This window comes from Polypterus senegalus, chromosome 3 (assembly GCF_016835505.1).
Source record: "Polypterus senegalus isolate Bchr_013 chromosome 3, ASM1683550v1, whole genome shotgun sequence".
NCBI lineage: Eukaryota > Metazoa > Chordata > Cladistia > Polypteriformes > Polypteridae > Polypterus > Polypterus senegalus.
This window is the reverse complement of record NC_053156.1, coordinates 75,980,310-76,052,398: the sequence shown is the minus strand read 5'-3', so window position 1 is coordinate 76,052,398 and position 72,089 is coordinate 75,980,310. Positions and strand designations below refer to the sequence as shown.

General features: G+C 37.6%; 4 protein-coding genes across 4 annotated transcripts; 1 reads left to right on the top strand and 3 right to left on the bottom strand.

Moving 5' to 3' along the window:
* Positions 1–21,929: 21,929 nt before the first annotated feature.
* Positions 21,930–22,961, bottom strand: LOC120526557 (trace amine-associated receptor 13c-like). Its single transcript, XM_039749721.1, has one exon. It carries the CDS (start codon positions 22,959–22,961, stop codon positions 21,930–21,932), a length of 1,032 nt encoding a protein of 343 aa, XP_039605655.1.
* Positions 22,962–30,972: 8,011 nt separating this feature from the next.
* On the bottom strand, positions 30,973–31,977 carry LOC120526556 (trace amine-associated receptor 13c-like). Its single transcript, XM_039749720.1, has one exon. It carries the CDS (start codon positions 31,975–31,977, stop codon positions 30,973–30,975), a length of 1,005 nt encoding a protein of 334 aa, XP_039605654.1.
* Positions 31,978–43,196: 11,219 nt separating this feature from the next.
* LOC120526555 (trace amine-associated receptor 13c-like) lies at positions 43,197–44,201 on the bottom strand. Its single transcript, XM_039749718.1, has one exon. It carries the CDS (start codon positions 44,199–44,201, stop codon positions 43,197–43,199), a length of 1,005 nt encoding a protein of 334 aa, XP_039605652.1.
* A 17,734-nt stretch (positions 44,202–61,935) lies between these two features.
* Positions 61,936–62,967, top strand: LOC120526554 (trace amine-associated receptor 13c-like). The gene is made up of 2 exons (XM_039749717.1): positions 61,936–62,521; positions 62,657–62,967. Exons 1-2 carry the CDS (start codon positions 61,936–61,938, stop codon positions 62,965–62,967), a joined length of 897 nt encoding a protein of 298 aa, XP_039605651.1.
* The last annotated feature ends 9,122 nt before the right edge of the window (positions 62,968–72,089 follow it).

Here is a 72,089-nt window from a genome sequence, read left to right as displayed (position 1 = left end):
GTTCATTCATTAATGTATTATTCATTTTCTTCTGTCTCATACTATAAACAGTCTTATTGTTTTTTTCCTGTATTATTCATTGATCTTAACTAGTAATCATGTTGCATTGTTGTTTCTTTAGCTTGATGAAACAATGTATCAGAATCTGCTCAATCTATCATGAGTCAGCTTTAATCACAAATGCATATTGATGTCACTTTACCAAAACTGATTTAACTTTGCATGTTTATGTTCAAAGGTATTTCCTAACTTGTGCTTTTTCCTTATTTTTTTAAGATTGATTTTTATTGTATTCAGAGACAGAAATATGCAATATATTGTTATTTTTTTGCATAAATGATTTTTTTGTTTACAAAACATTAGAAAAAAAATAAACAGCATGATTAAAAGCATAAATTATGTAAACAAAAAGATTATATATGTAATAATATTTAAGCTCCCGTACATTATAAACTATAGTACCTTTCTGAGGTGAAACACCATCCCAGCGTTCATTACAATTGCACAGATACGGTACTATTATTTACATATACTTTTCTAACTGGAGCAGAAGTGGGAAAAATGAAGAACACAAGATATCACAGTAAATCAGAGCTGTAGAACTGAACCAGCATGCTTCAGATACACAGTCAAATTACCTTTAGCAGTACATCACACTGTCTACATGACAATGAAATGGATTATATAAATCCTATGTTTTGTTACAATATGCCATTTCTACTGTAAATTGTGTACAAAATGGTAAGAGATGAAATTTGACGAATGTGCATTAGAGACTGCACTAATGTAAGGGACAGTGACAATAGTATGCCAGAGGTAAGGCTATTAACTGCATGCTCCAGGCTTGAAGTGAAGTGTACATGACACTGTATATATCAAATTTTTAAAATATGAATATTTATTGTATATGTTGTGATATTTTAAATAATGATCATTTGTAAATAAATAAATAATAAACTGAAAAGAATGTTACCAGAATTAAATTCTTCTTTGTTTTTAAGAAATACAAGACATTCTCATTGTGACATGTGAAATACATTTTCACCATGTTTTGGTGGCATTGCATGTACAGTAAGTTGTTAAGATGATTGGTTTACATTTTTTACTTAATGTTGTCATAATTTTGAATAAGTAAGAATAACCAGTAATAGTCAATTCTTGTGAAAGAAAGTACATTTCTATGTTCTCCATTTTACAGATTTAAAGAATCGTTTTTTTTTTTAATTATTCTGCCTTTTCCAATACAGGGTCACCAGGTGGAAAGGTTTGTCCTTACCCCAAACAAACAAAATATCATTTAAAAGGATTACTCTCCAGTAAAGACCTTTAATGTTGTCATCAGTAATTTGATATCAGTAATTGTATTCCTTCAAAACATAGGACCAGATGAAGTTACACCCCTTGCATTTAGAGACCTAATAATTACTCGGTACCTAATAATTATCAGAGTAAGAGAAGTCCTTTTGAAAGTCAGACTATAACACATGATTTACTATTGTGAAATACAAATTTTGCACCCTGATAAATTGCAGAAAATTTAATGAAAGCTGATCCTGCTTTATTTAAACCAGTACTGGCAGCTCCTGACAACACCACTATTACTAAATAATTGATCATTCATTGTGACAATAAATCACACAGAAAAGATGTGAGATGGTTGGAATCTAAAGGTAACATTGTTTAATAGCCATGAAAATAGGCTGTGCCTTCGGGGTTAGATTATTTTTGGCTACAAGGTCATTGAGTCAAGAGAGGACCTCAGAATTTGTGTGAAGAGTCCCTTTGTGATGATTTATATAAAATTTATACTGCTGGGGTTATGGAAACCACATAGTGAGTCAGTAGTTTACCTCCTTAGGAGCAGCTCTCCACTGCAATACTGCCCAGTCTGTAGATAAAAATAAAATTTGACTCAGTAGAGAGTACCTTAGTTTAGATACAATCCACTTAATAACCAGATTCTCTCTACATCAATGTTTAATTTTATGAAATGAGACCTTCTGTTGTTTTTTTTAATTAGTTATAACTGCTGCCCTATTTCAGCTTTTTAAAGGCTTTGAACATTAGGAAATGTAAATACATTGATATATTGTGTTAATGATTTATCTGGAACAAAACAGAATTTTAATGTTGTTATTTCTTGAGTTTGCTGCATCACCATTTTTGTTGAGGCACTAGGCTTCCAAAAGCCATGATGTACCATATCACTAATGCTATGCTTTATAAATCTGTGGTGCATTCAATCTAGCATTCATTCAAAGATTATGGATTCAAATCTCTAAAAAAATTGATGTATGTTCTAATAATAAAAATCTTTTGGTTATCAACTTCTGGTAATTCTTTCGGCAATATTCATATTTTAGCATTTCAGTTTTAGAAACACTTTTTATGAATTCTGAGCATATGTGCAGCCTATGAATCCTTTATGAACATTTGTAGCATCCAATCCAACATTCATTCAGGGATTATGGATTCAAGCCTCAAACAGTTTTGATGTGTTTCCAATAATAAAATTTTTGGTTATTGTGGGTATGCACCACAGTTTATCTATGATAGCCACTCCAAGAAATTTAAAATTGTTCACCCTTTCAACAGCATCCCCTTCAATATAGTTGAGATTGTAATCCGCCTCTTTCTATGGTCTGGTCTCTGGTCAGATCCTTGGTTTTGCTGACATTAAAGTTGAGACTGTTGTCCTAACACCACTGAGTCAGGAGGTAAAGTTCTCATCTGTAACAAGTTTCTTCATTGTTGTTTGATCAGGCATTTGATGATGGTGTCATCACCAAAATGGAATGGGAGCTGTTTTTGGCTACACAGTCATACATGAACAAAAAGAAGAAAAAGGTTCTTGATGCAGTACCCTGTGCAGTGTTTGTGATAAAAGCCAGCTTGAAGACATAATGCTCCCAAGCCCTCAAATGTTGAGGTCTGTGGGTTCAGAAGTTCTTTTTCCAGGCTGGGGTTGGTTTCCTTTTGATATGTCTTGGGGCAACTGCTTTCTTTGCTCAGGTGTTCAATTTGATTTTTCCCTGCTGGCTTTTTTTGTATCTCAATGCTAATGAATGAACTCTTCCATGATTTTCCAAGTATTGTGTTGGACAGAACTAGCAAGAGAGGTCAGGAAAAGTGTGTGCAGGATAATCTGAGGCCACCACTTTCACTGTTAGTTCACTGATCTAAGCATGCCGGAGCCATTCCTATGAGTTATAAAGCCACTCATGGTATTTTCTTAAGTGGAAACTCAATGTCATTCCAATTCATGTCATTATTACTTTTATAAAATCTAGCCATCCCCATGGCTTCGACCGTGTAATAGTGAAACAGGACAGTGAGGAAGGTCCCGCCCAGCTCCCCATTCCTGACATCACACTTTCCCCTCTTTTGGGTTAGCAAAATATATCGCTCTTCAAACAAACTATGATTCTTAGTGAGATGAGAGAAGTCACAAAATCAACTGGAATGTTCAAGTAAATTCTAGAAAAAAAAAACCCGACCTAAATCCGTTAAGTAGTTTTCTCATTTGCTAGCTAAGTGGATGTATGATAAGCCCCGAGGCTGGCGTGTGAGTGAGGAGGGCCCCGCCCCTCAGCCTGCTGTGTCTCTCTCGGATTTGCGCCAATAAATCGATTACCGCTAGCAAACTAGGATACTTAGCGCAATGAGAGAAGTCGCAAAATGAACCGGAATGTTCAAGCAAATTATAGAAAAAAACCCAATCTAAATCCGTTAACACTAGAATTACCCGAGCCTAAGAAAAAACTCGTAAATCCGTCCCACCTTAAATTGCTTCTTAAAATTGTTCACAGCTCTCCACCAGCGTCTTTCGTCATCTAAATGTGCTGATAAAAATCAGGCTGCAAGCAGCCGGCTATTCCATCCCCCCACCGACTTAGAACGTGCACAAACTTCTCCCAACTCATGCCTTGATTGATTATCTGGGAGTGAAGTGGAGTTTTAAAGTGGAAATAATAGATCGTTGTTTGGAACACACGCATGTCATGTCTGTTCCGTTTCTACAGTAATCTGTGTAAACACATTGTTAAAACAGAAACTTTTTTATATTCTACTAGTAGATGACAAAATGTAGGCATAAACTATATAATGTATGAAGCCTGAAGTACCCAAGAAATACTTTCACAAAAGGTACAAATCTAACGCAACAATTGCGCTTTTATTCAAAAATATAACTGCAGAAACAAAAAGCCGCCTTAACATACAACATTGACAGCCGATTATTATGACTGCCTCCATGGTGCAATAGAGTCAGCTGCCGACTGGGAATCAAAAGGTCATGAGTTCAATCCAGCACCTCTCCGTTTTGAGAAGTAAACTGCTCTTAGTCTTACTATTTTACAATAAAAACATACATTTGATTTCAGTCTGTAACAGTCGGTGTAATTTATGATACTTGTAAAGGTTAGCATTGCTTTTTTATTTTAGTCAGTTTTATTATCTCAGCCGCGTTCACGAGCCCAAACTCACCCCACCCCCGTATCTGAAAATGCTGTTTCTAAACGCTAAAATAGTATTTTTTCTGGAGACCCACTTATTAACACTAGAATTACCAATGCCTACAAAAAAAACTCGTAATCCTGGCCTGCCTTAAATCCCTTTGCACCTCTCCGTCAGCGTCTTTTGTCTTGTAAATGTATAGATCAATAAAAGCAGTAAGCATCCCATCCCCCCAACCATCGCTGCAGTTCAATTCCCAAAGAAGGTTCTCAGTGCTCAGTGTTTATGTTGAAGTGAATTGCCTGGAGTTGTAGAGGGTAAATAATATACCGTCATTTGGAATACATACATTTCATGTGTGTTCCGTGTGTACAACAATCTATGTAAACACATCACTAAAATAGAAACATTTTTCATGTTTTACTAATAATGACAAAATGTAGACATTATACAGAACTGTATAAAGCGTGAAGGCTGAAGTGTGGTATAGCGGGTCCACAGCTCTCTTAGCAAAGGCTGTTTCAGTTTTTAAATAAATAATCACCGTGCTTGCGGCTTAGTGAGGGGGTGTGGTGGCTGTAGCATGATCTCAGGGAGATGTGCGGTGTGGGCGTTTCTCACCTAGTGCACAGGTGAGGGACTGCCCACATCGATGATTGTTCCTGGGATTGCTAATATGCTGCAGCTGCTATGCCCCAATATATAGAAGCGCGAGTCGGTTACAAAGACAGAGTAAAAGAAAAAACAAACAAGGAAGAGAGAAAAAGACGGAGGAAGTAAGAGAAAGCAGGACAGAGATAGAGAAACGGTGCGAGTGGGCGAGCAAGTGAACGAGCGCTCGCAGGCAGCTGTGGGGAAGCCTGGGTGTTAGGCCAACACCTGGGAGTTGAAGCAGAAGAAGCTCCCACTGAGCGATCATGTAGCGGGAGTGACTAATGAAGAAGACTGTCTGCATAAGGCCGGGACGGCAGCGGCAGTCGGGAGGCTTGGAGGTGAAGTCCTTGTTGAGGGTGCCAAGGTTACCAAGTCTCGGGCCTGGGATGAGTGCCAGACAGAAACCAGGATCGGGAGGACTCCAGACCTGTGTGTGTAAATGTGTAAGAACAGACAGCTGCTGAGAGAGCGCTAGTTTAAAAGAGGCACCAGGCTTATTGATTTTAGAAGACTGCTTCCACTAACGGTTTGAACCTCGTTGTTTTAAAGGATTGTGTTCTGTTTATTGATTTTTAAACCTCCACGATTGTCTCCGTTTTAATGGATTATTTATTTAATGAAGATTTTGGGAACCACTGCACTTATTTATTTGAACACTTTGTTTTTGATTTGTTGGATTTTAAATAAAAGCACTTAAGCACCTTTTTACATCATCCCCTTACTATTGTTGCCTCACTGTCTAGCTCACCTTGGTAGCATTATCGACGGTGTTGGGTCCAAGGGCTCCTGAACAGCGATGGGAGCATGAAGCAGAACACACATCGTCATATGAAGTCCAAATATCAAATAAACACTTTCACAAAAGGTACAAGGATAATATGATACCTTCTGTGGCGTAGCGGTAAGAACTGCTGACTTTTAATCAAGAGGCAGCTGGTTCGATACTGGCTGCCATGCAAATTTATTGTTTTGAGTAGTGAGCTGCTTTTATTGTTAATATTATACAATAAAAACATTCATTTGATTTGCCATTGAGCCATTGGCTGTTCACTTTTGAAATGCTTATGAGACAAAGGAGATTTATCAGAGAAGGACTTGAACAGAAAATATCACTATATGCCAATGATATGGTACTATATATATCTGACCTACAAAATACTGTGCCTGCAGTCCTAACAGCACTAGGAGAATAAAAAGATTTTTGGATTCAAAATTAGTTTGAATTAAAGTGTGCTCTTTCTAGTGAACTCTCTAGCTCACATTATTAGATTGGACACCTTCCCTTTTATCTTTGTAGATCAGATTAAATACCTCGGGGTAAACATCACAAGTAAACATAAAGCTCTTTATCAACAATATGTTGCTGTCTGTATGGAAAAACGTAAGCAAGACTTGTATAGATGGTCTACCCTTCATCTAAATTTAGCTGTAAGAATTAACATTGTCAAGATGAATATCCTTTTTCTATTTCAAAGCATTCCCATATACATTAATATATGATATTTATTTGGAATTCAAAACATCCACGTATCCAAAGGGTGACCCTACAAAGACCTAAGGCAGAAGGTGGCATGGCTCTACCTAATTTTCAGTTTTATTACTGGGCAGCAAATATGCAAGATATAAAAACCTGGACATTGAAACAAATCGATGAACACACAGAGGCTTGATGCACAATACAAAATAAAATCCTACAGTACTTCTTTATATTACTTGCTTTGTACCCCAGTAAATACAAGTTATTGCCAATATACTAACAACCGAATTGTGCTTTATTCACTCAGAATATGGAACCAATGTAGGAAGTACTTCAAGAAAGAGAGGCCTTTATCTGTGGCACCTCTGCACAATAACCACCTTTTTCCACCCATTAAACATATGCAGTTTCTAATGTTTGGAAAGCATACAGGATTAAATTACTTATAGATTTATACATAGATAACGTCTTTCCATTCTACAAACAATTACATTCAAAATTCAACTTTCCATCAATACAATTCTTCCAGTATCTGCAAATTAGAAACTTTGCTAAGCAAAATCTGCCCAATTTTTCTCACCTCCCACCTACTTCTATTCCAATAGAATCAGTCTTGAGGACTCAGACAGCTTTTCTGTAATATACAAAACATTTTAAAGTCCATCCCTTTCAAAGATCTCTGAGTACATTGGGAAAAGGATATCTCACTCAACATCTCAGAAAAAAAGTGGTAGGCAACAATGCACAGAATTCACTGTAGCTCCATATGCGCAAAGCATACAATTATTCAATCTAAAATCTTTTATTGAGCACAACTGTCTCATTTAAAATTGTCCAAAATGTTTCCAGGGCTAGATCCAGCCTGTGAATGTTGCAATCAATTTCCAGCCTCGTTTGGCCACATGTTTTGGGCATGCACCAAATTAACATAATTCTGGGAAAAAAACTTTAAATACCTTTCAGACTGCCATTGTGTCAAAATCGCTCCTAATCCATTAACAGCTTTGTTTGGTGTACTTCCAGATGGTCTTAAACTGGAGAAGGACAAACAAACTCTAACTGCTTTTACTTAACTATTGGCATGCAGATTTATCTTGCTCAACTGGAAGAGTCCCAACCACCTCTTTTAAGTCAGTGGGTAACTGATGTTTGAAATTGGAAAATAAAAAATTTTCACTTACAGGATCTGTTCAAAACTATTTTTAAAACTTGGCAGGATCTAATCAATAACATTTTAGAATAAGCACTTACTGTAACTTGGGGAAAAGGATTTTCTCCTCCCTTTTTTTTACTACTTTTAAAGTTTTACTTTGGTTTTTGCCTTGTTCTTTTTCAAAAGGCTAGTGGTTGATTTGAATTTAGTTTTGATAAAATTTGACTGGCTTGTATTGAATGTTACTTGCTCTTAAAATGTCAATTAAAAATAATTGTAATAATACAAGTAGAAAATTTGAGTACAGTACATAATAGACTCACTGTGTAATTAGTCATATCCTTCATAGTGGATTACCGCTTAATATCAGCAACGACAATGACAGCTATTCAAAAAATTCTGAAACCAGAGATGCCATTTGAGACAGCACCATTCAACAAGTAGCCAGGTTGCTGGTCTAAATGCTGTTTTGACTATGGACATGAACAATAGAAACCATTAATTTACAACTGGAAATATGAACAGGCTGTCCAGGTGTGAAATAATGACCCTCCTTGCTCTAGTGCAGAATAAAATGGAACAAGGAACATATCTAAAATGTTGCCCCAAGTCCAACTGTGCAATTTTTTAGAGCTATCCGTTTCTGCATCACGGATGGATTCCAACAGACTGTTGATGGCACATATATGCATGCAACTACATGCAATTTCCGGAAGGAAAATTTTTTGCATCACACTGAAGTAGATTTTCTGCTCTTGAAGGCATACCTGACAATGTAGGCACAGTGAATGGAACACACATCCCTACTCATACTCACAGCCTCGTGAGTCACATCCACAGCCATCAAATAGGCTTCTCAGCAGTAAATTACCCGGTGTTATAATGCAACTGTCAGGGAGTTTTTCACAAACATTCTGTCTAAGAGACCTGGAAATGGCACGTGTTGCTGATATCTACTCCAACTCTAGAGTGTGTCAGATGACAGAAAAGTGTGTTTACTGGTGACTGGTTACTTGGAGGCAGTGGGTGTTCTCTTTGTGAATTGAATTAAATTCCCAACCTATGGCTGAGGAGAGATTAACACTACACACTAAAGCATACTCTGGCATGTAATAATTTAAGTTGGCATATATATTTTTGTCTCAGAACATAATATGGATTGCATAAAAATGGATAAACACATTTTATTTACTTTCTTCTGAAGAAATTGGTGGAGCAACTGCCAAATTAACCATTTATATTCTTGAACATAAGTATAAGAACACAGAGCCATTAGACATTATGGAAAAAGAGTAAAAAAAAATTATTACATTTGTGGAAAAGCAAATGCTCTAGCATGCCTAGCATTTCCCCATATAAAAAGAAGCAGTTTAACAGAAAATTGGACAAACATTCCAAGACTAACAAGAAAAAATGTACTTTTGAAAAGAGAGGACAATGTGGGTCGGACCAAATGTTGTTCCTTAATCATCTTCATATGAAAACCTATAGATATATTAGGCCCTGGCTCTGATTTTTTTATGATAAATGGAATAGATATGTTCCGTTTTGCTAGCAACATGTTAACAATGTCATCACAATGGTACTCTGTAACCAGTAGCTAACACTTCATGTGAACTGTTATTTTATGGTTCTTTGGATGTGGAAAATTAAGAATTTACAATATTTTATATGGCACATTTCACAGAGCACGGCATTAAAATGCATTTTAGAAAAAACAAAGGAACACAAATAAAAGTAAAGGAAAATTGCAATATAAGATCATTCCAGTATGTGGTAAACAGCAGTGAAATGAATAATAATTAATTAAGAAAGAGTATTAAACTTTAAAATATGAAATTATGACATATAAAAAGTTCTTTTTGTTTTGGCATGCAACTCTCAATAACATGTTTTTTGTAATATTTAGGCAGAAATTAATAAACAAAGATTTTAGATTTTTAAAGTGGCAAGAAATGTCTAATGAAATTGAATTTACATTTAGCACTAGTAAATATTTTTTTACATGTAAACTAATTTCAAAATTTGCAAAACAGTTGCTTTGCAAAATAATTTTTGCATATGTTGGTTGGTTGAGCCCTGCACTAGACTTACGCTGTATCCAGGTTTGGTTTCCTGGCTGTTTATGGATCTAAAATTGCTTAATCAAGTTTAAAGATGTAAGATTTTGTATGCTTACATTAAAAAATACATAATCATAAACTTGTTTGGGTTTTGTATACTGTATACTGTAATTATACAACTTAACAAACAGGCTTTATTTTAGTTTGGATTCGGTTTATATATTATTGACAAATATACTTTATTTTATATAGTGCTATTCTATACCAACGTGCTTTACAGAAATACTGTATATTTCCATATTTTTTAAACTGGAATACAAATGGTTAAAAAAATTAAAGGAGTAATTCAAGAAAACCGCCACCCTAAAGTACTATATAAAATTTTTATTCAGTAGGGTGCTTAAATGATTTCCTTAGAATCAGAAAATGTTGCAAATTGAACAATTAGCTTATTTAATACATCTTATTTTCACTTCCACAGAAGAGTTACCCTGTGAAAGTTCAAATAGTGTAGCAGTGGGAGGACACAAGCATCATTCAACATTTATAAATACTTGCCATTCACAGCTTTTGTTTAAAGCTGAACTGACTTGCACACACTCATAGGTGAGTATGTTTCAAACTGTGTGCAGTGTCACCAAAAGGATTACAGCTCCATGGAAGTGAGCCAACTGCAAGAGAATCAGAGTGTACTGTATTGCTATTATTCAGGAGATGTTTTGTGCATCAAAGAAATCCGTGCAACTTCTGTTTCTGTGATTCTTTACCTTTTTGCTGCTGTGGTGGTAATGCTTACATTTTTTGGGAACCTGGTGGTGATAATTTCAATCTCTCACTTCAAACAGCTTCACACTCCAACAAACATCCTTGTGCTTTCACTAGCTGTGGCAGATTTTTTTGTGGGATTGTTTATTATGCCTTTCATGGTTATTCAGTCAATAGAGACTTGTTGGTATTTTGGAAACATATTTTGTCTAATTTACACAATGCTATTGTATATACTTACTGAAACCTCAATATTTAATCTGGTAATGATAGCCATTGACCGATATCTTGCCTTGTGTGATCCATTATTATATTCAACTAAAATTACCGTGCGTGTGGCTACTTTTTCTGTTGGATTAATTTGGTTTTTGTCACTGTGCTATACATGTGCATTATTATTTTCTAATGGAAATACTGAGGGCATTATTGGATTAGATCCCTGTCCTGGGGATTGTCTAGTTGTCCTTAACTCAACTTGGGGGACCCTGGATCTTGTATGTTCATTTCTTTTGCCTGTTTCTGTAATGATTACATTATATGCCAAAATTTTTGTGGTTGCAAAACGACATATTAGGGCAATATCAACACAGCAGAAGGTTTTCACAGAAAAATCTAAAAACAAATTAGCCAAAAAATCTGAAAGAAAGGCTGCAAAAACATTAGCCGTGGTTGTTGCAGTCTTTATTCTTTGTTGGTTACCGTTCTACATAAGTACAATTCTAAACCAGTTTTTAAATTTGTCAATTCCTTCTACAATTGCGTGTGGATTTTTATGGCTAGCCTACATTAACTCCAGCTTGAATCCAATCATTTATGCCTTTTTTTATCCCTGGTTTCAAAAATCACTGAAACTCATGGTAACTTTCAAGATATTTAGCACAGGCTCATCTCTAATTAGTCTTTTACCTGAAAATTAGATGAAATTTATTGTATTGTAAATTACATTGTTTAATGTCATTATTGTTTTGATTTTTTTACTGTTAATGTTTCTAAAGTAAATAAACAAAAAACAGATTTTATTTGGGCTATGCTGTCAGAATAGGCTATGGCTTCTCGGGAAAGTAGACTGAAACTAATGTACTGTATATACTGTTCTGAAACTTCATTTTCTTTGTGAATTCTATTTCAAATCTTTATTAATGTCCAACATGAAAAACACAAAAAAGATTTTTTTTTTGAAAAGTAATTATTACTGCTTGCATTTCAAGAACTATTTCAGAATTGTTCACTGTGTTTCTTGGATGAGATGTTCGGGCTAAACTACATTAAAACAAATCGTGTAAATATTTGGAGGTAATGTCTAGCTAATGACATTTAATTAAAATTTAGTATGTTTAATATGTATTACTGTAAACCGATTTCAAAACTTTGTAAAATAAGTGCTTTGAAAAATAATTTTAGCACATGTAGTTTGTTTAAGCTGTATACTAGACTGGTGCCATATTCAGGCTTGGTCCCTGGCCATTTTATGATGTTAAAATGCATTAATAAAGTTTGAAAATGTAAGATTATGTGTGTTTAATTTAAAATACTTAATCATTAACTTGTTTGAGTTTAGTTTATATTATAATTATGCAACTTATCAAACAGGCTTTATTTTAGTTTGGCTCCAGTTTATATTTTATTAACAAACAGACTTTATTTTTATTGTGCTATTATATACTATTGCAAAAGGCATTATGGAAATACTGTATATTTGGCTTCAGATTTTTTTAATTTCAGCACATTTAGGTTTAGTGAGGTGTGCATGCTCACACAGTCAGTCAGATGTAGAGACTGATATTCAAAAGGTTTAACAATGTAAAGGCCAAATATATTCTACTAGGAGTGGCCAATAAAGACAATGTCTTTTGTTATATGGAATATGCAGAATTGTATCCTGTCCTCATTAAGGATGGAAACATGTGCAGCTGTTAATGGTTTACATCTTTTAGACCCTGGGTTCAGATTTTAGGCTAAACACTTTTATGTGAATTTTGCAAGTTCTTGTTGTGTCAGCATTGTTCTTCTCTGTGGACTCGCCCATCATCCCAAGTTAAAAAATTTGCAGTTTAGGTTGATTTGTAACTCTAAATTGGCCATCTGTGCCCTACATTGGACTAGCATGTCATTCATTTCATTTTTGTTTCGTTTTAGTGTATTCACCTAATGTTTAAGCTTTCCATATTTCTAAATATATAGATTTAACTAACCAGGTAGGTTTTATCCTCATAGCCATTATACATATTTCCTTTACTTATACATTACTTACTTTCAAAACAAATCGCATGTATAAATATAAACATAATAATAAATACCTAAAACATTCTATTTGTGTATATATTATATACCTATATGTGTGTGCGTAGCATGTTGCATGGTATATGTTTTGTGCGTGTCTCTGTGTGTCTTTTGTTGGTATTTTTTTAACTATTCTAAGGAGATATGCACATAAGAATTACAGTATATTATACCAAGTACTCATGACAGTAAGCTTGACTTGACGTCCCTACCCAGCACCCTGTTTAAGGTTGGCATCTGTCATGTATCCAGTGCTATCAGTATATTCATTGATTTTCCACAACCCTGAATAAGATAACGATTCTGGATAGCAAAAGTGAATAATTTCATATATAGCATAAAAGAACATAACTTTTAAGAATATGTATTTTTCTAGGTATAGACACTACAAGAATACTTACACTGGTCAAGCCAGTGTTTTCATGTTATTACTTCATCTCCACACCTCCTCTTCATGGTGGATGGAGACTCAGAATATGAGAATCAAAAAAAAAAAAAAACTCCTGGAGCTTGAATTCAGTATTAAAATAACTTGGAAGGATAAAGACCTCATAATTGTTTCTGGGAGGCTGCTAAGCATTTTCTTATCCCTTCTTTTTCAGAACAATTTATTGATACAGTCATGACTCCTGTTTTTTCAGTCATTTTTATGGTCTTTGGTAATAATGTCACAGCACCATTTTGGTGTCTGGATGCCTCCATCTTGTGCTCACTTTTCATGGCTGCAGCAATGCTGTTTACAGTTAATATGCTTATTGCTGGTAATGTGACATAATGTGCCATCGCTTTTATAATTTCCTAATCAGTATAAATTTTTCCTGCATTGGAGATATATACATATTTGTTTGTATGATGTATTTTGATTTGAGAGTTTTTCGTTGTTTATTAGCCCTATTTTTGTTGATTCCAATCTGAAATTTGTCTTTAATGGACACCACCTTTTGGGAGTTTTTGTAAGCTCTTTTTTGGTGTTAATATCTCCCTCTGTTGCTAGCATGTGACACCATTGGGTCATCTATATAAAGGTATGTGTGTCATGGACTTTCAGGTTTTCCATGATTGTGGACTTTTCTGTAAAATACTTGTGGCATGTTTAATAGTGCTTACGAAAAATGTTAACAAATTAGGGCAAAGACTACTCTCAACAATTTTTGATCAGCTTTTTGGCATTTGAACCCCACATTTTCTGCCTTATGTCTCAGTCTGATCTCCATATTCCTATCTAAACTAATGCTACTTACTTTTGTAAAAAATAAATAAATAATATCTTGTCTAAGAAAGATAGTGCCACAGTATCAGCTTCATCCAAACATTTGGATAATCTAGATAAAATGTTTGTTGAACGTCTAGTTTTGACCATAGCTTCAGTTCATTTTGACAGTTTTTAAAACTTTTAGCTGCTAGATATCATTTAGATGTTTTGGTTCACTATAAAACCCCACAAATTCACAAAACTAGTGTGGATGTTGATTACACTAAAATATTAAAGTAAAGGAACAGATTTTTGTACTATAAAAATATGTTAAAAATGTTGTCTGTTTTTTACGTATAATTGTAATTGCACTGAACTCAACAAACACCAAGCAGGCTGTCCTACGTTTTCAGTTGTAACTGCCTAATTTAATATAATTGCCTTTACTTGCTCACCGTTCACTTTAACCTTTAGAAAATTGCAATTAGCATTAAGATAAAGCATAAAATCAAACATAACACTGATGTAGGTTTATTTTGCTTTTTTGCTGTGTATCTACACAATATAGGTTTTACAATTGAAGGTTAACTATTGACCATCAGACACTACCAATTACCTACCTTTAAAAATCATTAACTGCCTAGATTTTTACAGGTTACACTGACAATAAATAAAAATAATAAAATAAAATTATAAGTAAAGTAGCCCAACAAGCAAACATCTTCATATGATATTCTTGTAAAGGGTTAATTGAGGGGTCCCATTGCCTGAACGCTATCTGTCAGAGTGATGGCTCTGAGGCTAGGGATCTGCGTCGACCACCGAAAGGATGGCGGTTCAAATCCTGTAAATGCCAGAAATGATTCCACTCCTTTGGGTCCTTAGCCTTAAACCTGCTATTGCTGTGCTCTAGGTATGATGTTGGCACTTCAGTGTGGTGCTGAGGTGTCATCCGTTGCATGGCTGCACTTGGGTACTAATTTGGGATCCTGAGGTAGTTAGTCGTGTGATGGATGTGGCAACATGCTGTATCAGTATATGCTCCTTTCCCAGCCTTCCATCTGAACTTTCACTCGATTTCTTGTAAAGAGCGTGCTTCCTACTGTCTGTGCACTCTTTTTAAATCCTCTCGTTCACACTACCAAAGGTTTATATTAATAACGGTTTTGTTGATTTCACAGTAACCTACAGAAACACTGCATTATAAGAACATATCAAGACTAATAATTTCTAAGGATCACAGGAAACCTATACAAAACTGATACATTCTAGGAGCATGTACACGCCTGTAGCTAAGATCAGAGCAAGAGGAAGCCTGTTTAGGAAAAATTAAGCGATTAATGTTTAGGTTAGAGAAAGTGTAGTTTATGAGGGGTTAAACATGCTACTTTATTAACGATCAATCTTAAAACTGAATTTATGATTGTCATCGTTAAAACAATTGTTGTTGTTAATCTTCGATTTCAGACAACCCTATCTTGGATAATTTCATACTAAATGTTGAATCTTTTCTTTAACACTATTATCAGAGGCAAAAACTTGAGTAAAAGCACAAGTATTATTTATGCAATGTTCATTTTCTCAGCAAACCTCTTTGGGATGACAAAGGAAATCTAAACAGAGGAAAAACAAACAAAGACAAGAGAAATTTTGGAAATTCCCGGCAGTGTTTGTCAGCCTTATCTTGACATCACAGATGATTTGTGTGTTAATGGAAAACTGCTTATGGTTAACAAATGTAGCGTTATTCTTGCTAGGTGCCCTTATTGTACTATGATTGCAATAAAGTGGTCTGATTATGTTAATAACACTGGACATCTGCTGCAAATTGCTTTTTTATGTTGACAGTTTTTCATTTTGGCAAAAACATGCTATTTTGTTTATGTACACCGACACCATACAAAAACTGAATGTCAGTTAATGGCTTCCAGCACAGCAGGCATGACGGAGTGAAGGTTGGCTGAGATATTCTTGACCTCTCGATCAGTTCCCTGAAAAAAAGTAGCCAATATAAACTGACAATAAATCAAAAAGGTTTTCAGTACAAATATGCAACCTTGGCCCTCTTAAAAGCAAACTATTACACAGTCTATACATCATATTCATCATCTTTGAGGTTTAATATGTTTGTTACATCAATGCACATTATAATAATAACTCATTATTATACACATTATTTGGCTATTTTTATTTGAATTCCCCTAATTGATCAAGGGAGTCTCCAAGGCATCTCTTTATACATATGCAAATATTACAAACTCAGAAAATATCTGAACTATGAAATACTTCTGGTCCCAGCCATTTTGGATTAGGGCTACTCATTCAGTATTATATTATTATATTTAGGGAAACCACATCAAGACAGCAAACATGCATTTTTCATATGATTCTACTTTCCACCAGGTTGCAAGTTTGATAATGTGCTGGGTTATCTTGTTTTTGGGACAGTGTCTGAGGGTTAGTTACAGGTATACATAAGGAATTAACCCAGCGTTTCTCAATTTTTAAGTATTTGCAACCTGAGTTTTCATAACAGTTTTAATCGCGCCCCCCTAACATTTTTTTGACATTTAGATGCATATTTTATTATACCTACTTAACTTTTATCGATATTTATCTAACTCTATATTTATTGTTCTAGTATCAGAATGTAGTTTAAGTTAATTTCTTTTGGTTTTAACAGATGTTTTTTTTTCATATTTTTGATTCTTGTTTTCTTTTTTTCACATCTTCGCGCCCCCCTGAGGGGCCCGCCCCACAGGTTGAGAACCACTGAATTAACCCACTATGACCCAGTAGCCGTCCACCACTAGCCTCTTGCCTTTTGACACACTGCTGAATTGGCTCAGTTGAAGACTTGGTAGGTGTACCACTTGGTCACAATATCTGTAAAAAGTCCTTAGTATATTCAATGAAAGAATCTTTGTTTAACAAGGCTCCAAGTGGCTGGGTGTATTAATGTGTATTAGCTACATTCCATGTATGTAATTTAAATAATGTGTAAGTGTGGGGTGCATGAGCTGGTGTCTGGTGACAGAGAATGCAAAGGCTATTCTCTGGATTGTTTTACATTACTGCAGTTGTACGCTTTTTATCCAAACAAATAAAATCCCAGTTCCTGTCTTTCCCTTTTCTTTCTTCTCACTTCAACAGATAATAAGCAATTACAACACAGAAAACATCTTGATTAGGGACTTGACTCAGGACTTGGGTGTTTCAGACTTGCTTGTTCCTACCCCTATTGTGCAAATTTTCCATGCTTTGCTTTATAATAAAAAACGGTGGATGCTGTCACTTGGTTCCTAATTTTAGTGATTAGGCTGGCATCAACCAAGTATATCATTGATATTTTTAAAATGGTTTTTCATTAATATTCAGAATGCATGTCTTAGAGGTTGCTTTGTTTCTCTTGGAGTTAAACAAATATTGACATTTCAATTCAGTTTCTCCTTTATAATACTTTTTTCAGTTACATTTTGCTCACATGGAAAGATCTTTTTTATTGAAAGAAAGCATTCTAAAGAAATTACATTTTGTTGACTGTGATGGAAAATAACAGTAAGCCTAATGCCAGTGAACAGAAGTCAATCAGAATTTTAGCCATTGAAATAACTTTGTTTATTATTACTGTACTGATCTTCTTTGTTGGTTCTTTTATTGCTTCCCTGAGTATTCTCTTCAAATGATATGTGTATATTGTAGTTTTTATATGAATTGCTTTCTTCTAAGCAAATGTAATTTAAATTGTATATTCTTTATTTTTATCATTGGTATCAAGACTTTTAACATTCTTCTGGAGCAAAAAAGACATGGATTCTTATATAAATTGTACTTAAACTTATAGCAATGGCTACACAAATGTATCATTTAAATTCATTTTAATCAATAAATTGATAGAAAACATTCACATTTTATAAAGTGGTATGTTTATTTGGAAATATATGAAGAATTCAGGAAAATAATGACATTTTGAAAAATTTACTTATTACATGTACTCAACAGACACAGTTGTATTCTGTAACTCTGCTTGAAGGATGTCAAATTCTTTCACTACAAATACTGTAAGGTATCATAATCTATAAAAATAAGATAAAGATATATGATTGAGTATGAAATATTATGTTCCAAAGAAATTTGGAAAGTCTAGTGAATTTTGATGCATTATAAGCTGTATCACCTAATTTGTTTTATAAGTAGTATCACCTAATTTGTTTTATTACAGTATAGTTATGTATGTCACTAAAATGACTGACAAATGAAAACCTTTCCTTCAGAAATTCTAATGTGACAATAACTTTTTGTTGTAAAAACAAACTGCAGGTTTACTATTTACTTCATTACATTATTCATTTTGCCACACATTTTATTTACCTGTATCAGTTCGTTATTGAAGGCTAGATAACTTTGTCATTAGTCCTGCTTGCATACATCTTTGGGAACTTGGGTTTCATATCTAACTGGGCCACTGTCTGTAAGGAGATTGCACATTCTCCTTGTGCTTCTATGAACATATTGTCCATGTAATGCATACTGCATTTCCTCCCATATCTCAAACAATTACTAGGGGCATTTCAACAGTAAATTAATCCTTTGCAAGTGACTGTAAGTATATTTGCATGAATATTTATTGTAACAAACTAGTATTTCATCCACATTAGATTCATTCCTTGTACCGAAAATGGACAGAATAAACTCCAGGTCCTAGCAACCACAGCTCTAAATACGAAATGTTGCTTATAATAGAATTTGAAATGTAACTTGCTATTCTAAGGGCATAAAAAATGTATTTAGAATACACACTTATTGAATCATGCAGACTGTTTCTTGAATTTCTTATAAAATGTTTTAAGTTGTAAAAACAATGTATCAGAGCTATTAGTGTTGTTGAAGTCAGGTAGTCAGTAGTTTTATCTCAGGATTTAAGGATTATTAAGACAGTCCTGGCAAATAATGATCTGGACACAGGAATGAAATGGGGTTATAATTAGAATATACTGGAGTGCTGGTAGTCCACTTTTGGTAATGCAATATGTACAGGTTAATTTATTACAAAAAATGGTGTAAAAAGCTATTTTGATAACAAGATTCATTGAGAAGAATAATGTATAGGACAAGGCACACTGACAATTTCAGTATTCTACTAAAATGCGTACAACCACATGCTATCATCAGTAATACATACAGTTATAAATCATTTGGGTGCTGCAGCAATTTCACACAACTGCCAGAGTTACTCTTATTATGGAGACTCTACTTTTTAATTATAGTATATGATGCTGCAAACTGTAGCATAATGTTTAAATGAACTACAACAGGCCTCCAAAATATAACAAAAAATAGCAGAAATAATTAAGAGTAAATCAGAATTTTGCAATGAAAAGAGTATTAGAATTTTAATAAAAATGTAAGTATTCCTAACATTTAAGCTGTGTTTTCAATATATTTCATTTTGTTAATTATGTCTTTAATAAATATATCACTGTATTAGTGAAAATATTATTATAACACAAATGAGTAGGGCAGGGAATATCTCTAGTCGATTGCTTCAAAAATACTCCCTTTATAAGAGGGAGCAATGAAGCCTAGGAAACAGAATAGGTTGGAAGGGAAGATTGAGTCAATGCAGAATTTAAACAGTTTATCAAAAAGAAAGCTACTGTAGCACTTCACCACGCAGTCATGTTGTTTATATTAATCCTGTTGCATTCTCCCATCTGCTTATGAATTCTTAAAAGTAAAAGAAGTACTCTGATCTCACTAAATTTGTTTCTGAACCTGTGGGCTAATATGGAAACACATTGTGGTTTCCCAATGACTGATTTCATCATGGAGATATAATATGAAAACACCTAACATTTTGCAAATGAGAGAAGACCATTTAATTCATCTGTTCACATATTTATTATGAAAGAAAAAAAAAAAAACACCATCATGGAATGCATTTAGTCAAATGCACCTGATACTATAATTTCTATAATTAGTATGTACAGTTTTACAAGAAAGAATACAATCAATTGATTTATTGATTTATTTAATCCATCATTATTCAGCACATTGTCAAAAGCAGACAGAGCTGGGCTCTGTCCAGGTAGCAGTACACCACAGAATGTACTCATATACATAGAGACTCACAAATCTAGTGCCACCCTTGGTATGTGAAGTCATGTGAACTTGGTTAAAATATGCATTTTTTATAAAAAGACATCTTAGCATTCAGGAGATTTCAAAACTACCTGCAGCAACACTAATTTAAAATGGTTTAATTAAAGAATTCAGTGTGAATAGGTAAAATGTTATTGCTAGGGCCATATCAAAATGAGTGAACAGGTTGAAAAAACATGTAGCAACGGGCACAAAACCTTTTGGAAAGTACCTTTGCGTGTTTTTGCATTCATATTAGAAAAGTATTTTTTTCTAAACACATATACAGTGCACATTTACTTTTACAGGATTCTAACATTACCGGGTAAATACATTAATAGATATGATAAGACACTTTCTAGAACTGCTCATCATATTTTTAAAACAGACAAAAATGACTACTATGGCATTTTTCTCTCGTAATTGGTACAAGGGATGAGGTGTATTTCAATTTGTCCTTTCATCCATCCAGTAATTTCATTTTGTAATTTATGCAGTATAGTATGCAAAATATTAATTTTATCTTTCTGTAACTCTGCATTTATCTTAATTGTCCTTGAATGAAAAAAAGCATTCAGTCTTGTTAATTTTTTAAGTTATTTAAAAATATTAAATAAGGACTTATTCCTTATTATCATGATTACAAGGAAGAAAAATGGCAATTAATAAAAAGAGCAAAAAAAAAATCTGAATAACAACTAACTGTGCAACTATTTTTGGAAACTGTTGCCTATCTGAAAAAAGTTCCAGGAAAAGTTTACTAGTTCATTATTATTGGAGACTATTAAATACTTCATATGTAACTGGAATGAAAATGCTGTAAAGCAAATATGTTATAAATTATATTTTGGAATGTACTTAACCATTAGACAATGTAATTATAATTGAATATATAAAGCTGCACATGTGCATATGCTTGTCCAGTAAGTAAATTAACACTGTTGAAGCTATGCTTTGCCAGCTTTCACAAATATTCTACATTTTTACAGAGAAAAACCAGAGGCTACATTTTGTTCAGAAATGTAATCATGTCACCACCCCTAGTAACACCAGCTAATGTCCCCAACTCCACTGTTTAGTATACAGTAAAAAAAATGTAAAAACAGTTCCAATTTATTAATTTGATGCAACAGGGGATTAAGCAATAATATAAACTTAACTGTCCTGCATTGCAAAAACCTCACTGTTTTGGACAAAGTTCAAAGTGCGTTCAGGGAGTATAACAATCAAAATATGCATTTATCTCCTAATCATAGGAAAGTTGTATTCTGCAAAATGTGTCATTTAGAATACTCGCAAAGAAAAGAAAATATGTATAATATGTTTAATAAGCTGTTCATAATTAATTTAATATTTCAATTGCTACAATTTAGACTACTATGTTTTATATGTCTCATACTAGTTAAATGTAGCAAATAACATACAAAAAAATTGTGTTTATTTAAGTTAAAACAACATAAAAAGAGATTAGATCTACACACCAAAATACAAAATCATAAAATATATCAGTATATTATTAATAATATTTTATTATTAAAAATACAAAAAGTTGATTTCCTTTATAAAGATTGTAACAATTTAATAGATATCTAATTTTACTTCATAGTTCATTAAATAGGCTAGGCTAAAAAAGGAGTACACAGTGTGCAAGTCTTATATGCAAGGAATGCACTCCACCTGTTAACTTAGCATCTTATAAATCAAACAGTACAAGAGATTAACTTTAAGATAAACTATACCAATATTTCACTAAATGTCTGGGAACAAATTAATCAAGGAAGACCCTTGATTACATATCTTTAATGTCACTATAAGCCTTAGTGATTTCTGAAACCAAGGGTAAAATAAAGCATAAATAATTGGATTCATGCTAGAGTTACAATAAGCAATCCAGGCAAAAGCTTGTAATATTAAAGAAGGATCATCTACATGCATATATGGCACTAGAAGAGTAGAAATGTAGTAAGGCACCCAACACAGAATAAAAACAACCACTACAATACCAAGTGTCTTCGCAGCTTTTCTTTCAGATTTTTTTGGAATGTTGCTTTCTTTTCTTTCTGATGATTCTGTATGCTGTGTCATGGAATTTATTATTCTTGCATGTTTTTTTGCAACAAAGAATATTTTTGTATAAAATGAGATCATTAAGGTAAAGGGAAAAAGAAATGTCACAAACATATCAATTGTTCCCCAAGTTGAATTAAATACAAAGACACAATCACCTGGACAGATATTTAGTTCTGTGACATCTTCAATGTATCCTTTAAAGTGAATTATCGCTAAAGTGTAAAACAGAGATATTAACCAGCTAAGTGCAATAAACAGTATTGTGACTGGAATTGTGATTTTATTAGAGTAGAAAAATGGATCACAGACTGCAAAATAACGATCAACCGCTATGAATACCAAATTGCTAATTGAGACAGATGTTAGCAAGAGAAAAAATACTGTGTGAATGGAACAAAATACATTTCCAAAATACCAGCATGTTTCTATAGCACGTATAATTGTAAAAGGCATCACAATTACTCCAACCAGAAAGTCTGCTACTGCCAGTGAAAGCACAAGGAAGTTTGTTGGTGTGTGAAGCTGTTTAAAATGAGATATAGAAATAATCACCACAAGATTTCCGCAAATAGTAAGCATTACCACAGTTGATGAGAAGATGTAAAGAATCACATAAACTTCAGTTGATCGAGTTTCCTTAAGACAAGTGATGTTGCCAGATTGAAAACAATATTGAAACTTTTGATTTTCTCTTCGTTCATAGACTGCCATTGAAAATGAATTTTAATCAGTTGTTCTCTTTCAGTTACAGCAGATATCTTTGTCTGTTAAAAAAAAAGTAGGCTGTATTTATAGAAAGAAACAGAAGTGAAGTAAGAGACACTCCCATATCAGGTGGTAAAGGCTGGCTTTCTAAATGATCTGAAAAATGTTTGTTTCTGGGTGTCTCTTCAAAAACTTGCATAGACAAATTTTGAAATAAAAAGTAAAGGTACATATATAGAGTAGAATTTACATCTATTACCCAAATCCCAACCTGAACTGTGGAGTTTAAACTTTGTCAATGAATTTTGTAAATCCTCTCTATGCATTATGATTTCCTTCAATATGTACAAGAGAATGACTGGTAACTTAAGTCCTAATTGACTCATTGTAATGTTACCGCATCTTATTTTTGTTGGGTTCCTGCCATATGTCTGCTTCTGCTGATATAGGCAAAAGTGCTCTCTACTCTTACATGGAAAATCAAGTTCAGAAAATAAATGTATTAATGTATATATCTGCAGATATATAGTGGCTGATGGATTTTAGTTCAGCTAGATCAGCTAATAGACTGCTACTCTTATTAGACATTGAAGAGTTATTTTCTAGATTGTACTTTTATTTTGTTAATCCAGGAATTCTAAACAGCTTGTTTACTTTTAAGAACAAATATTTTTTGTATTTTATACACCAGGATGAGTACATTTTTGATGCTTACTGAGACGTATGTGCATTTAAGTGTTGCCTGTGATGGACTGGGGCCCTGTTCCAGCCTTGTGCACAGTGTTATTAAAAACTGTGGCTCTCTGTGATCCTCTTTTGAATACATAGGTGTGCGAAATGTTGGGGGGGGGGAGGGGTTATTTAAGTGATTATGTATTAGTTACTTTTCACACTGTCATAAACTGGCATCCTTTCAAGGTATTGTGTCTGCATCTAGTTGGCATGTGACACTTCCTTACGGATTAGAAAGGTGGATGGATGGCTGGATGAAGATGATACAATGAAGACAATAATTCTGCACATTGCAACCTATTTTACTCTCATTCAACAAAACAGTCACCACTGTGAATTATTCCTAAAATTAAGTAAATACATTCCATTATGTATTAAAGCTTCCCACACTCCTTCTCAAATATACAAAACTGCAATACAATAAAACCAGACAGTGGAAGCACATTTTTACATAGAGAATGTATGCCTAGACACTGTGTTACACCAAGTTGTGGGTTTTCTGATGTGCTGTATTCCATTTATTTGCTTTTTAGCTGCCCCTTGAGGGTTAGCTACAGATGTCCAATTGTATGCACAACAGACATAGTTGTCCGCCATCACGCTTGTCGTTTCTTATAATTGACACACTGTCAAATTGGCTCAGATGAATACAATGTGAGAACTCCCAGCCTATTTTGCCACAATGCCCTTATAAGTCTTTACTGATTGAAAAATTGCTTGTACTTTCCATGAAAGGACCCTTTGTGGCAGTTGTAATGAGACTCCAAGAGACAGGGTATATAAATGGGTATCAGCCAAAGACCACTGGTTTAATTTAAGTAATGTGTAAGTGTTCATGAGGTGCTGGTCAATGACACAGAATAAAATTAATATTGTTCTAGGTCGGCTTTCTTTTATATCTCTACTAGCAAAATACCCGCGCTTCGCAAAGAAGTTATGATAAAGAAAAGGAAACATTTTAAAAATTACATAACATTTGCTTTTTATTCGTTAGTATAATTACAGTCCTTCACCAGCAATTATTTAATGTTAGCTCAGACCCGGCACTTAAAAGTTTCTTTCGCACTTTTGCTGAGTTTGTGCCAAACACCATTCTATCCCTGACCATCTCATTTTCGTTTGCATAAGCACAGTCCTTCACCAGCAATTCTAACTTAGTTACAAAGTGATCAAAAGTCTCGTTTATACCCCGCGTCCTCTCATTAAACTTGTATCTCGCGAATATTGTATTCGTCTAAGGCATGACAAACTCCAGCGGCAGCATGTCTATGAACTTAATTTAAAGTTAAGCTTTACACCTTGCTTTTCTATTCGTTTGCATAAGCACAGTCCTTCACCAGCAATTATTTAATGTTAGCTCAGACCAGGCACTTAAAAGTTTCTCTCGCACTTTTGCTGAGTTTGTGCTAAACACTATTCTGTCCCTGACCATCTAATCTTCGTTTGCATAAGCACAGTCCTTCACCAGCAATTTTACCTCAGTTACAAAGTAATCAAAAGTCTCGTTTATACCCTGGGTCCTCTTAGTAAACTTGTATCTCGCAAATATCGTATTCGTCTTAGGCATGACAAACGCAAGTGGCAGCGTGTCTATGAACTTAATTTAAAGTTAAGCTTTACACCTTGCTTTCCTATTCGTTTGCATAACCACAGTCCTTCACCCTCAAGTTTAACTCCATTACAGCAATTTTAACTCCGTTAGAAAGTGATCCAAAGTCTTGTTTATACCTCGTGCCTTCTCATTAAACTTGTATCTCGCGAATATTGTATTCATCGTAGGCATGATAAACACCAGCGGCAGCGTGTCTATAAACTTAATTTAAACTTACGGTTTACAGCGTGCTTTGTTTCCACAAGTAGCTGTACTTATGAATATGCTTGTATGCGTCACTCGCTTCATATTCTTTTGCTGCCTTCTCAATTGTGTAATGCGTTTTTTGTTCAGCACTCTTTGGAGTTCTTCCTTGTTCCCTACGTACTGCGTTCACAGTCACGTGAGCCGCTCTCTTGTGTGATCTTGTGATGTCCACGGCTTTATTTAATGTTAGCAAAGACCCGGCACTTAAAAATTTCTCTAGCACTTTCGCTGAGTTTGTGCCAAACACTAGACCATCTCATATTCATTTGCATAAGCACAGTCCTTCACCCGCGAATATTTACTTTATATGGGCAGGCACTCGATTACGTGGGAGGCGTGAGGATGCGGGACACAACTCTGCCTCACACGGTGACCACGCTGCAGGTTATGGCTGTATATATGGTCGAAAGTAGGTTCCAATTATGACCGTTACATGTAGAATTTCGAAATGAAACCTGCCTAACTTTTGTAAGTAAACTGTAAGGAATGAGTCTGCCAAATTTCAGCCTTCTACCTACATGGGAAGTTGGAGAATTAGTGATGAGTCAGTCAGTCAGTCAGTCAGTGAGGGCTTTGCCTTTTATTAGTATAGATAAAAAACCCATGTATGGTTATATTGTTACTTAACATTTAAATAAAAGAAACTATTACAGAAACATCTTTCAGTTCCCATCCTTCTCTTTTCTTTCTTTCTGCTTCTCCACATAATCAATTTAAACACAGAAAAAAATTCTTTGACATTAAAGTAAGCTGCAACCTTAGAACACTGAGTTTTAAAATGTTTTAAAGAACATACAGTAGAAATATCAACTTATAAATTTGCAATTAATAGTCTAAATTATTTAAATTAATTCCATAATTTACCTATAAAATGTCATATTATAAATGTTTTATTGCATTAAATCACGAAAATTTTGAAATTACAATATAAATCTTGGAATTCCCAATGTTCAGAGAGCTGTGATAACATAAAAGTAACATACCATATGGAGTCTGCTGCCTGTGGCAGAAGCCTGAAGTGATTAATGCCTATGTCAGCCAGCTCATAGATTACGAAGGATTTAATGTACTACTTTAGTTATGATGGGGTTTGAGAAACACCTTAAATTACCGAACAATTTTATGATGGCATTTACGACATACTTAGCGAAACAATGTTTTTGGGAAATGCACCCAAGCTCCATCGGTTTTTGGAAAACGCACCCTAGAGCTGTCCTACACTGGTACAGACTTATAACTCAACTCATGGTGTGGTGTGATACACCACAGTTAGGTTATTTTTTAACAAGGGGGCAATTACTTTTTCACACAGGGCCGTGTAGGTTTGGATTTTTTCTCCCTAAATAATAAAAACCATCATTTAAAAACTTCATTTTGTGTTTACTTGTGTTATATTTGACTAATGGTTAAATGTGTTTGATGATCGGAAACATTTTGTGTGACAAACATGCAAAAGAATAAGAAATCAGGAAGGGGGCAAATAGTTTTTCACACCACTGTATAATGGATGGTTTTCATATCCAAAAAAGTACCTTCACAAAGTTGTAAGCATAAACAGAAAACACAAGGAATCTCTCTTCCAATCACCACACGATCCCTCACCTCTCACCACCGCACTACCCTCTTCCAGTTGAGTGTCATTCCACATTCTCCCAGCTCTGATTTGCTTGGGTAAGGGAGTGCAGTCCCACTGCCCGATGGAAGTACTTCCAGGTCATATGGAAGTCCCATGAATTGGGAAGTACATCTCCCTGCAGCACCCCTTTGTAGAAGCAATCTACCCCAGCAGGGCTGTGCTGCTGGACTACAACTCCCGGCATTCCCTGCTGGTTCTCGAAAGGGTGCCGATATAGAGGGCTGCTGCCACCTAATGCTTGGGGGAGTTAAATACCCCAATGCAACAGTCCTTTCCTATCTTTTCTCCCTACCAGGGAAGGTATTATATACAGTACACATCTGGTTGGGATGCCTGTCCACTTGTTTGTTTGGGGCTTCCTGCCCAGATAGGGAATCTTCTTCCCTTAGGACAGTCTTGTCCGGGTGCGCCACCCTTTCCTCTCTTGGCCAGGTTACCTTTCTGTTTACTCAGGGTCTCCTGTCTGGGTAAGGGACCTTCTCAACTCCCTGCCGGGACAACTGTTTATCCCGTGTGCCTCCTACAATAGCTATAAGTCAGTTTGATGAGCCAAGACACTGGTTGTTTTTTGCTTGTTTGGGACCTAATTTTTATTTAAAATATACACTGTAATACCTAACTAAGAGGTAGTTGTTGATCTAGCCAGCACTGATATATGGCACAATCCTTATCAGGAGAGATAAAACAACTGGTGGCAAGGGTAATTATATTTCTCTTTAGGTAAGCAAGCAAACATATAATAGCAGAGCTTTTGAAGTTACATGGCCAGAGGTGTATTTAAAGTAACATTGTGAGTTCATTATTATATATTTTAAGATTTCTGATCATGGTACACGTTAAATAAGCATGTTTTTGTCATATCCAAAAAGCTAGAAGCACACAAACTAATAATAGCATTTTATCAAATAACAAGAAAACATAAGTAGCTTCTTTTTAAGTATCCACTTGTGAAGTTTTTTCACAAGCAAAAAATATTTAAAAAGTGTACCTTTCATAGAAAGCATTATAGCAAGCTGGTAAGAAAGTAACATCACCCTTTGTTAAATTATGTCACCGCCGATTCCAAGAATGTTGATTGTTTCAAAAAAAAAACAATTACCGAATATCTAATAAATGATCACAATTCTGCAAAATTCTTCCAGGTTATTTGCAACTCTATATTTACCCAGTTTGAATGGCATGTGTCTAAGGGTCCTCTCTGCAATGGACTGAAATCTCATTTACAGTTGGTTGTTACAGTAGTTTGTGCCATTTCCACATGGGTAGGCTCTCAATTTGTAATGAATACTAATTTCAAAGGGACTGTTAGGAAAATGCATGCACTGAACAAATGTAAGACAAAAATGTAAAAACAAATTAATAATTATAATAACTTGGCACTCCTCCATTAGAGAAAGTGATTGTATTTAAAGAGATGGTATATAGAAGAATATGTGTGGCGTGGGACAAAGATGGTTTAGCCCTTAGTTATTATAGAGAGAGAAAATCATAGAGAGAAAATCAATTAATTAAGTATTTCACTACAGGTGTTTATTTTAAATACCAATGAATAATAAAACAGTAGAAAGTAAAAGTAGAAGTTAAAAATTAAAACATAAGAAAAAGTAAATAAAATATTATAAATTACATTAACGCCTCATCAACACCAATATTGTCCCTTTCTAGGCAGGAGAAATAAACCACACAGGCAAGTGGATGTAGCAGTCCAGAACAAAGGTTTTATTACTCTTCTGGCTTAACTGGACAATACAAAGTCAGAAAAAAAAAACAACAGTGTCCCAAAAAACTGATGAAGAACAAACACATGTCATACACCTCTCAGACTCGTTTTTCTCTCCCTCCATAACTTTTTTCTTTTTTGCAAAAAAAAACCTCACAGAACCTCTTTAACAATTTCCCACCCCCCAGCATCCTAGTGACTGCTTTATTTAAGAGTGGCAGATGTGGCCCCTCTCCACAGCTCTCTGAGCAACCCCATTTACATGGCTTTTTAGTAATTTCTTTTCCAGACTGTTACAATATTATGAATGACTTTATCCTCTAACCCAGTGGTTCTCAACCTGTGGTACGGTCCCCCCTAGAGTGGCGCAAAGATGTGAAAAAAAGAAAAAGAAGAATCAAAAATATGAAAAACATCTGTTGAAACCAAAACAAATTAACTTAAACTACATTCTGATACTAGAAAAATGAATATAGAGTTAGATAAATGTCGATAAAAGTTAAGTAGTTATAATAAAATCTACGTTTCAAAAAGACGTTTGCGCGATTAAAAATGTTATGAAAACTTGGGTCGCAAATACTTAAAGGTTGAGAAACGCTGCTCTAACCACTATTGTATAAATAATGCTTTTTCACATTTCTGTTCGGGATATTTTTATCCATTTCATTTATTGAACGATTGGACTTTTTTCTTGATTTTTATTTTATGCAGCTCTATTTTGCTCATTTTCTTTTTTTCAATGTTCATTATCAGCTCTTGCCGCTCTTTTTCAAGCACAATCCAAAATTCGATATTCTTGAATATATAATTTGCTTTTCTGCCTTGCCATTACAACCAGCTGCGCTGAAGGGCAAGTTAGCACTGAGAGTATCACAGGGTGGTATGAAGACAGGATGTGTGCAGTTGGAATAATAATTGGGCGAGTGATGTGGAGGGGAGTAGTCAAGGCTAAATAACGTGGACATGACGGAAAACTTTTTTAATATAATAGAGAGATAATATATTTTCAGGAAATATTGTTAAAACTCCATAGTGGTCATGCAACTGTAAACTAAGACACTGAAAAGGTTGCAGTTGCCATTCTCACTTTTTGCTATTACTAGAAATAAAAATAGCAAATAAAGAAGACAGTGATGTTTTCTTAGTGCCTGGTTAATTTTCTTTTGAATATAGACATTTTCTGTTAAGAGACAAAAATGTGAGAGTTTTTATTTTTGTTTTTTGCTCACCTTAGATCTTAGTAGTTGTAAATACAATTTTATTACATACAGTAGGTGGCAGCAGAATATTATGAATAATCTTTCAGATACTAAGTAGAAGATGAAGATTATGCGGTTAATTAAATATATATAGTTTGATTTGTTTTTTGATTTGATTTATACTTTTTTATTCCTAAGGGAAAATTATTTTTTTCTCATGAGCTTTGTTAAAAACATTTCCAATCTTGTTCTCTGATACAGTAAAATTTATAGTTGTTATTTATTTTAACATCTAGCAACAAGACAACACTAATTGTACTATTTAAAAGAAACTTACATCATGTTATGAATACACTTAAAAGAAGACAGTGAAATACATTTTTAACTAGAATATTTTGGTAAATAAATATTAATATACCCCCAGCCCCACCACCATTAAAGGATACATGTAATGAAAAATGTCTGGCTTATTTTCACACAGGAAAAGAGAAAGAGATTCAGTTATGATCTATAGTAATTTCAAGAGTAACCATTTGTAGCTACTTGTCCTGATTTTTCCTTTTCAAATGTCAGTAAGCAGTTGCAGACATTACAATTTGTAGCAGAAACTGTATGTTCAAACATTTTTTTCCATAGTTTATATACAGTAGGTAAAGTATAAATGTCATAATATATATTTACTTATTTGGCGTACACCTTTATTTAAAGTGATTTACAACATCTGAGACAATTGGTTACATTTCCTTTTCCACTTGGAGCACAGGCAGATAGTGATTTGCACAGGGTCACACAGTATCAGTGGCAGGATTTGAACCCACAACCACAGAGCGTAAAGTCCAAAGCTTTAATCACTGTGCCTCACTGCCTGCCTATCACTGAGCATATGGAAACAAATTTATCAATGAAGACCCTTGATTGAATATCTTTAGTGTCACTATGAGCTTTAGTGACTTTTTAAACCAGGGATAAAACAGGGCATAAATAACTGGATTCATGCTGGAATTACAATTAGCAATCCAGGCAAAAGCTTGTACTACTGCTGAAGGATCATCTATATTCATATAAGGTACAAGAAGAGTACAAATATAGTAAGGCACCCAACACATAATAAAAACAGCCACAACAATACCAAGTGTCTTAGCAGCTTTTCTTTCAGATCTTTTCGGAATGTTGATGTCCTTTCTTTCTGATGATTTTCTTTGCTGTGTTACTGAATTAATTACTCTTGCATGCCTTTTTGCAACAATGAATATTTTTGTATAGAATAATATCATCATGGAAAAAGGAAAAATAAATGTTACAAACATATCAATTGTTCCCCATTTGGAAGTAAACACAAACACACAATCACCAGGGCATATGTTCAGTTCTGTGGGATCATCAATGTATCCCTTGAAGTAAATTATTGCTAAAGTGTAAAACACAGAAATTAACCAACTGATTGAAATAAAATGCAATGTGACTTGAACTGTAATTTTATTAGAGTAAAAAAATGGATCACATATTGCAAAATAACGATCAACAGCTATAAACACCAAATTGCTAATAGATACAGATGTTAGCAAAAGGAGAAACAAGGTGTAAACAGAGCAGAACATGCTTCCAAAATACCAGCATGATTCTATAGAGCGTATAATTGTGAATGGCATCACAATGACTCCAACCAGTAAGTCTGCTACAGCCAGCGAGAGCACAAGGAGGTTTGTTGGTGTATGAAGCTGTTTGAAATGAGTTATAGAAATAATCACCACAAGATTTCCACAAACAGTGAGCATTTCCACAGTTGAAAAAAAGATGTAAAGAATCACATAAAGTTCAGTTGGTCGGGTTGCCTTAAGACAAGAGATGTTTGCAGACTGAAAACAGTATTGCACCATTTGCTGTCCTCTTCATTCAAGGAATGGCATAGAAATCAACTTCCAAACTGTTATTTCCTTTGCACTGTCACACTTGTCTGGTTAAATGGAAATGCAGGCAGTATTTATAGAGACATTAGGAAAGTCAGAGACACTCCCTTCACAAACAAAGAAGGATGTCTTTCTAATACTTTGGGAAGTTGTATGATTTTTCATTATATTTTATTTATGTTAAATCTGAACTAATTTGCACAAATGTGAAATCAGATACAATAGACACACATACTTTCATATTTTCAGTTTTCTTTTCCCTGGAATTAAAATGTGAATATATGAATAAACTAATTTTCTGTTGTTGTTTTTGACCATTTATATCATTTTTATATGCTCTTTTATGTCCCTGTTTTGCTTTATTTTTTATCACTTTAAAGCTGCTTCAAAGCCTGAAAGAGGTGCATGTTGATTTCTCTTTCTTTGAAAAATTAAACAAGGAAGCATAAACAAACATAAACAAAAAAATTTTTCCTTGATATAAAATCCTCATAATCAGGACCACCTCTGGAAAGGTGTGGAGATCATGGCAATTTAACTATTAAGGTGTCCCCCTATTATGTATGTTATATTATGTATATGTATATTGTCAGGGATGCCAGGGGCGACGGCCCGGCCAGGATGCCATGAAGGACCGGAAGAGGGCGTGCGGCCACCTGGGATCACGTGGGGGCCGCCACCCTGGTTGCTTTGGGGGCCACGGGTTGAGGGCTTGGAAGCCAGGCCCTGTAGGGGCCCGTGGTCACCACCAGGGGGCGCCCCGATGCCTTGGGAGCCCTGGACCTCAGCACTTCCACCACACCAGGAAGTGCTGGGGGGAAGAGAAGCAGGGACACTCGGAGTGCTTCCGGGAGGACAGCCGGCATTTCCACCACACTGGGGCGTGTCGGCGGGTGATTGCCGGGGAGCACCTGGAGCATATCCGGGTGTGGATAAAAGGGGCCGCCTCCCTTCATTCGAGGCTGAAGTCGGGTGGAAGCAGGACGAAGCAGAGGAGAGTGTGGAGGCGGCCCGAAGAAGGTGGCATTGTGTGGCCAGGACTTTGTGGGGTTTGTGTGTGCACTGATTTTGATTTTGTATATATTGTAAATAAACGCGTGGTGGTGGAAAAACAACATGTCTGCCTGTCTGTGCCCGGGTTCCATTCACAATATATTAATACTCATCCAAATCAGGGCAGTGACATGCAAAACCAGGGGTTTGCGCTGAGTATTAATGCCTATTCTCCTCTTCCTACAGAACATCCAAAGAAAATAGCACCTAAATCAGTTACTTCCACCTGTTTCTGACCTCATTTCTGGCACCAGCTCATGACATCACTACCAGCACCCACAGATGACCTCACTCCACTTACTTCCTGCAAAAATGCCCTTCCTCTTTCTCTCCTATAAATACCTGCTGTTTTCCCTTTCAGTCAGTCTCAGCTTTTGGAACTCCATACCAGTCAATAAGATTACTCATCATTTTGCACAATATGCGAGGTGAATCCCCTACTCTTTTTGATTTGTCCTGTGTTTTATTTACTATTTATTTTGTGTGTCTACCTATATATTGTGTGTGCCCCCCTTGTGCCACCAAAACAGCTCTGACCCACCAAGGCATGGACTCCACAAAACCTCTGTTAGGGTCCTGTGGTATCTGGATCCATGACATTAGCTGCAGATCCTGAAAGTCCTGTAAGTTGTTTCTCCAATACATCCCAGAGATTCTTGATTGGATTGAGATCTGGAGAATTTGGAGGGCAAATCAACTCTTTGTCAAATTCCTAAAACCATTCCTGAACAATTATTGCAGTGTGGCAGGGCGTATTATCCTGCTGACAGAGTCCACAGCCATCAGGGAATAAAATTGCCATTAAGGGGTATACATGTTCTAACATAAATGCCAAGATGCAAGGTTTCCCTGCGGCACATTACCTACACTAGCCTTCCTTCTTCCCATAGTGCATCCTGCTGCTATCTTTTGCCCAAGGTAAAAGACACACATGCTCCCAGCCATGAACATGATTTAATAGAAAACATGATTCATCAGACCAAGGCACCTTCTTCCATTGCTGCATAGTTCAGTTCTGACACTTGTGTGCCCTTTGTACTTTCGGCAATGGATTAGGGTTAGCATGGGCACTCTGACAGGTCTGTGGCTACACAGCTCTACATGCAGGCAGCTGCAATGCATTGTGTCTTGCTCTCATGGCCAGCATTACGTTTTTCAACAATTTTTGCTAGAGCAGCTCTTCTCTAGGATCGGACCAGATGGGCTAGTCTTCACTACATATGCACATCAATGAGCCTTGGGTGTTGCCGGTTCATCGGTTATCCTTCCTTGGACGACTTTTGGTAGGTCTAACCACTATATACCAGGAACACTCCACAAGACCTGCCATTTTGGAGATATTGTGACTCAATCATCTAACCATTATAATCTGGCTCTTGTCACAGACACTTAGGTCCTTACACAAGTCCATTTTTCCTACTTCTAACACATGACCTTCAAGAACTGAATTTTCACTTACTGCCTAATATATCCCACCCCTTGACAGCTGCCATTGTAATGAGATAATCAATGTTATTCACTTCACCCATCAGTAGCTTTATTGTTGTGGCTGAAAAGTACAGTACATACTGTATATATTTCTATATATCTATCTATCTATCTATCTATCTATCTATCTATCTATCTATCTATCTATCTGTTGTGAAGAAATAAGCACACAGAATCTCAGGTTAAGGGTTGAGGATCCTCCCCGTTTACTGGGTGTTGCGTCCAGTACAAAACTCAGGTCAAAATTAAAACAAAACATTTGACAACATAAAGTTCTTTCTTGACTCTTTTATATGGAACAAAAAGGAAGTGCAATTAGCAGGGAGGAAATGCAGTGGATAGTGGAGCTAACGTCAATCACAATGGCCAGAGATGACATCAGGAGCGGAGATGAGGAGCTGAAGTCATCGGGGAAGTCTGAAAGTCTGGTGACTACACGGAGCCAGCCGAGGAGTATTTTGTATGGATGGGATGTGATGACCGGTAGGATCATTTTTTTCTGTTGTTTTTCTGTGGAATGAAGGAAAGAAAAGCATTAGTGCCTTGTCTCAGCCCCCTGTCCTTTGACACGACTCCTAGCCCAGACCTGTCGGGTCAGGCAGCCCAAACCAAGAGGTCGCAAACCTGGGACAGAGCATCAGTGTTAGCTTGGAGAGTACCCTGACGATAAACAACTGTGAACCTGTAGGGCTGCAAGTCCAAAAACCATCTAGTGACTTGAGGGTTTGACTCCATATGCATGGCCATCCACTGAAGGCCGTGTGGTTCATCACCAAGATGAACTCCCGTCCTAGTAGATAGTACCTTAGCTGGGTTAAGGCCCATTTGATCGCCAAGGCCTCCTGTTCTGCCGCAGCATACCAAGTATCCCGATCCTGCAGTTTCCAGCTCAGGTACACTATGGGTTGTTCAGCACCATTGATATTTTGGCTCAGCACGGCACCGAGACCTGTGTCTGAAGCATCGGTCTGGAGAATAAATGGACAATTAAAGTCAGGAGTTTTCAGTATAGGTGCTGATGTAAGAGCTTCTTTCATGTCACGAAATGCGAACTCAGTAACTTGATCTCGTACCACATATAGAGGGGCCCACTACTTTGTGTGATTAGTCAAGGACGCAGCTCTCTTGGAGAAATGAGGTACAAACCGGTAGTAGTAGCTTACTAACCCCAAAAAGGACTGTATCTGCCGCTTGGTGATTGGTCAGGGCCAGTTCAGAATGGCATCAACTTTGAAACACTGTGGTCTAACGGTTCCCGCGCCCACTAGATATCCCAAATATTTGGGCTTGTTTAACCGAAAAAAGCATTTCTTTGGATTAATCCGTACGGTGGCTCTAGCTAACATTAGCAAAACCATATACACCTGAAACACGTGTTCCTCCCAAGTGCCGGAATAGATGACCACATCATCCAAGCAGGCGGTACTATATGAACTGTGGGGCTTAAGCACTCTATCTACCAGCAGCTAGAAGGTTGCCGGAGCCCCATGCAATCCAAATGGAAGGACCTTGTATTACCAGTGTCCAATAGGGGTGCTAAAGATCATCTTCTCTTTTGCAGAGTTCGTTAAGGGAATTTGCCAGTACCCTTTTGTCATGTCAAGTGTAGTTATGAATTGTGCATTCTCCAGCCTCTCGAGGAGTTCATCTATTTGGGGCATGGGCTATGCATCAAATTCAGAGACTTGACTGAGCCGTCTGAAGTCATTACAGAACCTCCAACTCCCATCAGGTTTAGATAACAATATGATTGGACTGGACCAGGGGTTTTGGCTTTCTTCTGTCACTTCCAGTTCCAATATTCATTTGACCTCCAACTCTAATTCATTCCGTTTTGCCTCTGGGAGGCAGTAAGGGTGTTCCCTGACAACTTCCCCAGGTTCTGTAACAATGTCATGCTTAATCAATGAAGTGCGGCCAGGTAACTCACTGACCACTTCAGGGACAGACAAGATAGCTGACTCTAGCTCTTGTTTTTGTTGGGAATTCAAATTATTACCAAGATTAGGCACTGTTTAAAACGAGAAAAGGGAGCAACATTGACCGGAGGAGGGATCGGTGTCCCTTTCCTTCCACGGTTTCAACAAGTTGACCTGATAGATCCGCTCTCTCGGTTGACGGTTTGGTTGTTTAACCAAATAGTCTATGAGACCTTTTGTCTCCTTAATCTCATAAGCGCCCTGCCAATGAGCCAGTAACTTTGAATGTGAAGTGGGAATGAGGACGATTACTCAATCTCTTGGGAGGAACTCCCTGACAGTTGAGTTTTTGTTATAATGCTGGACTTGCATTGATTGGGCATTATCCATATGTTCTTTTAGTATATGTGTAATTTTCTTCAATCTATTGCGTAATTGCGCAATATATTCTATAGGGCTGCAACTAATGATTAATTGTTTTTCTGATTAGTCAATTAGTCACGATTATTTCATGCCTGACTATTTTGATGCCTGTGACCTGTGGTTGCACATCCTGTTCTGGGCTCCAGTGCACGTCTTACCTCATCTGCTCACGTCTTTCCACCCATTAAAAAATACAAACTAAAGTGCACATAGTCTTTAAATTAAAAAAGTGCATTTAACTTAACCAAAAAAGGCCACTGGTGTGTCTTAAAGTCCAAAAGTTTAAATAAAGCTTCAATACAAATAAAATAAAACAATAATGTACAGTTTATAAAAGATTCAGTTCATATATTCCTGATTGCAGTGCAGGAACGTGAGCATTTCGACATGCTCTGGTGTGAGGCTGGCTCTCTTCTTTGAGACAATGTTTCCAGCTGCTGAGAAGAGACACTCAGAGGGAGTAAAGATAGCAGGAATACACAAGAATGATTTTGCAGACAGAGAAAGATATTTTAATCATCAGACTAAAAAGAAAAAGTGTTGCAGTTTATCAAATCATGTACTATATTATGTCAAAATGAAAAAATAACGGACTAAAATATGTAACAAGCTAATTACTGATATACTCCAAAACACAAGTTACATAACGTTAGTTAGAGATGGTTTACTATCCATATGAATTCAAATATTATATGAAAAAGAAGAAAAATAGGACGGCTCAACTACTCCTATTCACTCATTTACTATAGCTTCAAACACTTTAGCAAACATAACTGAAGTTATATGTACTTAACCCTTAAACCACCGCAACCGGTTTCCAGTGCAATTTGGAAGCACGCCAAAGCCGAGTATATGTGGCAACATACATTCGGCGACGTACATCGCAACCGGCTAAAGTTGTTTCTCAGTGCAATTTGACAGTACGCTGGAGCCGAATATATTCGGCAATGTAAATTCATTGAATGCTGCAACCAACCGGCTGTAGTCATGTCTCAGTGCAATTTGTCAGCACGCAGGGAGCGAGTATATTCTGCAACATACATTCATTGAACCCCACAACTGCAGCCTCACTGTCTCTGGGATTCAGCCGCTGCACTAGACGAGCCTGCAATCATCAGCATTTACCTCTGTGTGCTTGCGTGCAGCCAATTCAAGTGCAGTTGGTTCAGTGATTTACTTAATTTCATCAATGGCTTCAGTTGCACCTTGTACATATAATAATAGATTGTTGCAGTGGTTTTTTTTGATAGTTTTTACAGTTCATTTGCAGTGTGTAAAATGATCAATGTTGCAGTAATTGTGATGCTCTTTGCATTAAAAATTTAACATTTTCTTTGTGAATTGTGACGTTTACTTAAAAAGTGCAGCTAAAAAGCATTTGGCATCCAGGGGTACATTAACCCCCAAGTATGTGTCGGTTTAAGGGTTAACTATCATTGTCGAAACCTTGATATACACATTATAGTACAAACATCAATGTTAACACGTGACACTAACTTTACTCCCTAAAACTTACCTCTCAAGAGACGGCGGCATCACAGCTCCAGGACGCTTGCGTTTCAGACGCTCATGCATCGCGTGGTGCTGCCGTGAGAAGAAAGCTCCGCTTTTGCATAAACTGCATTCAACTTTTTTTCTTTTCGAAGAGTGCTCCCACACTTTAGAAAGTTTCTTTCTCGATTTTTGTCCATCTCCTTCCCCACTCCTCTATCTGACTCGCCATTGCAACCATGTTTATTTTCCTCTACATTCTTCTCCTCAGACGTTCTTCTTCGTTGGTAGGACAGTGTGCAGTCTTGACAAACAATAACAAATGATACTGCCCCCAGACATTCATGTAGTGCATTGCAGTTACAAAAAACAATGTGTTTCTTTGTGACTGGAGCCTCTATTGAAGGTTCTGTTTTTAAAAAATCTGCGTTGACGATTTTTTGTAGTTGACATCATTGATTACATCGACTAATCGTTGCACCCCTAATATTCTAGTATATTTGTAGATGGGAGTGCCTCACCTTCCCATCATTCTTTTAATATGTCTACTATACCTCGGGGCTAACGTCAGTACAATAGCTCAAATGGGGAAAACCCTGTAGAAGCTTGTGGCACCTTCCCAGTATGCAAAAAGGATGAGTGTGGAGTAGCTAATTCCAGTTTCTCCCATCCTCGCTAACTACCTTGCAAAGCATCTGTTTCGGGGTCTGATTGAATCTACCAGCCCGTCTGTTTGGTTATGATAGTCAGCGGTTTTTAGATGCTTGATATGGAGTAACCTAGCGACCTCCCTGAATATCTCCGAGGTGAAAGGAATTCCCTGGTCCACAAGGACTTCTTTTGGGATTCCTACTCTTGCAAATATCCCAACAAGTTCCCAAGTGATATTTTTTTAAGTCACCGTGCGCATGGGAACGGCCTGTGGATAGCAAGTAGCATAATCTACTATGACAAGGATACATTTATGTCCTTTAGCTGCGGGTTCTAAGGGTCCAACGAGATCGATCCCGATCCATTCAAAGTAAATGTCAATTAAGGGAAGAGGAAGAAGAGGAGCACGGTCCCTCCGGGGAATTTGTCAATGCTGACACTCGGGGCAAGAAGTGCAGATTCGATGAACCTCCTCATTTATTCCAGGCCAAAAGAACCAGAGTTTAATCCTCTCTAGTGTTTTTTTGGCCACTAGGTGGGTGCCTTGGAGGTGGGTATGTGCCAGTGCCAAGCAAAACGTTTGACAACATAAAGTTCTTTCTTGACTCTTTTATATGGAACTAAAAGGAAGTGCAATTAGCAAGGAGGAAATGTAGTGGATAGTGGAGCTAATGTCAATCGCACTGACTGGAGATGACGTCAGGAGCGGAGTTGAGGAACTGAAGTCATCGGTGAAGACCAGAAGTGTGATGACTTCACGGATTCAAGGAGTCTTCTGTATGAACGGGATGTGATGACCAGTAGGATTGTTTTATTTTGTTGTTTTTCAGCGGAATGAAGGAAAGAAAAGCATTAGTGCCTAATCTCAGCCCCCTGTAACTATATATATGTATGACTATATATATAGTGACAGATGGTCAGGGTCCTTGCCTGGCTGGGATGCCCCTTCACCACATCTGCCAGGGGGACAAGGGTGGGAAGCCCAGTATCTCACCCTATACGGTAGATGGCAGCATCCCTGGGTTGCAGCGGTGCCTTGGACTCCCCCAGGGCTTCATGGGGGTTGGAGTTCTGTGAAGCTCTGTGGGGTTCCGCAGGCGCCGCCAGGGGGTGCTGCAACAGGAGCAGCTGGCCCCTTTTGGGCACTGGTTTCGCCTTACCTGGAAGTGTAGGCAGATGTCAGCAATCAGCAAAACTTCTGGGTGCCTGATAAATGGGGGCCAGCAACCACCACTTAGCAGCCAGAGTCGGGAGGAGGAGGACGAAGCTTGCTGAGGAGGAGTGGTGGTGGAAGAGAAGAAAAATAAAAGTTAGTTTGTTTTTACACATGCCTCCCGTGTCCAATCTGTGTCGGGTCAGGCGCTATATAGCGTCATTCTTACAATATACAGGGTGACACAGAAAAACAGGAACTTTTGAAATGCGTAGTGGCAGCCATGTACAGTTGGCAGCACTGCGGAACAGGAACCTTGAGCTGTAAACAATCTCGCCATTTAGTAATTTAGTAATCAATTGCAAGGCAATCAATGACAGCTGTGCGAGAATTGTTCGGTAATCATGTCATCTCAAGTTTCGGTGACATTCCCTGGCCCTCAAGATCACCGGATTTGTCCATTTGTGATTTTTTCTTGTGGGGCTACCTTAAGAGTCGGGTCTACACGACTCGGCCAAGGACACTGAATGAATTGAAACAAAGAATTCAAGATGAAATTTGTGGTATCCCATCTGAGATGTTGCAGTGATGAATGGGGAACCACAACAGCAGATTGGAAGAAAGCATAAGTACAGGAGGACGCCATCTACAGGACGTAATTTTCAGACATTGATAATTTGGATTACTGTCTCTTAAAAGTAGAGAAAAGCCAAGCAAAATGACACCTTTTATTGGCTAACTAAAAAGATTACAATATGCAAGCTTTCGAGGCAACTCAGGCCCCTTCTTCAGGCAAGATGTCTCTTAAAAGGCAAGTTGTAGTGGTTCAATTGCTGTCAATAAATTTTTTTTGTTGGATTTCTTCTATTTTTATTGGGTTTTTCAAAAGTTCCCGTTTTTCTGTGTCACCCTGAATATACAGTATATCTACAAACAGTGCATATATATGTAAAGTGTGTGCACATATATGTATATGAACACATTTGTATATACAACGTGTATATATATCAGCACAAGCAGCAAGCATGTGTCAAGAAATGCTGCCGGGGCTCAAGTAGAAGTTTTTGTTCACTTTTAGTTGTTTGTCTGTCTATGATAGACTTGTGGTAATCTATTCTTATATAAGTAGTCTGGATAGGCTTTGGCCCTTCACAAGCTACTTTATTAGGAAAGCGTGCAACATTAACATTTTATAATAAACCAGGATTAAAAAATGACTATTTCCTTCCTTCTAAAAAAAGCTACATGAGAACACACAGTTTAACCAAGATGTTGATTCTCCAATTTTATTTTATTTTTTCAAAAAATAAAAAATATATGCAAAATAATTGCAAGATCCTTCCTTCCATCTATGTTTAAACTTCAGTTCTTGGTTGTGGGTTACTAGAGTCGAAGTAAAGAGCACAGCAAGAATTTGTTAAACTGGTAGATGAAGCCAGTCTCTTACAGCTGTGAGGCATCGCAAAATAATATTAATTAAAATACAGTGGCTGCTCACTGGCAAAACATGTAGAAAGTAAACAAAATGTACAAACCCTAAAACTGTTTTTTTCTGTACCTACTTTTTCAAAAACTGGGTTATTAGGAGCCAGAATTAAGATCAACGAAAGAAGCAACAGTCATTATATAGCATTGCAAATTTCACACAGGGAGAGCTTGAGCTAGATAATGGATTAGACTGCATGCATTATGAGGCTATAATGATACCCATGGTGCATTTAAAAATTGATCTAAAGGCCCATATGTAATATTCATGGTCAGAAAATAAGTCCTCTATGGCATACTTTATCTCAGGTTCAGCAATATCATAAAGCATATCATATATAGAATATGTCATTATTTTGCTTCTGCATAGTAGATACTAGTTGATAATCTTAAGAAATAATAATGACACAAATTAACTTAAGTTTTTCAAACCTGCCTAATCCAAGCCAGAATTGCAAGGGTCTAAAATTTTTCGCAGCAGCGTCTGAACATGGGATACAAACACAACACTTTGAATCTCAAAGACACTATCATTACCCACTGTGTTGCACAAATTTAAATCAATATCAGATTTTCTGTTATTATTCTTAAAATTCCTTTGTGGTCATACAACTATAAACTTAGACACTGAATATGATGAAGATGCCATTCTCACTTTTTTTATTCATATTTTACTAATGCAAACATTTTCTGTTAAAAAACAAAATATGAACTTTTTTTTTGCAGTCTTTACAATTTAGTAGTTTTAAGAACTGTACAATTCTAGCACATAGGTGGCAGAAAAATATCATCAGTTATATTTCAGATACTAAGTTTGTAGATCCAGATTAGGCAAATTATTACTGTTTACAATTACAACATTTCCAGTCTCCTTCTGTAATGTAGTAAAATTATTTATCATTTATTTTTACGTCCAGCAACAAGCCAATACTACATGGATTACTTAATTTTTAAATAAATTGAGCATTACATCATTTTAGGATTACTCTTTAAAGAAGACAGTAAAATACAATTAGAATATATTTTGTAAATAAATATTTGCATTTATTTATTTGGCCAATACCTTTATCCAAAGTGGCTTACAGCTTTTTAAGCTACGATTGATTAGATTTGTTTTATTTTTCCAATCGGAGCACAAACAGGTGAAGTAACTTGCTCAGGGACGCACAGTGCCAGGATTTGAACCCACAACCTCAAGATTTGAAGTCCAATACCTTAACCACTGCACCCCTCTGCCTGCCACACTGCCTATAAATATTAATATTTCCCAGACCTAACACAGTTATTGAATATATGTAATAAAAAATGTCTGGTTTATTTTCACATTGGAAAAGAAAAGACATTCAGTTATAATTTATAATAATTTCATACGTGATCGTTTATAATTATTCAGATTTTCTTTTATACATCATTAAACAGTTGCACAAATTATAATAGGTAAGCAATGTTTACTGCAGACTTTATATAGGTAAATTATAAATGTAACACTAATAAAATTTACATAAAAGTTAAATTAAACAAATATATCAATGAGTACAAGAAAAAAGATTTATCAAGGAAGACCCTTGATTGAATATCTTTAGTGTCACTATGAGCTTTAGTGACTTTTTAAACCAGGGATAAAACAGGGCATAAATAACTGGATTCATGCTGGAATTACAATATGCAATCCAGGCAAAAGCTTGTAGTATTGCTGAAGGATTATCTATATTCATATAAGGTACAAGAAGAGTAGAAATGTAATAAGGCACCCAGCACATAATAAAAACAGCCACCACAATACCAAGAGTCTTAGCAGCCTTTCTTTCAGATTTCTTTGGAATGTTGTTTTCCTTTCTTTCTGTTGATCCTCTTTGCTGTGTCATTGAATTAATTACTCTTGCATGCCTTTTTGCAACAATAAAAATGTTTGTATAAAATAATATCATCATGGAAAAAGGGAAAATAAATGTTACAAACATATCGATTGTTCCCCATTTGGAATTGAATACAAAAACACAATCACCAGGGCATATGTTCAGTTCTGTGGGATCATCAATGTATCCCTTGAAGTAAATTATTGCTAAAGTATAAAAGAGAGATATTACCCAACTAAGTGAAATAAAAAGCAATGTGATTTGAACTGTAATTTTATTAGAGTAAAAAAATGGGTCACAGATTGCAAAATAACGATCAACAGCAATAACCACCAAATTGCTAATAGATACAGATGTTAGCAAAAGGAGAAACAAGGTGTAAACAGAGCAGAACATGCTTCCAAAATACCAACATGATTCTATAGAGCGTATAATTGTGAATGGCATCACAATGACTCCAACCAGAAAGTCTGCTACAGCCAGTGAGAGCACAAGGAGGTTTGTCGGTGTATGAAGCTGTTTAAAATGAGATATAGAAATAATCACCACAAGATTTCCACAAACAGTGAGCATTTCCACAGCCAACGAGAAGATGTAAAGAATCACATAAAGTTCAGTTGGTCGGGTTTCCTTAAGACAAGAGATGTTGCCAGACTGGAAACAGTATTGCACCATTTGCTGTCCTCTTCATTCAAAGATTGGCATAGAATATAACTTCCAAGTTGTTGTTTGCTTTGAACTATCACACTTGTCTATGTAGAAGGAAATGCAGGCAGTATTTATAGAGATAGCAGGAAAGTCAGAGACACTCCCTCCACAGACAAAGAAGGATGTCTCTCTAATACATAGGGAATATTTATGATTTTACATTGATTTTGCATGTAGATCTGTAATTGCAACTATGAAATCAGGTACAGTACATATTTTCAGTTTTCTTTTAACTGGATTTACAATGTGAATGTATAAATAAACAAGTTTTCTGTTGGTGTTTTTGACCATTTACTACCCTTTTCATGCTCCACTGTGGTTTTTATATTGAATAAGGAATTGTCAAACCATCACATTGAAACTGTTTTCAAATCTGAAAGAGATGCCAGTTGACTTCCTTTTCTTAGGACAGCTAAACAAAAAAACTATAAAGGCAGCATGTTTTTCATAATATAAGACAAGAGAGTCAGGCCTGTCCCCTAAAGGGTGTGGAGTTCAGGGCAACTAAGCTAGTAGGGCTCCCCGTTTGTTTTATTTGTAGACAGAGTAACTTTTATTTCTGGTAATTGTATTATTTCTGTGGTGGGCTGGTGCCCCGCCCGAGGTTTGTTCCTGCCTTGCGCCCTGTGCTGGCTGGGATTGGCTCCAGCAGACCCCCGTGACCCTGTGTTAGGATATAGTGGGTTGGATGATGACTAATTATTTGTCAAGGAACTGTTGCTTTTCTGTCATGAAAAACTGAAACACATTAAAGGATGGAATGGTGTTATATACTGTATATAGGCATCTCTGCCAGGATGGAGGATGATTTCTTGGATGACCAAAGTTGAGATTCAACCCAGCCAGAACACCTTGAGGGAAAATAAATATGAAAAATAGATTGGGCATACATGAGTGCTGGGAGCAGTTCATTTCCTCACACTGTAGGTGGCAGTGTTCCTCTGGGCTAAACCAAGTTGACACACCCACCAGGTGGCAAGGGAATTGGACTTGGGATCTTTTGTTGCTGGAAGATGAGGTGGCACAGTAGTAGCCCCATTGCCTTGCAGAAAGGAAACCAGATTTCATGTCCTGGGTGCCCCCAGTGTAGAGTTTGCATGTTCTCCCATTGTCTGCTTCTACGTGGGTTTCAACTGGGTGCTGCATGCAGATTAGGTGAATTGTTGATGCTAAATTGTAGTGAGAGTGTGTAGTGTGTAATGAACTCAGGGATTGTTCCTGCCTTGCACCTGATGCTTTATGGGATAGGCTCCACTTTACCTGTGAATCTGTCCTGGATAAGTGGGTTAAGAAAAAGCATAGGTGGATATGCTTACAATAGTGAAGTGAGGTAGGAGTATGTGCTGGATAGTGGGTTGCTGTGATTGCCTGATCGTGAAAACTTGGAAGTTCCTTTACTGAACATTTTTTCTCACATATGCTGTGGTCAATTTGTGAGTAGGGGGTCTATGATGCATACCCAGGTCACAATGATGGTAGATCCAGTCATGCAAGATAGTTCCTTGTACTGTTCTGATCAATGTGACAGACAATCAAAGCCCCTCTGTGATGGTAGGGATCGGCTCCACCCTCCAAGTTACTCTAGGGAGCCACTTGAACCAGCCACCTTCTGTAAGGTAACCAGGGGATGAGCCTAGCAAATGAGGACACATACAGCTAGACAATGGGTAGGTGTATAAAGGTGCAAAAGTTCTTTAATTATAAATAGTCAAAACAAACAATGTTCAAAAACAAACTGCAGTGCATCATCAGTTAATAAATAAATAAAAATCCATAAAAATTAGTGATAGAGGAGGATAAACACAATCATCCTTCAGATCTGTTTCAATTAAAGATAATTATTATACTTCAGTTTTGATCTTTTTTAGGGAAATGTGGAATGCAAAACAAAAGAAAGCCTGCCAATACAGCCCAATTGCAATGTGTTTTCTGAAATGTACTGTGGCAATGTGAAATTCTCAATCCTCTGTTTTTCATCAAACCCTTCAACATCATGTTTCTACCAGTCCTGACTTCTCTCTTGTGTCCATAGTTTTCTACATACCGTGAGCTGGGGGGCGTGATCGCACCACTAGAGGATACAGACGCTCCTGGGAAAACTACTGAAAACGCAGAAAAAATTGACAGACTACCTTCACATTGCTCCTTACCTTACTTACGGCTGTGTCGCGCAGTACTCCACATACTTAAAAGCCTCTACAGCACCTGCCAATTTAGGAATTGATTGTTTGCTCTCTCTTTCTCGCTCTCTCTCAGACATTCTCTGCTTCTGTCAAGGAGCATGTTTAAACTTTTAAAAGAGACAAATGTTTGTTTGCAGTGTTTAAATAAAGTTCTTGTCTCTACAACCTACTCTATTTCTGTGCAAATCAGTGACTCATGTGTGACAATACATGTCCAACAGTGATGATTACAGGTGAATACTCATTTGCTTAACTGCTATGGATTGGCACATGCTGTAACACCTAGAGGAAAATAAGCATCTATCAAACTGTCTGAGAGACATGGCCTTTTATTGACTATTTGACTATGTGATCACCAATGCCACCAGTATTGCACCACTGGTCATCCATTTCCATAAACAATCAGAAACTGAAAGAATTATTAGGGATAAAAAAACAAATGATGTCAGTTTTAGCTGATCATATAATATATATGTTAAATCCGTTAATGGAATTGTAGAGGATCTCTGTGTTCAGACTTGAAGCTGGACACCCTGCACTAGTTTCAACATCTACTTCTCCAAACTTAAGCTCAGAGTCAGTGGTTGAGCATAGCGTAGGAAGTCTGAGTAGCCTTGGCTTAACAAATTACAGTGAAATTCTTGCATGTTGGTCAGCCATGGTGTGTATCATGTGCTCAGCAATCATTTAGCATTGCAGATGCACAAAATAGCAATGAAATGATGTCACCAAATGAATGTCATGAACAAATAATAAACTTAAAAGAAAATATTATTCACATGGTGTGATGAAATAGAGGTCCAAGGTGTGGGGAACAGGCCGGACACAGACAGGTAGACATGATTATATGCACCACAACACGTTTATTTTACAACTGTTTACAATAGTGAACACACACACCCCAGTGCAGCAGCACCAATCACCCTCAAAAGTCCTGGCCTTTTCACAATGCCTTTCTCTGTCTCTGGTCCGACTTCACTCCTCTCCTCTGAGCTCTGTCCAGCTCCACCCGACTCCAGCCATTGTATAAAGGGAAGCAGCCCCTTTTATAATCACCCGGACATGCTCCAGGTGTTTCCCGGCAATCTTCCATCGACACGCCCCAGTGTGGCAGAAGTGCCAGCTGCATCCCCGGAAGCACTCCGGGTGTCCCTGTTGCTCATCTCCCCAGCACTTCCGGGTGTGGCAGAAGTGCTAAGGTCCAGGGCTCTCTAAGCATTGGGGCGGCCCCTGGTGGTGACCACGGGCCCCTACAGGGCTGAGCTTCAATGTTCTCTACCTGTGGTCCCCAAAGCAGCCAGGGCAGTTGCCCCCTCATGATCTGGAGGAGGCGCAAGCCCTCCTCCGGTCCTCCTGGGCATCCTGGTTGGGGACCACCCCCAGCCAAGTGCTGCAGTACCCCACCACAAGCTGAATCCCCTAGGGTCTTCCATGGCAGGAAGCCAGCATACTCCACTCCTGGGCCCAGTCTTGCAAAATATAAATCGAGACAAGGGGCAGAGACGTTGCCCTGATGCCACCACTCGGCGACTCCTCGTTTTATACATGGGCAACACTCCCCCCTCTGACCAGCACCTCGGTATTTGCCTCCGCAGAGGGCAGCCCTTCTCTGGACGTGAGCACCCAGCATCACGTCCCTTCCTATAAGAGGAACTGGCATTCACCTCTCAATTCCTCCCTTTACTCTGGGACGCCATGATGGTCTGAGTCTCCTTATGGCATAAAAAGGACACGAGGCACTCATCAGCCCCCGTCTTGCCATCCTTCTCGAGCTTTCTCACCTCACCATGCGTGCAGCACCTGCCGCCACGTCCACTGTTGGAGATCCCCCTACTCGGTTCTGATCATGTGTTTTACAGGCCTTTTCGGTGGGACCTCCCACATGCTTTATTGGGTCGGCTCTACTCACCTTCCCGCCGTACTGCTCCGGCCAAAGGATCCAGCGTCGTGCCGTTCTGCCGCAGCATGCAGCATCTGTAATGACGCAACCGCCTTCCCCTCCACCTGTCACGGGGAGGGACTTCCGGTCTGCGGCCATCTTGTGTCTCTCCCTACCGGTGCGGTGGCATGCCTCCTGGCAGCCTTGCATCTGCCACAATCCCTCAAGCTGCAGCGTCTCCTCCTTCGCAGCCTCTCCTGCCACCGCCGCGCTTAGAAAGCCCCGCAAAATGGCATGCGCCTGCCACCGATGCAGATCCAGGTAATCCCTGCCTACAACAGAAAAGGTAAGACCAACCGTAGGGCCGACCGTCGTTGGGCAGGGCACTTACCTCCCGGGTCCCATCTGTCCAAGGCTCCTACCTCAGCACGGCCTTCCTAGATGTGATGCCGTCCTGGCAGTCCTTAGCCACGGCGGGCTCATAGGAGACGCTGCACTCCGGCAACGCCCGTTGTTCTCCTTCCGCACCAGGGGGAAATGGTCTTCTGTGGACCAGTGGCAGTCCCTTGGGTGAATTGCTCCCACGGGGTTGTGCGTGTGCCGCTCTTGCGGCATGTGTGTGGGCTAACCCTCTGTGCCGGACTGCCCACAAAATTATTTAAACTAGGTCCCTGCCCTGTAGCAGGCAGAGAGTCCCATCTGGGATGCCTCCGGGTGTTCCTGCTCCTCTTCCTCCCAGCACTTCTGGGTGTGGCAGAAGTGCTGAGGTCCAGGGCTCTCCAAGTATTGGGGCGGCCTCTGGTGGTGACCACGGGCCCCTACAGGGCTGAGCTTCAATGCTCTCTACCCGTGGTCCCCAAAGCAGCCAGGGCGGTCGCCCCCTTGTGGTCTGGGAGGAGGCGCAAGCCCTCCTCCGGTCCTCCTGGGCATCCCGGCTGGGTACCACCCCCAGCCATGTGCCACAATGGTCATACAAGTTTTTAAGAAAAGAACTATAGCATCTAAACTCTTGAGCCCAGAAGGGTCAAACTTACTCCTATGAAGTTACAGAAGATACAGAGGATACATCAAACTGAAAAAGAGAAACACTAAATGATTGACAAAGGACTGTGTGGCAAAGACAAAGAGTACATTTATGATGCAAGCAAGGTTCTCTTTTCAAACCTGAAATAATGACACTTAATGTCATTATATTGTTTTGTATTAACCAGAAAATATTATGTTAGACCAAATTGGAAGTAAAATGCTGCACTTTCATCATGTAATCAAGATACCAGCTGCCCTGCAACCTCCAATATTTAATAAAAGTAAGATGTCTTGTCAGTTTTAAATATTAAGTACTATATGGTTAACATGTGATACATTTAATTTCTATTTTTTTACCCTGAATAGTGCATAACAAAGACAGCATCACAAAACCTGATAACTTTCTCAATCAGCAGCAGTGCTACTATTGTGATTGATGCAACTATTCTCAGGACAAATATAAAAATATAGAATGATGGTGTCATCATTATGGAAATACATTCATGTTTATAAGCTAATAAAGCACAGAGAATTTATTAATTTAGGTATGTTTACAAGCCTTAAATTACACGCCGTTTGCCTTGCTCACTAGCTCAGGGGTGGGGATCGATTTGTCCTTAACTCATTTTTTTTTTTGTCAAAACTTGATTGATTTGTATGAATTGTAATAAAATTAATAAAAATAATAATAAAAAAAAATAGAAATAAACTGATGTTTGCATTTTGGTATCCTTGCTTACCACTCCATTTGACCATCCATGAGGCATGGTACTCCTCATACTGAAAGTATTTTGTCTTTGCTCGGTGCACATTGTGTGCTTTGTATATATTCTGTTAATTCATTTAAAAGAAAAGGTATATTCATGCTGATGTAAGAACAAGATATTTAAATTACACAACCCTACCAAATGTACAGTCCCACTGACAGGTCAGCCTTTTTACAACATACAGGTATGCGAGTTCTGTGGGCCCTACTGCTTAACCATATATTTTTTCCAACAAACTATATATCAGTGTTTAATGAATAGACTGATAATGCATGAAGTAAACATTTGCCCTCCCAATATTTTATTAAAGTAGTACACATTTTGTATTTCAGGTTTAAGTTTTATTTTATTGACTACATTACCAAAAACGTTCATTCACCTAAAAGGTAATTCTACACTGACACATGCAAGCACCTATGAATATTATAACACTTTCATGTGCTGAGACAAAATATTTTTGAATTTTTATTTATATACTTGCATAACAAAGACCACATCAGAAAACCACTGCTAACTTGACATTTTGATAATTTTTTCAGGGCCAGAACTATTAGTGCTGCCATGAATACCAGGGACATCATGCATAAATGGTGTGTATGCACAAAAATGTTGCATATGCCTGTTTCCACACTCACATCGTGATGTATAAAAACTAAACTTGGCATAAAGCCACACACATTTTCACGCCAGCTCAATCGCTGCTGTACGCAAGTTCTCCGCTTAGTTTTACAAACTGCCGGCACCCAGCGTCAAAGCAGTGGTACTGTTACTGTGTGATTTCCTTTTATTTTTTAGATTCACATTCCCATGTGGCTTTATCAAATGCATTTAAATTAACTGTATATCATTTATTAGTATAAGGCATTGCATTATAATCAACACGTAACCATATAATGGTGCATAAAACGGCCAAACTATTCCAAATACTATAGCTGCTTTAGCATTGTCACTCTCAGTGTACCACTGAGTATTTAACCCACTGTATCTGAATGTGGAATCACAGCTGTATAGCAGCTGATCGGATTATCAGGATATAGCATCTTGCACACGCTGTCTCAGCCATGCACACAGTCTATTCCATATTATTTCCAAACAGTACGCCAAACGCATCAGAGCCTTTTCTGTAGGGACCCTCGTGGTTCAGAAACAGTTTCATTCCAAGTGTTCTAAATGCACTCAATCAGTCCATCATTTGTTCCTGGTAGAACTGTTTGCACTTATAAGTTCAATCAACTTCACTGTAAACTTGCACTACAGTTCTAATATTGCAAAAACCTGAGTCATTTTATAAAGCACGTATTTGCATATAAAGATGACTGTCTTCTAAGTCGATTTAGATTTCCAAGCACTATCTTCTTGGAGCTCTTGATATAATTTTTAAGATGCAATGCAGTAAACAATGTTTATTACATTATACAGATAAAGTTTAAACTTCATTAAAATAATGTATATTGTTAATATTTAAACATGTGAGGACATGGTGGACAGTGACAGTTTTGATGAATCAGTGTTCTAAGCTTACAGATGGCTTGGCATCTATAACAGAGCTGATCGTGTGGTGATTGGTTACTTGGAGAAAGAAAAGGAAGGATAGGAACTGGAGGCCCCAGGTAAGTAGCTTGTGACTGATGTAGCCATTGTCAAGTCAAAGATAAAATAATGGTGTCTTCTCTATGGAAATATACTGATGTATGGACCACGCTGATTCAGCACGACATTGTGACCGACCCGGGGGTGGTAGTCAGGGAAAGACCCTATCGCCTCCTGGAATCGAAACGTGCAGAGGTGGAGCTAGAGGTACAGCGAATGTTGGACCTCAACATCATTGAGGAGAGCCATAGCCCCTGGTCCAGTCCGATCGTCCTCATTTCCAAGCCGGACGGCTCCTGGAGGTTGTGTAATGACTTCAGACGTCTCAATCAGGTCTCCAAGTTTGACGCCTACCCCATGCCCCGGATAGATGAGTTACTCGAAAGGCTGGGGATGGCCCGTTATCTGACTACCTTGGATATGACCAAAGGGTACTGGCAAATTCCCTTAACGGCATCCACAAAAGAAAAACAGCCTTCAGTACCCCTAGTGGACACTGGCAATACAAGGTCCTCCCATTTGGTCTGCACGGGGCGCCAGCGACCTTTCAGCATCTGGTAGACAGAGTGCAATGGCCCCACCAGTCCTATTATGCCGCCTACTTGGATGACGTGGTTATTTTTTCCGGCACCTGGGAGGAGCATGTATTACAGGTTTACGTGGTCCCCCTGACAATAGCGAAAGCCGGCCTCTGCATCAACCCTTGTAAGTGTTATTTTGGTTTGAGTGAGGCCAAGTATTTAGGCTACCTTGGGGGGGCTGGTGAAACCACAGTGTACTAAAGTGAAAGCCATCTTAGAATAGCCCCGTCCGGTGGTCAAGAAGCAAGTGCAAGCCTTCCTGGGTTTAGCCAGGTATTATCGCCGGTTTGTACCTCGGTTTTCCGAGAGGGCAGCACCCTTGACGGAACTGACAAAGAAGCGGGCCCCTTTTCAAGTGGTGTGGAATAGCGAGGCGGAACGAGCATTCAGTGACTTAAAGGAGGCCCTTAGCTCAGCACCTGTTTTGAGAACACCTGACTTTTCTCATCTGTTTCTCCTCCATACCGATGCTTCGGACACAGGCCTCGGCGCCGTGTTGAGCCAGAGCATCGATGGTGTCGAACACCCCGTCATGTACCTGAGCCGGAAACTGCTGGACCAGATATGCGGCGGTCGAGCGGGAAGCCTTGGCCATTAAGTGGGCAGTAACGTATCTGTGGTATTAACTCCTTGGTAACGGACCATGCCACTCTCCAATGGATGGCCCTACATCGGGAGTCAAATCCCCGGGTCACGAGGTGGTTTTTGGACTTGCAGCCCTACAAGTTTACTGTCACTTATCATCGAGGTGGCCTGCAGGCAATGCTGATGCTCCCTCCCGGATCCACAACCTCTCAGTTCGGTCCGCCCAACCTGAAGGGTCTGGGCTGAGGGGGTCATGTCACGTACGAGCGCATCGGGAGCAGTTGAAAGACCCGACGCACACCGTGATAAGACCCGCCAGGGGACGAAGGCAACGTACTAACCTCTCTCTCCTTTTTTCCCTCAGAAAAGCCGAAGCGACGCCGCCGTAAAACAACCCAGAATAAACAACGGTCTTCACTTCCGGGTTCCTTTCTTCCCTCTGGTCCCCCAAAGATGACATCAAGCTCCCATACACCACCATGCCTACCCAGCAACCATCATGCCTGAATTCCGGTCCGCCCCTTTATATTGTCCCTCCAATCCGCCATTTTTTTGTCTTATGATTTCTTACAAGTTTTGTCGGGAAAGAAAGACCTGTGAAATATTTTTGTTATAGTATACGGGGCGAAAAACCTCAACCCTTTATGCGACTCTGTATTTTCTTTTACACCATCTACAGAGATTTCGCCAGTCCCAGCTTTGCGTACCTCAGAGAGTGCCCCCATTAAAATGTGGAGTTTATGAAGCTCCTCTGACATCAGAGGAAGATGGTCATCATGCCGGAGAGACAAGGCGTTCCACATGGCCACCTGGATAGGTGGCCTCAAATTGTGCAGCGTGTGACACCTCAGCACCACACCAGTTCTGATCCCCAACAGGCCTGACCCCATTGGCTCTGTAGTGGTTTCGACTCCTCTGAGGCTCCCAAGGGCTTTTCCACCATCCTCTTCATAATGCGAGCAGCCTTGCTGTGGGTGGCTGCAGCAGAGGTACTCTTGCGGAGAGCAGAAAGGATTCCTATCTGCTGTTTTGGAGCTCGGTGAAGTTTTTACGTTGGTTGGAGTGACAATCCTGCCAACAACCCTCAAGTTTTCCCTGCAAGATGGAGGGCCATTTGCAGGGTCAGATGCAGTTATTGTCATACCCAAGACAAGTTTGTCTATGCCAAGATAAATTAGAACTTTGAATAGTTAGTAAACAGCAAGCTAAAGACCTCATTTCTCATGTTTGTTAACATATAACAAGCTCATGACTGAGTCAGGAAAAAGCCCAACTTTTACAAGGTTTTGACTAAACTGGAAACAAGAGCTTTTAATAACAACATAATGGCCTAGCTGTTTCTTAGCTAAAGCTCTGCATTCAGCAGGGACAAACTGATTATGACATCACACTAAAATTCTGAAACTGAAGCACTACACTAAAAAGACTGTAAAACCAGGAAATATGAAAAAAGCTATGTTATTAAGTATATTATATATTTGGGGTGACTTGAAGAAATGCTGGTAGGACCACTTAAAGCATTGTCTCAAGGTCTGCTCCATTCCACATAGGTAACTTGATATACTTGCTGGGGATCACATGGTATGGACATGGACTGTGATCGAACGAGTCTGCCACTTTTAACTGCAGCAGAAACGCCAGACGAGAGTGTCAAGACATCTCTATCAATGCCAACCTACTGGGCCCGGGGTCATTTCCTGAGTCCATCGTACCACCTGGCCTGTCTTTCCTGAATTGGGCTGCTCTTCCTTCAGAATACACATGGGGGGATGTGTCAGAGATGGACAAATAGGTAGACAGCTCTGACCTAATTTTTTAATTGTGTTCATCAATATTTGGGAACATTATGTTTCCTAAAACAAATGTGCATTAGTAACCCTCATATAAGTCTAATGGCTGGAAATCTCCCTTACAGAGAAAGGTAAGGAAAATAAACTGGAAGCCTTGGCAGTGACATTCATGTCTCTGGTGACTCTTCATAATAAGTCAGTAGATGGACTCGGAGAGCATGGGGGGTCATGAGGTCGCTGGAAAGGGGTGTGTGGCGCTCCTGATATCTATGCAAAAGGACGAAGGTCCAAGTCTTTAGAGTCCTGGTGCTTCCTGTCTTGCCATATGATTGTGAGACATGGACGCTATCCAGTGGCCTGAGATGAAGACTGGACTCCCTTGGTACTGTATCTCTTCGAAGAATCCTTGGGTATCGCTGGTTTGACTTTGTGTCGAATGATTAGTTTCTCATGGAGTTCCGAATGAGGCACATTACCTGAATTCTGAGGGAGCATCACTTACGGCACTACGGCCATTTGGCAAGATTCCCCGAGGATGATGCAGGATCCTGATTGCTATAGAACTGAATGGCTGGACCAGGCCAAGGGGCCACCCATTTAACATCTGGCTGCGGCAGATAGAGGGTCATTTATGGAGGGTGGGACTGGAGCATGTGTCAGCCTGGGGGGTTGCCAACCAGGACCCTGAGCTGTTTCATCTTGTGATGGGTGCAGAAACGTACTGTACCAGTGCATGCTCCCCAACCTGACCTGACCTGACCTCAAGAAATTGTATGATTAATTACTGGCATTGCTAAAGGCAAAACTGATAATTCATTTACTCTTATGAACGCTTACCTACAAAGTACATTTCATCAATTTGTGCTAAGCATGGTGCGAATCAGTTAAAAATGCTTCTATCTCAACTAAAATCACCCAATTTATAGGTTGGACAAGAACCAAATTCTGAATGGTGGTATCATTGCTTTATTAGGAATGTACTATGCTCCAGCCTCATTGAAAAAAAAGTTTTTGTTTATCAGAAAGTTTTGTTTTTGTATAAATTACTCAGAATGCATTACTAGTATTACTTGGAGTAAAACTAAATGGAAACATGTTTCATCAGGAAAATATATATGGATATCTTACACTATACTGGTAACGTAGTATCTTTTCTAATTCAAATGACAGACTCTTATTCTCACCTTTGTAACTCATAGTAAAATATATATCTTATTTTATTTAAAATTAGGAAATATTGATTTTTATTTCTGCGAGGAAGGGCCACAAGCTTTTTACACATGGGCAAGAATTTGTTAATATTATTTTAAGTTAAACAAATGGTTTTTTTTAAAGCATTTTTCAATCCTCAACATAGCTCTCATAATTGAGCAATCAAGTGGTGCTGATTTGTTTCGATAATGAACATACAGGTACATGTATGGAAATAGCATTGATTTAATTCTTGTTTCTTCTCTTTCTAATTGAAATGAAATATCAGAATTCATAAGCTGTGCCTTTTTCTATAGGCAAGAAAATGTACAACTAAGCTTTCATAATTTTATGTTTTGTGTTGTTTGTTTTTGTATATTTGTTTATGCATATATATATTGTGACATGTAGGGGGTGCCAGTGAGTTCTCAAACCCTCCAATCCATCAACACCAACACAAAGATTATTTCAAATGGTGATTTATTTTCACAAATAGTTCACAGAAGAAACATAAATATTGCACAAGCACAATTTCATTTATATTCTGTGTCTCTTCTCCTTTCTTCCTCACCTTTTACTTCTCCAGATAAGCTTCGTCCAAAACCACCTGACTCTGATTTACCTAGATGAGGTTGGGCACCTACTTTTATGCCAGACTCAGGAACACTTCTGGTGTGACTCTGCCACAAGTAGGTGGTACTTCCGGGTCAGGCAGAGGTTCCTTTAGCACTAGAATCCCTAAAGTCTACAATAAAAATCATAATCCCAGGTCACCTTACATTTCTTTGCATCTCCCCGTTATTGTCTTTTATTTTGCAAATGTTTTGATCAACACAAGCAGCAAGCAGCCTGCTATCCCATCCTCCCACTCCCACCGATGCACCTTAAGTCACTGAGAAGGTTCTCAGAGCTAAAGTCTGTTTATCTGGTTGCGTAGTGCATGGAATTGTAGAGGGTAAATAATATATCGTCATTTGGAATACATATGTTTCATGTGTGTTCCGTGTCTGCAATGATCTGTGGAAATGGTAGGAAAAATTGCGAGGCAGGAATTGTTGAGCACATAACTAAAAAAGAAACGTTTTCATATTTTAGTAATAATTGACAAAATGTAGTCATGAAGTGTATAATGTATGAAGTCTAAATATTAAGTAAACACTTTCACAAAAGGTACATGTATACCAAAACAAGCATGCTTTTATTCAAGAATATAGCCGAAGAGAAAGAAATCGGGTTAGGGTACAATGCTGACATGACCACTTGGGTGGTGCAGCAGTAACCTATACAACTCCAGGCATCTCACACCCAGATAAACAAGAGTTGAGCTGGGAGAAATTTTTACCCTTTCTGCGGTGGTGGGGGGAATGGGATAGCAGGCTGCTTTATGCTTGTGCTGATCGTTACATTTACAAAACAAAAGACGCTAATGGAGAGGTGTGAATGAATTCAAGGTAGCTCAGGATTACGAGTTTTTTCATAGGCTTCAGGGATTCTAGTGTTAAAGGGGAATGATTTGTCCCTGAAGCTACCCCTGGCAGTACCCATGGAAAACTGATGCTACTGGACTACATATCCCAGGCTACCCGGCACGTAGCCATGCAGGCACCAAGAGGACTGCCACCTTTTGTATCAGTGGGTAAATAGTCCATACAATTGATCTTCAACTGTCCATCCATTAAAGCATCCCAGCCAGGTAAGGAACCTTGGATCTTGAATTTTTTAAATGAGTGATCAATTCAACCCTTTTCCTACACATGGTCAGGTCCACAGATCAAGTCTGGATAAATGGTACAATCTACTGAGCGGATTCGTAAGGGAAAGAATTTTTTTTTTTATTCAACCACACATTGATAATAGGCAGTGTGCATGTGTGGAAGAACACTCAAGGACTTCAATGATGTGTTGGGATGCCATGCTGGTTGCCCTGTTTAATCCTAAATTAATTATTATAAAAAAAAAAACATGGTGAAACCTAGCCGTAATGTCATGGATCTGGGAGAAGGTGTAAGTGTTGGTATTGAGGGACCCCTGCTTTTGTTCTATTGTAAATTTATAGGACTCAAGGCTCAGAAACCACCTACTAAACAGGAGGTTGGAGTCCATCTGGGAACACAACCACTGCTATAATGTGTGGATGGTCACCAGAGCAAATTCCCTTCCCAAGAGGTAGTATATGAGCTGGGAGACTACACATTTGATGGAATAAATCATCTACTAGTCCAGTAGTTTCTGAATGAAATACATCATGGGGTGTTAGCCTCCTTGATACCCTGGCTCAGCACAACAGCAAGGCCAGTGTCCAAAGCATCTGTCTGGAGGAAAAGAGTTGAGAGAAATTAGGGGAGAGTGATACAGGAGCTGACATAAGGGCTATTTTCAAATCACAGAATGCAACCACAGCTTTTGGATTCTATGCCACTGTATTTGGGGCCCTGTTCTTCATTAGTTCAGTTAAAGACACAGCACTCTCGGAAAACTGATGTATAAACCCTGCGAGAGCTAGGAAGGCTTGAACTTGCCTTTTAGTTTGACAAGTGGCAGTAACTTTGAAACACTGTGGCTTGCCTCCACCTACCATGTATCTGAAATATTTGTCTTTGATCACCCTGAAAACAGCATTTTTTTTAATGATCTGAAGACTAGCATAACAGATGGTGAGGAGAACCACCAAGATGTGCAAGAAGTGTTTTCACAGGTGTTGGAGTAGACAGTTATATCATCTGGATAGGTGGCATAAAAGTGTATTCACCAGACACTGAAAGGCTGCTGACACCCTATGTAGCCAAAAGGAGAGGACGTTGTATGGCCAGCGGCCAATAGGGGTGCTAAACACAGCCTTTTGTCATCTGTTATGGGAATCTGCTGGTGGCCTTTTGTCATATTGAGAGTGGACAAGTAACAGAAGTTCCAGGAAGTTGTTCACCCTCAGCACTGGATGTGCATCAAAGATAAACTACCAAAACTATGGACCTGGCCCAGGGGCTTTGGATTTCTTTAATGACAATGAGATCCAGCATCCATTGAATCTCCAACTCAACCTCCACATTCCCTAACAATTATTTTTGGTTTGATGACAATGTTGTGAGCTAATAGTTTCGTTTGGCCCAGTTTGGGGTCAGCTACCTTTGTAATGGAGGTAGTTGTGGCTTTCAGTTCCTTCCTTTGTTAGGAGGTTAAGATTGTCCCCAAAATTAAGTTGTTCAGCATCTAGAAAAAGCATAATCATTGGAGTTGCTACTTAGACTCCTGAGTTGCAGTCATGCCAAAGTTTAAGGTTTACATGATAGACCCTCTTAGCTGAACATTGGTTGGGCAGGTATGTTAGATGGTCTACCAGCCCTTTGTACTCTCAGGCTCCATAGGGTCTTTGACAATGGGCTTGAAACTTGAAATGTAATGTTAAGATGAGCACCATTACTCAGTCCCCCAGACAATACTCATGATGGCTACAGTCCCTGTTGTATAGGTGGGCCTGCAAATGTTGTGCTCCATCGAAATACTCCATAAGCAGGGGTAGCGATTTTACAAAGCAGCCACATAAAGCCACAGCATAATCAATGATATTACTGGGAAACAGTATTGCATCATCCTGAATTAAGTCTAGCAGACTATGAAGCTGTCGCAATTAAAGTAATTCAAAGGGGGTAAATCCCATAGTGGCTTGCTGTGCCTCCCAGAAGGTAAACAAGATTAGTTGGTCCCTCTTTCTGCCATCTGCGTGTACCACTTTCCTCAACATCATCTGCTTAAGTGCTTAACCAGGCTATCTGTCTGAGGGTGATAGATGGACATTTGAAGGTGCACAGCACACAGGCATAGCACTATGGCAACTTCCATGAAGGTGGACTAAATCCAGTCATCCCGGACAACATTCTTTAGGAAGCTGTCCATGGGTGTATGGCCTCTGGGTAGCAGGTGGAGTTGTCTACAAGTGTGAGTATATATTTGTGATCTCTTCCCGTCATACTGTTGAAATGGGATATACCGGCTTGAAACAATAGTGGTGTTGCTGTCAGAATTATACAAGGCATGGACGAAGTCTCCATCCACATGGGTTGTGACTGTAAACGGTAGAGCGTGACGGTTGGGCATGGCCATACAACAGTCCCTGTCTCCAATGGCCTACCCGCACTTACTTGTACCTCAGCAGTAATATGTTGGTGTTGCCAGGGAGTGGTCCCTTCTACAGGGTGGTATCTTACTATATATCTATCAAGATCAGAGAAAACAGCTAAAATATTAGTTATTGACATTTGCCCTGGCCACTTTGCCTCTGACCAAGTTTTTATAGGCAATCCACAGTTAGCACAAAATCCAACAACAATGCATCATTTTGATTCAAATCAGACAGGCAGTTCTTCCCCAGCCAAAAGTAACATTGAAGTCTCTTATTAAGAGTACATTGTTGGTGATGCAGTAATGGGTGGAACATTAAATCTGCTATTCCTAAAATACCAAAATAATTTAAAGAGTTGTTAGGCACATAACAGCAGATAAACAGAAGCAACAGACACATGTTTTTCTCTCAACATGCAAACGCAATGCTACATCTGATGAAAAAAGTAAATCTGTGTCTGGCTGTTCACAGAGAATTGGTAATGAACAAAGTCCAGCAGGAACTGTAAATGGTTCCACAGCACTCAAGTCATGTTTCATATTCTTGTATTCTGTTTTTAGATAACAGTCTGCTATATCCAGATCTGTTCCATGCATGTCCATCACTTAACAGGAATTGTACGTGACCTGTAACCCTCACCTTTTTAGCTGGTGATCTGACATGATGGCCTCATTAAGCTTCTTTGGGCTGAGTTTATTAAATCTATATGAAATACTTGCACCAGGCACTAGACAGCATGATTTTTTGAGATTGCTGTACTAGGGTCATAAAAGTCATGATTTGGGAGTTTTGGACAATAAAGAAATTAATTTTGTCTTAATATTTATGCATACAATTTTGTGGAAATGGATGTAGAAAATGCTAAATTTGGCAACTGGAAAAGTCTTAATGCCACTGGTTGGCCAGAGGACTCCATGACTTTTCAGTTGGTCATCAAAAAAATAATGCCACACAAATTTGTCCATCATCAACTTCAAATTTATGTCCTATTTTTTGGGGGACCCTCACATTGGTTCCATTCCAACTGAACAAGGGTGGTGCTGAGGTGTCACCCGTTGCATGGCTGCACACCAAATCTGGGATCCTGAGTTGGTTTGTCATGTGGTGGGTGCGGCAATGCACTGTATCAGCGCATGCTCCTAACCTCTCTCTCTCTCTCTCTCTGCCATTTTGTGGCTGTCTCTACATGGTTGCAGCTGTATTGTTTAGTTTTGCTAACATCTGTCAGTTGACACTGTGATCACTTGAAAGTTCAAGTCCATTACTCCCCACTTATAATAGATGGCAGCACACTATCCCTTTGTTACAATGAGTTTTTTAACATGCTTTGACATATTCAAAATCAAAAATTGGAGTTATGAATTTTGCATTTTGACTTTTTTGTTTGTGTATTGAGGCTTTGTTGTTTTGACTCATTACTTGTTTAGCTTTTTGACCCCTGCTTGTTACTGGCAACATTTTGTTCTCATCTCCTGGTCCTTGCATTATTCTAGCTACCTGCCTTTTTATCTAATTCTGGCAAAACAAAAGGTTCCAACAACAGGACTGGAGCAAAATATTTTTTTCTCTGTTCCAATGGCATTACAATAGTAAGATGAAGTGAAAATGTTTAATTTTAAATCATTATTTTTTTATTCTTTTAATTTAAAATTGCCTTTTTGTAATAAATTCTATAGTCAACACAGCACAAGTATGTGTCCTTAAGTGGAATTGTAAGCAATAACAACATTATGTAGGTAACTTTTAAGAAGCTGCTTAACAATCCCCTCTTGACAATGTCTGAGCCAAAATTTTTGATAGCAGGAAATACTAATTAACAGCTGATTTAAATTAGCAGAAAATACTGTCCAATCCTGTTTCAGTCTTTAACATGTTGCTTGATGAAGGAGTGGTCCTTTCCCAGGTTATTCCTGTAAATAGCACCTAGCTTTCATTTCGATCAGTAGGAGACACTACATTTTTAATTAAACAAAAGACCAGGATTGCAGATTAATGGCACTTGAACTTCAAACTATCGACACTGTACAATACTGCTTTGAAGCTGGAAATGTGTCTTGTCTTAAGGAAATCCGACCAACTGTGGTATATGTGGTTCTTTATATATTTTCTGCAGCTGTTGTAATGCTTACTATTTGGGGAAATCTTTTTGTGATGATTTCAATATTTCATTTTAAACAGCTTCACACTCCAACCAACCTGCTCGTTCTCTCTCTGGCTGTGGCTGACTTTCTAGTGGGAGCAACTGTAATGCCATTCACAGTTATTCGATCGATAGAAAAATGCTGGTATTTTGGCAATGTTGGTTGTACTATTCACAGTATTTGCTTTCTTGTTTTAACTGCAGTTTCCATTGGTAGTTTAGTGCTTATTGCTATTGACCGTTATTTTGCAGTTTGTCATCCATTCTTTTACTCTGCTAAAGTTACAATCCCAGTCACTTGTATATTTATAGCTATTAGCTGGATAGTATCTCTGTTTTACTCATTATCAATTCTGTACTTTAAAGGATATATTGATGATGCAAAAGAATTAAATATTTGCCCTGGAGACTGTGCCTTTGTATTTAATACAATATGGGGTACAGTTGATATGATTGTAACATTTATTATTCCTTTTCTGTTAATGATTTTATTTTATACACACATATTTATTATTGCAAAAAAACATGCAAGGATAATTAATAATATGTCAAAACATGTAAGCTCTTCTGAAGGGAGGATGTTTAACTTACCAAAAAAATCTGAAACAAAAGCAGCAAAAACGCTGGGGATTGTGGTAGTGGTATTTATTCTTTGCTGGGTACCTTATTACATTTCCACTTTCCTTGTTCCTTACATGAATGTAGATGATCCATCAGTTATACTTCAAGCATTTTCTTGGGTTGCTTATTGTAATTCTAGTATGAATCCAATTATTTATGCTTTGTTTTACCCCTGGTTTCAAAAGTCGGTTAAACTGATAATAACCTTCAAAATATGCAGTCCAGGCTCATCTTTAATTAACCTGTTTCCAGAGAGTAATTGATTATTACTATTTTTAAGTTATAAACTTTTAATGTAAAATTCAAAGCTGCTCTTTAAGCATCATACATTTTTAAATTAATATTTCAAATTTAACTCTCAATATTTCTCTGTATTGTAATAATGATGATAAGAAGTTTTTCTTATGTAGCAAATTTTTTGTGTACCCCAAAGTTATTGTTTCATTTTTCTGTTAATGTTTTTTTTTTTTATTTTGGTAGCAATAATTATGCACTTTTAATCAAAATGTTATTATAGTGGCATTACAAACACATTTAATATACTTTGTTCTGTCTTTATTATTTTGTTTAATTAAGAAGCATCTAGAAGAATCATATGGTTTAACTCAGATTTGTTTTTAATGTGCAGAGCAGCATAGGGGGAAGCACATAAACTAGTTAAACAGAATTCAGTTTCTTTTAATTGTATTTTCATTCTGCATGTGTTTTTAAATCTCATTACTTTTTAATAAAAACTTAAATTATTTATAAAGTAATATAAAATTAATTAGAATACAGTTTGATGGGTTATCTTATATTGTAACATTTTAGAGTCCAGGAGAAAGTGTTCATCTATAATAAATCCTACAGTACAAGTGCTAAAATCATAAATTACTCAATGGGTTACTAGTTGCTTTAGAAACTAGATTTCCAAATATTCAAAAAAAAAATGAACTGAAATGAATTATCAAAAAAACTCACCACTATTTAACTCCAAGTTCATTTTTTAAATAACTTATTCTGCTAAAGGCATAACTATACACAAGAAAGAATTAATTGTTTAAATGAGATTATACTGCATGTTTTATTTCTGTAAAGCAGTCAGTTACTCTGTCAGGAAGTAACAGGCACAGTGGACCTTACTGATGAAGCCATTTAATAAGCAAATTTTAGGGTAAACAGATAGACACATTTATTAAAAGAGTGTACCATCTCAAATCCAAATAGTCTGAATGAATGAACTCCTCACTGAAGTTTCATTTTAAAAATATGGTGAAACCACTACAATGTAATTCTAAATGTATTTGCATTTTGTCTGACCATCTAGATATACTTGTATAATTTTCTTGACAAAAATGTTATTTATGTTTGTTTTCGTTATTAATTTTAACAATAAAAACATAAATTTTTAAATGTAAATCATTCTCTGTATTGGGTGTAACAACAGAGAGAGAGCCTAAAGCCAATAGATTAGGAATGAGTGACAGGAAGATAACCTATTAACTCATACATGGCTAACTGTCTTTCTTTACAGCAGACAGGTAATATGATGCTGTGTGTTTTTTAAGGGTGCCTTGGGGTCCAGGATTTCAGGGATAAAAGATGGTGGGATTTTAGAAGAATATGGGTATAATAGTAAACTCATAAGTGTTTACTTGATGCTAAGTGCGCGCGTGGCTTTGGGCGCCGCGGGAGAGCGGGAAGGGAACTCGCGCGCGAAGTGGTTCACGCCTCACCTGTCAAAGAGGTAAACGCGGCTGCACAGTCGCGCGCTCTCCCTTTTTTTTTAAAGCAAGACAGAGCTCGGTGATAAGGACTTTTTGGAGGACCGCAACAGTCGCATTCCACAGAGGCACAGCTGGCACGCAAATGTCTGACATAATTTATCCCATAAGGAGAAAATACAAATAAGCAGTGTCAAAAATATCACAGGAGGCAACAACTAATCAGGGAACGCAAATAAACCCCACATCAAGGCGAAGCTGCTGGCGTCATCCCAGACGGAGCTGTGAGAACCCTGTGTTTAACCACGGGGTAAAATGAGAAGTGTGGGGAAATGTTCTGGAAGGACACCATGAGTACACGTGAAGTTATGTACTGCATATGAGCTCCAACTAAGCGTGCCAACGATTTATATATATACAGTATATATATATATATATATATATATATATATATATATATACATATACACACACCTATAATTATCTTTGATTTCTACACAGCAAAATCCAAAGTGTTAATTTCACACCTACAGTGTTAATTTTAACTCTTCTTCAGAGTTTATATAGGTCCACAGCAAATCGAGTTAAAGTTACACTTTGTGTAGTGTTACATTTTCCACACTTGTCAGGTGTTGAAATCAACACCGTAAGAGTTAATTTTTTAACACTAGTAGTGTTTTGAACATACAGTTGATGTAAACTAAATTCCTGAAACACTCTGCTGGTGTTAAAAAAATAACTCTTGCGGTGTTGATTTCAACACCTGACAAGTTTGGAGTGTCAAAATGTTAATAGTGAGTGTTAGTACAGTATATCTGGCATTGTATTATTTTAGATGCAATGTTAAGTTACTGCACCTCACTTTATTTAGAAGCTAATGTCACATTAATAAAAGTTTCATGTATACACATTATACACCAGATTTAAAAAAAAACAAGAATTAAGACTTTTCAAAATGATTTGATTTATTAAACAAAACTGTTTACAAAATATTTCAAAACCGATAAAACAAAAAAAAAATCAGGTTTCCCAACCAAAAGCATTTTAATAAATAAAAAAGCCCAGTCTCAATGGCAATTTATAGAGGATACAAGGGTTAATGTATGTATTTGTACATTTACATATAGGTTACAGCTGCTATTAATCCTTTTGTGCAAACACTGCTCTGTAACACTGAGCTCATCAACATGCATGGCAATTGTGTAAAAAATAAATAAGTGCAAGTGGTGATCATTTAAAAAGGATAGCATTAAATAAAATGCTCTAGACATTTGCTAGAGATTCTTCATAGGAGACGTTAAAAACGTAATGAACTTTGAAAGTTCATCAATGGCACTCAGGGAGGTGGTTCCTGCACAAGGGATGAGCTGCTTGTCCACAACCACATAAAAATTGTCGATCCTCTTCTCGGTTTGTCCTACTGTAAGTAGGTATGGTTGGTGACCTTCTCTCCTGCTGAAATGTTCTTAAATGCTGGTACAGGACGATAAAAAATGACACATGATGCATTTAATAAATACACAGCAATTTCAAAACAGAACAGAATAATTTAATACATTAAACACTTCAAACAATGAATAACATTCTATCAGGTTGAAAATACGAAAAGTGCTACAACTAAAAGTTAACACAGTAAGTATGGAGGTTGTCAGCAATTACAACTAACAAGTGTTTGTAATTCATGTCATGTTCAAAGGGAAGAAGATAATATGCTAGAAAGCAGAGACAAGTACAGACCACTGCGATATGGTTAAAATTGATATTAAATTTACATGTCACCAATAAGACAAAAAAATTAAACATTACATATTGGTCTTGGGTGAAAAGCAAGAGAACAACTTCCTTCAGTACCAATCAACCAAAAAAAATCTATGACTGTACAACACATTGCAAAGACATTGATCTTGCATTAGTAAATTTACCTTATGTAAATGTACAAGCCTGTCAACAGCATCAGTTTGACAAATTGTAGCCTCGTTCCTCCCTGCAGAAGGTGGTAACAAATAAAACAGCAGCAAGAAAGAGGAAATGTTGCTGTTACAGTCTGATGGAAAATGAGAAGGGGTCAATGCTCAGAAATATTAATTAGTATGTAGAACAGAGAGCCTCGCCTGTCATTTAAAATTTCAAAATACTGCTTACCATTTTCAGACTGTTGTTTCTCTGTTGCACTGATATAACTTTGAACTTCTGCTGTCAAAGTGAGAGACTTTGCTTCTTTGATGACTTTCTGCTTAAATGCTGTCTCCTACTGCCCAAGCAATCATGCAGATGTTTCAGCATTGAACGGCACAATAAAGTCTTGAATCACCTAATGAAATTGCATATAGAAAAACAACACAAAGCCGTCATGTCTCAATCACAATTCCTTAAACTAGAAATAAATAGAAGAGAGTGTTTGTATTTACCAAACCTCCCAACTTCTCAGGCATTACTTGAGTTTGAGGTTGCAGACAGGTCCGGCTGTGTTCTCCCCAACACTTCTACATCACTGGAGTTTGAAAGCACATCAGTGCATGTACTTGGTGTTAAGGTAGCAGGGGGTGAAAATTGTTTTTTCAAAAAGAGAACATCAATATTGATTAATTTTCAAATATTTTATGAAGACATTTGAACATTTCTGAACAAAATTATACACCATCAGAAACATCCAGGTCAACTAAAAGAAAAAAAATCTTACTGTGAAGCATGTCTGTGGGTTGCTCTGAATCAACTCTTGAAAAATATCTTCCTCCACATTAGTATTTGTCTCATCAAAGGAGAAATGTGATAATAAATGTCAATAAAATTAATTTTTCAAATCAGAAGAAACATTAGCTAATGCTTAATTAAATTCAAACTTACCTTCAGTTAGAAACTTTTCAGGTTTTAATCCAACTAGCAATTTAATGTATTTTTTCCATGTGTGTAGTACAGACCCATGGCTTTGAAATGAGGTTGTTTGTGTTGGTATGTGGTGTAGTTTGTCTGCATGATACGGTGAAATGTGTTTTAAAACATTTTTTTGAACCTTTGTTGTCCTGATACTGGGCCACTTTGAGTTTAAGAAGTATTTGGACTGAAATATCCCTACATAATCTACTCAATCATTAATTTGCTAAAATAACAAGTAGTCTATTTCCATTTATCAAGGGGTTTAATGTAGTAATATTAGCATGAAACTCTAACATTAAAACTCTCACTTACTGTATAAGCGTAAAATAGAAATATACTTACTATTGTAAAAAGTTTCAGTCATTAATTTGTTAAAAATAAGTATCATACTCACCTTAATTTATCTATCATCTGGCAGTGCAATCAGTAACGGCCGCCATTAAAGTAAAAGGAAGTTCTGTTCCAGCTAGCACCGGAAATCAAATCCACTCTTTGCTGGTGTAATGTATACCTACTCCCCAAAATAACACTCAATCTAATCACTCTGTAACACTCCCAGTGTTGATGTCCTCAAATCAACACCAGAATTAACACTTGTTAACTCAGAAAAAGTTAGCACTGAAAAAACAACACTAAACTACACTGAAGATTTTGCTGTGTATTGTAAATTTACTTGCAACATTTTCCCATGAAATAAAGAAATCAAAGCTAGAAACTATAAGCAGTTCATTTATATTTTTAAAGTATTTTATTTAATGAATAAGTATACTGATTCCTTAGGAACCATTGTGGTCTTTTTCTGAAAGCTCTTTATCAGCCTTCCTCATTCACATGACAACTAGCATGTGACACATATTAGAGAAATAATAACAAATAACAAAACAAACACAATTTTCATGTCTGTGCCAGCCTATTGGCTGAAAAACATAGTTTAGAATGTGTTGTAAGTTAAAACATAATTAAGCAATAACTGTCCATTTTTACATTTTATAAGGATAATCCCAGTGCAACTGTCTTCATTTCAAATGTCTGTTCAGCCTTTGTGAATCTTCATACAATAATTTATATAAGACAGGTAAGCGAATAGATGTCCAAGAGAAGAAATGTCAGAGACAAAAGGGGAATATTAACTGAAATAATACAGGATAGGTAGTTAGAGACATCAGAACAAAAAGGGGTTACTGGAGGACAATTGTAAACATATGAAGAAAAGTGTAAGGGGCATTTGAGGAGCACAAGTGACAGATGGAATTAGTTGCCAAATACATAGAATAAAGTTTACAAGGTGAGGCACAAGTGATATACAAAGTTAAACTAAATAGCCTTCTAATTTAGATTTTTAGAGGATGCACATATATTGAAATGGGGAAGAAGTAGGGAAGTCTTGTTATCAGACTGAAAATAAAAGGAGAGGTCTAGCAGACTTTCAGATAAGGGCGCCATTGGCTTAAAGTTTGTACATAACAAGCATTAAAAGTAATAATGGTATTGAAGGGAAATATAGAGGATATTGTGACTTGACTAGAGTTTAGTGGTCGAAGGAGTAACAAAGAACCTGAATCACAGTAAATGGAATGTTCTGAGTCATCAAAAATTCAGCCAAGTGTCTTAATATGTTATGCATGAAATAGAGATGGTCCTGTCACTAAAACAAAAAGTGGGATTTAATTTTAAGAACATGAAGGGAGGAACAGAAAGGGGTCCATGAGAGATCATTTTGGATTCAATAATGAAGTAGGGCAGATGGTAACATTTAATGAAATCAACACACAAATTCAACCAACCATGAATCAAAATAGTGCTTAATGGAAGGCCTTTCTTACCATTTCAAAGGCAGGCCAATTCTCTATATGGCAGGGGTCCCCAACCCCCAGTCCGCATCCCACTAGCAGGCCACAGGCATCTGACAGCCAGGCCGTGAGAGAACTGCCGGCAACGGAGACTCAGTCAATGAAGGGCTACAGCAAAATGGCTGCCTCTTTCGATGAGGACACTTTGCAGAATCCTAGGCATTCGTTACAATGAAATTTTCATTACAATGAAGTATTTTTATGGTTCCGATAGTTTCCCCATATGACACAAGTCTATAGAAATCTTGTTACTACGAAGTACATTCAACAGATATATTCATTACAGTTCTGTGGTCGCAGCTCAGTTGTGCACAACGATCTCAAAACAGAAACATTGTAAAAAAAATTTCTTTTTTTGAACTTTCCTTGTACTGTTTTTTTGCTGTTTTTGTTTTCAGTGATACCTTTTGCTTATTGTTCATCAACATTTGCAAAACATCAATTGGAATTTAATTCATTGTCCCCCTCTTATAGAAACGGCAAATTCAAAAAAACGATAACAGGTCATATTAGAAAAAAAACTACATTTTTGCAGCTCTCGATTGCGGCAAAAAGAAAAAAGACGTTGCCAGTGAATTCGGAATTTCGCCATTGACACTGTCAACTTTCCTGAAACACCCAGCAAAAAAAGAAGAAAAACCTCGGGTTACAAATGTATGTGAACTGCTGCATCTGAAGACGCAGAACAAGCAGTTTTTATGTGGTTCAAACACAATTAAGCAATAACTGTCCATTTTTACTCGTTCAAGAAACATTCCTATTAATGAAGCACACATTCAAAAAAATGTGAGGCTTCTAAACTCTCTTGGGGCCTCCCACAACTGGACAACATGCAGAAGAGCGTCCTGAAGTGTGATCGGTGTGTCTGTGGAAGACTGTTTATCTGGTGCTGGGGCAACAGTAGGCTCACAGCTCTGCTGCAGCTCTTCACAAAAGGAGAGGCAGCTGTTAGCGGCTGCAGCTACCATCTTGAAGGCAGCAGCCAGCGTGTGTGGAGCTGTGAGTGGGAGTGCTTAAAGGCACAGGAGCAGAGTTTTGGCAGTGAGCACACACGTCTTCTCTTATACACAGAAGTGAGATGGCTTTCTAAAAGTAGATCACTGACCAGAGTTTTTGCTGCTCCAGAGATTTTTTCCAGAAAACCACTCACCACTAGTAGCACATTTTAGTGATGCAGAATGTGTCACAAAACTTGCCTACTTGTGTGACATATTCAACCTGCTCAACGAACTTAATCTGTCACTTCAGGGAAGAATGACCACTGTGTTCAAGCTGCCAGATGTAAATGCAGAATGCAGAAAGTGGCTGCATTCAAAGCCAAACTTAATTTATGGTGCCAATGAGTGAACACTGGGATTTTTGATATGTTTCAAACATTAGTAGAGGTTATTAAAGATGCCAAGCCAGGGCCTACTTTCTCCCAGCTGCTGTATGATCACCTATCTCAGTTTTCAATAGAGTTTGAGCATTATTTCCCAACCACAAAAGACCTCTGAAATGGGAAGGAATTGATCTGTGACCCATTTATGAATAAGCCAGTTGAATCAGCTTTGTCTGTGCTTGAAAAGGATCAACTGCTTCAGGTTGCAAATGATGGTGGCCTTAAAAGAATATTTGAGACAACTTCAAATCTCCATGCGTTTTGGATTAAAGTCAGGGCGGAATATCCTGAGGTTTCCACAAAAGCACTGAAAAGTCTGCTTCCATTTCCAACATCCTATCTTTGTGAGGCAGCGTTTTCTACAGTGACAGCAACCAAAACGAGATTACGGAAAAGACCGAACATAAGCAACACACTTCACTTGTCACTGTCATCCATTGTCCCAAGATGGGATCATCTGGTTGCAGGAAAACAAGCTAAGGGCTCCCACTGATTCTGCATTATAAGTTGTATAATTTCTATTACAACATTATAACTTAATAATAATAGAAATGTAATGTATATTGTGTATAAAACTGCCCTACAAACCCGCCCCGAATCCTCTCCACCCCAGCGGTCCCTGGAAAAATATGCTTTTATTAAAACAGTCCTTGGTGTCAAAAAGGTTGGGGGACACTGCTATATAGGATAGACAGGGTGTGTGGCTCTAATACAATTAAACAGTGTGACTATGCTCATATTAACAGAAAGGAATCGCAGTGTGAGAAAGAAAAATCATGCAGAAAATGTTGATGCCCAGGTATTTCAATGAGTTAACCATTGAAGCATATGGAAGAAAAAACAACTGACATAGGGAATTTAAAAAATACAGACTTTAATAATTTAATTTTAGAGTCATATACTCTTGCAAAATAACTAAACAAATTAAGAAAGAGGAGCATTACCAAGAAAAAGACACAAATCAAAATACATACAGTATACAGCATAGCGCAGGTACTGCATAGTCACATCATTCTTGCATGAAGCTTGATTAATTGGTGTTTGTTCCAAAACCATTATTTTTGATTGCCTGTAAGGGACCGTGCAGTACATCTGCAGAGTTTTTTTTTCATATCGTGCCCATTGGTGTTGAATAATTTTGTTTAATAAATTTATTACATAAGTAAAAACTATTTTTAATTCACTCATTTGCCCTTTATTTAATATTTAATACAACCCACCTTTGACTTTGGCCTTGCTGCTGTATTTGCTTCATGTTACAATTTCAGCCTCCAATATCAGGAAGAGACTGAATTTACCCTTGAGTTTGTGAAAAGGTATGATATTGTCTTATTTTCCATATATACGTTTTCATTAAAACTGACTTACACTTCCATCAGAGTTTATTACACACTGCCTGTAAAACGTTTGTACCATACTCTTAGAAATGCAGTAAGCTTATTCTCTCTCTCTCTCTCATATCCTGTTATTTTGTGACACACTATTAGCCACATTGACGCACACCATGATGTTTTTTTTCTTTAAATTAAATTGGATAAAATTCAATATTGGCAAATTCAGTCATGTACGTGAGTCTT

Coding starts and splice junctions, on each gene's coding strand:
- LOC120526557 (XM_039749721.1), bottom strand. CDS start 22,961: ATGGCAGTCTATGAACGAAGAGAAAATCAAAAGTTTCAATATTGTTTT.
- LOC120526556 (XM_039749720.1), bottom strand. CDS start 31,977: ATGGTGCAATACTGTTTTCAGTCTGCAAACATCTCTTGTCTTAAGGCA.
- LOC120526555 (XM_039749718.1), bottom strand. CDS start 44,201: ATGGTGCAATACTGTTTCCAGTCTGGCAACATCTCTTGTCTTAAGGAA.
- LOC120526554 (XM_039749717.1), top strand. CDS start 61,936: ATGGCACTTGAACTTCAAACTATCGACACTGTACAATACTGCTTTGAA. Junction 62,522..62,656: donor TGTATTTAATACAATATGGG/GTACAGTTGATA, acceptor GCTCTTCTGAAG/GGAGGATGTTTAACTTACCA.